The 72,089-nt window shown below is 36.5% G+C and overlaps 1 protein-coding gene across 1 annotated transcript; it reads left to right on the top strand.

Moving 5' to 3' along the window:
- Positions 1-26,884: 26,884 nt before the first annotated feature.
- Positions 26,885-68,709, top strand: CDH19 (cadherin 19; the record flags this gene model as incomplete). Its single annotated transcript, XM_084280078.1, has 11 exons — positions 26,885-27,082; positions 30,326-30,620; positions 36,850-36,969; positions 37,576-37,740; positions 38,468-38,652; positions 39,848-40,101; positions 43,102-43,238; positions 51,104-51,225; positions 61,594-61,711; positions 63,776-64,027; positions 68,219-68,709. The coding sequence occupies 11 exons, from the start codon at positions 26,885-26,887 to the stop codon at positions 68,707-68,709; spliced, it is 2,337 nt and encodes a 778-aa protein (XP_084136204.1).
- Between the last annotated feature and the right edge of the window lie 3,380 nt (positions 68,710-72,089).

The raw sequence follows: 72,089 nt of genomic DNA, 5'->3' as shown, positions 1-72,089 counted from the left end.
TACCATTTAGGACTTCTGAGAAATCATGGTCTGAAGTTAATACTCTAGTGATGTAGCACTAACCTCTGAATTGTCTCACCATAAATATGGCTTCCATAATAATTACAGAAGTATTACTGTAATACATAGTTCTTGTTTATTCACAAAACATTATTTCTTTTTGAGGAAACAAGGAACACATAATGAATATTTGAGTTATTGTCCAAAATTTCTTAAACTGACTTAAGGTAAAACTTTTTATGGAAAACATTACAACCTATTGCATAATTATTCCAGAAGATTTTATAAGTCCTTTCTAAAAAATTATTTTATTTGAGGATTATACTATTTTTGTTATATATTTCAGCTGACTACAAAATGCAACACTAGCTAGTTGACAAAAATTAAGTTTTGTAGAAAGTTGCAAGAAAAGTGAAAGGATTTATTTCATGTCTCTCAAATATGCAAGGACATAAACCATTACCTTGGGCATGTGTGATTTTCTCAGTGTGAAGATTTTATCATTCTTGAAACTAAATTATTTGGGGGGAAAAATGCTGGAGGGGAAGAAACAGACTGCAGAAACTCTCTCCTTTGACTAACTTTTGTGACTACTCTAAATTGATCACTTGTTTTCCTGACTAATCTCTAAACAGAGGGCATATCCCTTTCACTTGCAAAATACCCTCACACAAAATGAATTACCTTCCCACCACCTTGGTTACTTGCCAGGGAGTACTTTATTTTTCCACTAGAAAAAGAAAATCAGCTTGCATTTTGCTTGCTAGAGCCTTCTGCATTTTAATTCTGAACTCTGAATGAACATGAGAGAGGCCTTATGATGTTTTGCACAAAAGTGCCTGTGTTCATAGTTTTACTCAGGGCACCCAAAATAGCATGCAGTAAGCAGTGTCATACTGTGAGTTTTCAAAACTAAAAGCAGGAGTGACTTATACTGGCAGGAAGCTGTAACTCCTAAAGTGTTCCAAGGATCTGCGAAGTAAAAGAGAGCTACTTACTTCTCTGCATCAGATGTTAAATTCAACTTGGACAAAATCTGTTTCTTTAAACCCGGAAGGCCCTGAGGTTACACAGGTAAGATCTCTATCATTTTTGCTTTATTATCTTCAAAATTCAAATTTAATACACTTAGGTGGGTGTCTTCAGTGTAAAAACTGCAACAGGCAAAGATAAACACTTAAGTTGCTCAAAACCTCTAGCAGGAGAAAATTGCTTTTGTTGTTTCCTCAGAGTCCACTAACTGACTTCTGTAACTGTGGAAATGCAACTTAAGATTTACCGGAGGAAATACTTACTGCCTCTCTTCCCTGTTCAACTTGCACATTAAAATTTTCATGCTGATTATCAGTCTGGTTTTGCAAGACTCCTACCTCTGCCACAGTGCTTGTGATTGCTTCATTGACACTTATCCAAGATATTATCACTAAAATATGCTTACAGTTTCTGAGGATTGCATCAAGAAGAGTGAAAAGTCTCTTGTTTTACAGGAACAATTTAGAAATACTCCCTGTCTTGCTACTTTAAATAACAATTTATTCCTAAAAATTTTGTCTTACCTTTGAATTTCTGTTCCACTTTCTCTTTATAATCCCACACCTAACAACTGCAAAGTCTTTCAGACTACAAAACAAAGGATGCCTCAACTCTTCTTTGGTCTCATGTTAAATGACAATTTCTCAATAATTAAGATGTTCAAAGAGCAGTGCAGTAGGTATACTAACAAAATATTTGTATTACATGTTTCTTTCATAAGCCTTCTATTAGGAGGTATAGCAACAGTCTATTTGTTTATGTTCCAACTCTCTAATTATACTGTAATCACAAAACAGCCATTAGTATATAGCCCAGAGATACTTAATAGCTGTTGATTGGTTATTAAAATACCGAATGGCTGTCAGCTTGTTCATTTCTACAAATTATTTTCATATGAAACTGGTAGGAATTACACAGCTTTTTGATGATGTGTTTTTTCATATATTGTAGAAGCAGTTGTAAAAGCACTCCAGATAAATTATTTTCAATTTATACCAGGGTAAATTTGCACTAAGGTGCAAAAATTGATCTGTGGACTCAGTTTTAGAAGTTATAATGACACATTTTAGTGTTCAGCATTTTTCTGTTAGAAGTGTTGAACCAAGCACTTATATAAAAAGAATATAGGGCTTTGTCCGGAGTTCAGGCTTCCTGCATTCATACAGACTGAAGAATGTATTTGTGTAAGAGCTAGCAGACAAGGAACATCCATTCTTGGATTTATTTTTAGGTAAAGGAGGAAGAAAGAGGGACTTGCCCACAAAATACTGTAAGAAAATTAGCTTAAAATTGAAGAACAAAATTACAAATCAACTATGGAAAGCCATGTATTATTTAGAAAGAAAATGTAACTATATTAAGCTATTGTGAGGTAATTTATGAAATTATAATGCTCATCTTACATTCAGAACTGCTAAAATGTAGAATATTTTTTCAATTCACTCAATACATTGCCTCTCTTTTTCGGAATGCTTTATAGTTCCAAACCTGAAATAATTATCGGACAATATCAGCACATTTTGCAACTGAAACAAGAAAGTATATGATTTTTCTACATAAGCAGTGGTTTAAACTACCTGCTGCTTTTTGTCATTACCTTTTGCTTTATTTGTTTTGATATTTTATAACTCTTTGGGGTGAAAATTCCATTGTGTAGTCTTCGCATCCCATTCACTACAAATATTGGAAACTTCTTAGTCAGAAAGATTTGGCTGTTTCTTAAATTAGTTCTTTTGCCAACAGATCTAAAACTACAACAGATAACACTGAATTAAAGAATTAGTTCTTGTGTATTTTGTAGATGAAAACCATTATTCTCATCTTATTTTGCAAGTCACAGAAAATCTTGATTTCTACCACAGAAAACACAGATGGGTTCCACCACAGTCCCTTAATTTTTTCTTTACTTCCACAGTGTGTCTAAGCCATTCTGTGTCTAAATGATCTAAAGGGAAGGAAAAATCATGTTAAAAAATAAAATTACAGAATGTCTTCCTTATCCATCCTTTCAATCTTTGCAACCCAGCAAAATACTTGTTTCTGAAGATGAATGAATCGCGAGGCCTCAGCCATCTTGGCAGTCCTAAGTATTGTGGGAGGATTCATTCCAGACCCTGCTAAGTAGACAGGGTACATATCCATTACAGAGGAAGTTCATGAGGATGGAGCAATGTCAACAAGACCACATGGGACAGACCTGGGAACATAATTGTGTTTTGAATACACAGATCCAGGTCTCCTCTCTGCAGCTGTATTGCCTGTAGCATAAAAGGAATTGCAATTGCTGCTGCTAACAAGCCGCAATGTTAACAATGTTTGCAAAAGGACATTACTCCCAGGCTTTCTAACAGGGACACAAACATAGTGAGGACCTTGTAAATGGAAGGTGATATTAAATTAGAATCCCTCATTCTCAGGCCACTGACCTAACTGTTAAATCAAACTCCCCTTGAGACAAAGGTATTAGAAATATTCAAATAAACAACATAAAGGATATTCAGTTGGGGAAAAAAAAAATAGAAAGAATTAAAACCTCAGTAAAAGAGTTGGTGTCTGCAAATACAGTTCTAGAACTAAAAATACAATAACACCTGAAATAAAATCATTAGGACTAACGTAAAGGAGAACTTCAAAGTTTATCTATTTTGATATAATGTCAGATTTGTGGAGAACAAACTCTTCTTTTTCTTGGCAATATTTATTTTTTTTTTTCTGACTTCTGAGTGGCAGTTGTTGCAACCTTAAAATTGTTATCTAAGTATTAAAGGAAGCACAAACTGTCATCATTTTCCTGTATTACTTTTTATATGGAATTATGACATACTGGAACCTAAAGCACATCCTAGTAGAGTAAATTATAAGATATAAATAGCAAAAGAATAATGGAATTCAGTATGACAAAGTGCTGTCTTTATGTATTTACTCTGATTCAAATCTAGCAAAGATAAAATCTCTCTGCCAAATAAAGTTTTTCAGTATTTTACAGATCTTTAAGATAGTCAGTGATAAATGACATGGGTAAATAAAATAGCTGTTTAAAGTTCTTCAAGCTTTATTTTGCTTGATAATGTTCTTTAAAACCATTTCTGAAATTATATTAAGCAATATTATATGTTGTTATTATATTAAAAATTATTTTAAGTGGTCTCCCCTCATTCTCATAAAGCATAAAGAATGTTTCTGCAACTTAATTTTTAGCATTCTGACAGTGTAGCCAAACTGATGAATTCTCTTTAAATGCAAAGATTACAAAAATTAAAAGGGATGTAAAGAGACAATGAATGGCAAAAGATAAAGAGACTATGCTTACACACTCCTTTCCCTGTAGAGAACCCTTTCAGAACGGTGAAAAGGATATGTAGAATATGTGGGCAACCATTTACATGACAACATGGTAAATTTTTCCCTCCTGCAGTTCATAAGTTGAAGTAGGATAATGCCATCTGTCAGAACTGGTCAAAAAAACCCAAACCCAAAACCAAAACCAAAACCAGAAACCACCCAAATAGGACTTTGCAAACAAAACTGTGTTTATTTGGTGTCTCCTTAACAATTTGAAGTTGTTAAATGAGATCTAGATATCCAAAACAGAATTCAAAAGAAGAAGGAGCTACACCTTACGTTGCTTTTAAACAGGTTATGGTTTCTTGGACATAGTCACAACTGACATTCCTAGGAGTTTTAACCATGGTGACAAAACAAATAAAAAGGTATTAAACTTTCTTAAATCATTAATCTGTAATTTCAGGATTATTTGAAGCATTTGAACATTTCAAGAAAACATCCCAAAAATCTTCATAAATAAAGCTGAGAAACACAGCAGAATGCCAAAATGCTCAAAAATGTTTTCTGCATGTTTTTGAAATTTACTGAAAACAGTCATATGTCCACATGTGTTCGTACACAAAACCATGTTCTGCATTTCATATTGGCATGAGGCGTATGAATGTGCAAACTGTTACAGAAGCTCCCTAACACCCTGACACATCTGCATGTATTTTTGAGATGATGGACACAGACTAGGAACAGTCCTAGCTGTAGTTGCCTATTGACTTATGCATGACATCTGAAGTGACATGAAAATAGATTTTTTTTCTTTTTTTTCTAAATGGTGCATATTCCTTCTCTCTTTCATCCTTCAGATGAAGGATATAAAAAAATGACCACTGTCCAAGGGCACATGAGCTGCAACGATATGTCATGGTCATGACATACCTCACAAGCTCCTCAGTATCTGATGGAGCCTGCAGAAAACTTGAGGGAAAGAATGAAGGGGGAGGAGGGCATGTATCAATACAGTACAAACTATAACATCCCCATCTTTGCTAACAAATTGGCAAATAGTGCTAGTTTCAATTACTGCCCTGTTCATCTTCAGGCAGCTGATCTTTCACTCTGTCTTTCTTCATGCGATGCAGATAGCTGCCAGAGAAGATTAAGGTCATAGCTGGTGCTCTTTTTTATGTATCACGGTGATATATATTGGCTGGACCAAATTTTACCCTTAACAGTAATTCCCAATGGTAGATGAGCTAGAATGATTTATGCTACTTCATATCCCACGAGGTTCCCCTGAAAATAAAAAGATGTTTCCAGACAAATTAAGATGACAACCAGACTCACAGAACGAAAATGTGGTAAGTGTATTGGTTTCCCCCTAACATCAAATTTAACATATAAATTGAATTGGTTTCAAATGCCAGATCATTAGATAGCTGGTGTACACAGCTATTTTCATAAAAGACTGACCCATGAAATGTATAAATAGCATTTGGAAATGTCACATAGAGATAAACTGTGCTGATTGCTCAGCTTTTCATATGCCTGCTTTCAGGAATGCGCAAATGTTATAAAATTAGACCCATTTCCTGGTGCCTCACATGTAATGTTATTCTACTCAATTCTTTATCTCAGCTATTTTTCTAAATGATCGTCTTAAAAGATTTTTCTCCCACTGAAAGATTACGGGAAAACAAAGCTTAGACTCAAAGACTGTCGCAGTTTAAGACAAATTTGACAGTGTGGAGACTAAAGGGTCTCAGATACCTGAACATTTTATGAAGTAGCATGACTCCCCTGACCTGATGGAGTAGATGATCCCCTCTGGTAGGAAGATGAGGCAGTTCAGCAGAGCAGTCCCCACCAGGTAGTGCAGTCTGGAACAGTGGAGCTCCCTGGGATCTCTCTGGTTGCTTCTTAGAGTCCTCCTACACATGCTCAAATAGTTTCTCTCTCACATACCCCTGGGATCTCATCCAATCACCTGCAGCGTCTCCCTAAGCAACCCCAGCTCCATTAATTACAGGTTCCACAGATAGTATCTGACTGGACCCCCATGTTTGAATCCCCTCAGCACCCCACACAAGCCCATGGACATGGCTGCGGTTGTGGCCAGGCTCCTCTGAGGTTTTCTCCTCTGATGGTGGTTCCCACAGCCATGGGGAGGCTGGCAGCACCCGAGTTGTGTCACTGTTCTAGTGACAGGGCTGCTGCCCTGCACAGTGGAGTTCACATCCATGCACTGCCAGCCCCAGCCATCCACGTACAGTCAGGCAAAAAATTTAACTTGCATTTAAAAAAATAAAAGAAAGTTTATCTCAGTAGGTAATATTGTTTATTTCCCACATATGAAACTACTTTCTCAGAAGAAAATAAAAAAAACAAGAACTTACCTCCAAATATAATGTCTACAGGCATGGATTTGTTCCATGCATATAGCATTCAAGGAAACTTTGAAATCTAAATTTATAATCACATTTTCCATATATATTATAGAAACTGGAATTGTAAATAATTCAAAGATGTGAATAACTGGTAAGTGGTCATAAATCATGGATTTCTGCTTTTCTGTCCATTGGGTTTTTTGATTTGTAGTTTGCATTTTTTGTTTGGTTGGTTGGGTTTTTTTTCTTGGTTTTTTTTTTTTTTGTTTGTTTTCTGATAGATAGCCTCTCCAGAATAATAACTGATTTCCAAGTGGAGAAATACTGCTTAAGTCTGAGCTACTATAACCTGATTCAGTCCATTTTCTTTCAAATGAAAACAAGGCAGCTTGGCAAAAAGTGTTGCATCATAAAAATGATAGACTGTATTCCTGAGTATTACTAATCATAAATGTCAGAGAGAGTAAAAACTGTGCTGTCTCAGTAGGATATCTGAAGATAAACTCTTTTTGGAACAATCTCAGCGGTGTTTCACACAGAGCAACTTTGGATTTCTCAGAATTTGTAATTGTTTTGTGTAGGCTTTCTGGTTTTAAGTCTGGGTGTGTTGGAGCAATGGTTGCTATACACTAAACCAGCAAGATGAGCCTACAGGCTCCCACAGCAGAACCAATTGCAGAATGATGTCAGCAAAAGGCTGATTTTGTGTTCACCTATGTTGCATAAAAAATGTTGGAGTTTTATTATGTATGTAACAAAATCACTGAAAACTACAAAGTGAGGAAATAATGAAGACTTAGTTTTGCTATGATGCTTTTTTCACATCCAAGAGAAGCATGTTCCTTCTCTTCCTACATCCTGGTACACTGTTTATGGTTTACATTTGATAGTGCGATACCAAAGTGTTGCAACATTATAATAGTAATTGTATTGATGATAAATCATGGTAAACGTATTGAGAAAAAGCATTCTGGTAATCAGATTTTTTAAGATTGTTTTTAAAATATAGTGGAAAATAGGAAGAAATGTCAATTCCTTTGGATAATATTATTCCTCTTCTCCAATCTAGTAAAAAATGTTTTCTGAAAAGTGCTTATATTATAATTTACAGTGACTTGTACCAAGAAGATAAATAGTGTGTTTTATAAGAATTTCAAACATTATTTTAAGCTTGTTGATCTATGAAAAATGTTTCTAATTTTTTTTTTCCTCTGGAATAATGCATCTCTACCAACGAGGTGTATCTAACAGAGGAACTGAGAGATAATTTACTAACTTATTTTACAAGATGTACCTTGATCTTCACTAATATTAATATGAACTCAGAAGTGAAGGAACTTACTCAAAACTAGAATTGAGATGGCAAGAAGATTAAGAATGCATTTCCTCTGACCTGTTTGTAGATGTCTTTGAGGTAATTTATTAGCTTAGGTTAATTGTCAAAATCCTCTAGACAGAAAGAGGGTTATTTAGATTTTATAAGTTAGTTACCTTTCTTACAATGCACTAAAACACAGATGTCTTTCTTCTTCCATTGACTATTGAGGGAGCAGGCATATGCACATTACACAAGGTCTTTAAATTTCAGGTGCTTAAATTAATAAATGCAGTCTTAAGAAAGCATGGGACCCTCAGGCTTTGTATTATTAAAACCAAAAATACTATCTATGCCATAAAGAATAATCATTCACAGGCATGGAAAAAAATTAGATAAACTCTTAGGTTATTAGCAGGGGTATAATACCATTGAGTCCACAATAAACATTGCAGTATTTCATCTTGTAGTCACAAATTTTAATAAAAAAGAACTTCATTCCATATTATGTTCTGTTCTTCCTGTAATAAAATTAATTTTTCTACCTCCTTTAACAGTTGTATCTAGCAGGCAATTGTTCTAGGAGTAGAATTAATTCACACAAAGTGTACTAATAAAGGTAATGTAAGAAAATAACATAAAAAAAAGTAAGACATAAAGCTGGGAAAAAGGAAAATTAAACATTTTTGGACATTGTAACTTTGGCCAAGGCTCCGATATATCTTGTCAAAGTGACAGTGGGTACCTGTGGAGAAGCATTGGATGTTTTTTACTCAGCAGAAACTGTGAATAAGTTTGATTTAACTGAGGCAGAGAGGCTGCAAATTGATTTCTTGATTCATTTAGGACACAGTCAGAAGTAGCATATAGAAAACCCTAGAGAGAAGAGGACAGCATTATTGTTTCCTTCCTCAGTAGGTGTAAAAGGTTGGAAGTCTGTCAAGTGGCGGCAAGTTCATCTGTGTAAGAGACAATGTAAGGTATTCGCCCGTCAGACTCATCGATTGCTTGATGCGAGAGAGAACCTTTGGTGGCAGCCTCAGCAGCTGCTGATGGCTTGCTGCCTCCCTCAGCTGGGGGAAGGAGATAACGGGGATGCTGAGCCAGACCAGCCCTGCTGCCAGTCAAACCACCAAGCTCAGGCAGGAAGGCTGCAGCTGCACTCCTGACAAATCGCTCGAGGTTTATTAGTCACAGCCTGCTTGGTCTCGCCCTATATTGCTTCATGAAATTAACAGTTTGTTAAAAATTGCTTCATGATAAGTTAGAAATCAGTTCAAAAAAATCAGATTTGAAGTTACATATTCTTACATCCCTCTCGCAAGAGAGGAAATGATTTTAGAGAAAACAGACAACCTTTCTCAAGTTTTGAAAAGCAAAAATGCTAAAAGGTGTGGTTTTCACATGCAAAAAACACATTTCAATTTTTACACACCAACATATTTATAAGAAATAGTCATAAAATACAATAGAAACTTTTTTTTTTCTTTTAAGTTTCATTCAAGTATCTTGCACTGACATCACAACAACTTAGAGGCTGTACCTCAACAGTAATTGCTTTGGATTTTCAGGACTTCTTCATCAGGTAGCCAGCAATAGATAGCTCCCTATAGCTATAGATACTGATAAGTTTGCATAAAAGTTTGTGCATTTACCACTATTTCCATTTTTTTTTAAAAAGAAATTACATATATAAAAAAATAACACTTTGATAACACATTTATTAAATCACATAAATTGGGGTTTATTTTTGATCATTTACAAGGCCACAACCTGGCTGTACAGTAACAGTCCATCAGTGATCTTAATGGTAAAACCCATCATTTTTGGTGTTGAAAGTTATTGAACACTTTGACCTTCTGAAATAATTCTGAAAATGGAGTAACTGTACATATATTTACCCCATGTTTTGTTTTCCAGTATTCATAAAGCCCTCTATAACTCTTCTGTTTCTAAATCTGAAATAAAGCAAAAATAATTATAATGTCTTTCTCTTCTAACAGTTTTGCAAGCTACAGTTGTGGCAGGGGAATCTTTTACCACATTTTGAGATTAATTTTTCATATATCAAAACTTCACAGGAGTTCAATTTACTCCATTAAACTCAAGCCAGTCAAATACATCTTTTTGTAAAGAGTGAGAAAGCCAGGAAGAATCTTTCTTGGTTATCAGATGGTAAAGTAATTAAGCTCCATGTACTTTCTGTTTTGCCCTGGTTGTTATACTGGGCCAATTTTTGTGATATTTGTGTATCAGTTACGGGACTTTGCTAAAATTTTATAAAAAGGAATTATCTTGATTCCCCCCTCCCCCCCCGCCCAGTTCTTTTCATCCTTCTTTCTTAGACAGTAAAAAAACCTGCTGTATTGTGGATATTGTCTAAGCATTCTAAAGAGGAATGAGCATTTGAAGTCACATGTAGTGAAGTTGCAAGCAATTCTTCAATACTGTATTAAGATGCTAAACAAACTGAACACTATACAAGAAAAAGTCCTGTGACATGAAGAGATTAACCTTAGCCTTGGAAAGAAACAATACCATCTTTACCAAGGAGCTGTAGCCATAAACATGCTGAAAGCATCCCAGTCACTCTTCTAGCTTATCAGGCATTTTCTTCCTTCAAATCTTCTCTTCTATTGTGCAAATAGTAAATAACATGGCAAAAAAAACAGTAAACAAAAAAAAACCCCAATAACCCCCACAACTCCCTCACCCCCTTTTTTTTGTGGGTTTTTTTTTTTTTTCCCTGACTTCGTAACATGATTTATTCATTCAAACAACAAGAAGGGCTGAGCAGGAGGAGGACCATAAATGGCTGGTGTTATGAGAGAGGGAAAAGGCAGCTTAACGTCATGGTGCTACTGAAAAAACTTGTGTTGAACTGTAATCTATAAGCTATAAACTATCTTTTAAGAGTATTGCTTTAAAGCAATATGGTCTTCTTAGGGGTGAAAAGGGGACTTCTTATAATTCATTCACCATTTAGCACAAAATTAATCAAGCTTTTAAAGCAGAACAGCGTTCTACTGAGTGCTGGTGGAGGAAGTAATCTTCAAGGTGAAGTGCTTTCATTGCAGATGAATTATATGGCCTGTATACTGAATCAGTTGTTTCCACAAAAATGATGCTGTAAATCCAAATAAACTGGATTGTGAGCATCGTGATAATGGATAATACTTCGCTTTAAGACTGCCTTTTCACAAAGCCTGCTTGTTCTCTATGTGATCCTAGCTGCAAATAGTTCACCATCCAGCTTGATATCAGTGCTTTGGTGCGATCCATGGATAAATACGCCCTCTTTTCCTGTTTATATGAACCAGCTGGCTTTGAATGAGATAACTTTCTTTCCCTCTTCCTGATTTTCTTTATAGGGAAAGATAATCCTTTGAAGCATTCCAGGGAATTTGATCAGCTTGGAATTTCTTAACATTGAAAACAGCTCAGAGTTGAGTCATTTCATCAAGGTAAAATTTTTTTCAAGCAAATTGTAATTCTAAGCAGTAGCACTCTTTATTTTTAAAATTATTATTTAAATTATTATTTTTAAAATTGCTGTGTGCATTCTGTAAAACTCACCTGATTTCAAGTAGATAAAATGGCAAGACATATCAAAAGGAAAATCCAAATGATCTAAAATTCTTCACCTACTCCCTGTTTTAACTGGTGTGTTACCTCTTTTCTGTGGAGGTTGCATGTGAATGTTTTTTCTGGTTTTACCTAATCTTTCTCGACACTTTCAGCAATGAGTAGAGTCAAAACATTAGATTTATTGGTTACTCTACAGACTAGAGCTTACTTTCATGTTCCACTAAAAAAGCGTAAAACCCTTGTATTTATTTGTTAGGAAAATTGTATTTTCTAGCCAGTGGGGATTTCTTGTTTTCTTTTCACATTGCTATGCTAGAGCTCTTAGGATGGATAATAGCTCTGGCCCCATCCCAGAGAGGGGGATTTCTGTGCCATGTTTAAGATTCTGTAGAACCATGCCAATACCCTGTCCCTGTTTCTATTCCTTTGTTACCACACAGCTGCAAGGGTGAAATAGTACAATAACATAATCAGCATTAGCGACTTATATTTTGAGTCATATTTCAGTTAAGGGTGAAGAGGTCACAAAAGTAATTTGAAGGAAAACGAGAGGGGAAATGTACAGAATTTTCTTTCCTGGCTGACAGTTGCTGGTAATAACAACAAGAATTCAGGTCTAAAATATCTCTAAGTGTTCTTTTGTACATCCTTCTTTATCACAAAACTGTGAGACCAGGGAGTAATCCCAGTTTATCTCTACATGAATTTTCAGCCAGTTTTCTAAATACTTTAATCTTAGGTTTTTCTAGACAAAGCACTGGTGAAATTATGATGCACTACTGAATTAAGTTTCTACCCACCTCTGTATTTTGTAAATACCCACTATAGGAAAATACCCTTTTGTTCATTACACTGGTATATGATGTCCTCTGTGAAAACATTTAAACTATTTCTGGGATTTAGGCACAGATTTTCAGAGTGCTCTTTTAATTCTGAGTGTCCAGAGGACAAATATTTTCTTTAAAATTAATGCTTATTATTGTTGAAGTCAAAATAGGCTGTAGCATGTACAATATCAAGTTCAAACAGCCTCTGAGGGGTCAAAAAAGCCCCTAACAAAAAAAAAACCAAAATCCCCCAAATCCTATAAAATCTAGTTTTATATCAGAAATCCCAAAACATAGGATATCTTCTAATAAAAAACATTTTCCATAAGAGACCTCTAAAAAGTCAAAATGTGCTGATCAGTAGTGAAGGTTGGAGAAAGGAGATGAGAGGAAACCTATCATTAAGGCAGCTGCCTATATTATCTCACAGCTCATGAGAGCTTTCTTGACAAAGTAAAACTTACCTAAAATCACACAAAAAATACCCAAACCAACAAACGTTCTATTATAGTTTGGGACAACAAAAGTAATTTATAACAGTGGTGTATCTAACTGTTCCTTTTTCTTTCACTTTTGTTAGCAATCTTTTTATTTCTCTGAGTGGTTTTCCACATTCTGTTGCCTCTCATGACACATACCCACAATTTACAATTCCTGGCCAAGAATCTATAAAAGGACCCAAACTACCTGGAATGATAGAAGATAGTCACATGACAGAAAATGTAAATCTAGTGATAAAGTCTGATAGCATGATGGGCAGTGAAATTCCACCCAGAGAGAAATAATAGGTGTCAGTCGGGTGCTTGAATTAAATGTGCTGGGGAAACTTTCAGGTTCAAAATCCTGCTGAAAACTAGTCCTTGAATTAAAATGCACGAAAAGAATGAAATAAGGCAACGTAAAATTCAATAAAGCTGTAGTGGTAATTCCCATCTGGGCTGTTCTTTTCATACTTGCAGGATTAAAATGAATAACTGATATATACGGGAATTTCATGAAAAAGAGCTACAGGATTCATTAATCTAGAGAATTAAATTATGTGGAATTGATTCTCTAAGACATTGAAGTTATAGCTAGATTCAATGATTAAAATGTCCCTATCCATTTACTAGTGCAAAGCTCCCAAAGAATGTTTATGATATTTGTATTTACCAATGCTATTTAGGAAAGTTGCAGTGCAGCAAGCCTGGTTTACGACTTTAATCTGCCCAATTGCTAAGTGTTCCGTAAAGCTAAAGGTGTGAGGAAGAGGGCAAAATCAAGCAGACAGAAAAACTAAACTCATATTGTTCTCAGAGGTAGTGCATGATCTCAAATCAATCCAAAGAGTTTCAGTTTGTGATCAAGAAGCTGAGCAGCAGTGAATTGCCTGAACTAAGCTAAGATATATAATTATTTTTTATTCCTTAATTTTGTCAAATCCATCTTGACACCACCCAGCATTAGAGTTGACTATGCCATATTTTTATTTTAATCAAATAGAATACAGTGCCCTGAAATAAATCACACTGCCCATGACAAAACTACAAGATTCATTACATTCTTCTAGACATTTCTCTTTCAGTTTTGCTGTTCCACATCTTTTGTGTTACCTGACCAGTGTCACTGCAAATTGTATCTGTAGGCTTGGAACAAAAACGGTTGACTCCAGTCCCATTGTTTTCACCAGACTGCAAAATTCAAAGTGTGCTGGCCCCTTACTTTAAATACACATGGCTTTTATGGAGTTTAACAGCTTAGTTTGGAGAATTTTTTGAAATAAAATCTTAATAATTTAATAACATAACACATAACTTTAAAATGGAAAGCACTAGTGTTACCATATCCTGCTTTCTTGTTCCTTTTCATTCCTCTTGACTTTTTGATTGGCTTACTATCCAACATACAACTACTTTTGAAATGGCATGGGGCAATGAAAGCTCATTTTCCACTAGGGAAGGAACTGACACCTATTAAACATATATATAATCCATTAACAGTGGACTTTGTAGACCTAAATAATTAAAGACTATTACTGTCTGCAGGATATGAGTTCTGGATTATATAAACTAGTGAATTAAGTCTTTGTCCATACAGTTACTATGGCAACTTTATGGACTTCCCAGCTTCGGCTGGCTTGCAATGAATTAAACAGTCAGAAACTCTGTCAGACTCCTGAAAGAAGAAGAATTATGTGACTGAAACTAGCTTTAAAGGAGAGAGATATCCATAAAAACCTATTTCAGTAATTTCTTTTGCAACAACTTACTTTGGAGGCAAATTTGAACAATCTGATTTTAGAGAATCATGGCATCTTTGAGAACTAATACTCATTCATAAGTTTATATGCACTGAAATTATGCACTCTACTGCATCGGAACAAGAGAATGCTCTCAAGCCTGATGAAGGAGTACAAAGCAGTCTTGCTGATGGCCAGGTCCAAGGCCAAGAAGTGTCTTGAAAAGTATCCTCTCACTTCAATGGGCTCTGAAGTGTTAGTTAATCACTACAAATTTTCATGAGCTACTGAGAAGGGATGAACTTTGAAAGAAATACCCAGAGTTTTAAGTATCAATTTCAAAAGAAAAAAAATAAAATTAAAAAATGTCTATCTACATTAAAAGGTCTCCTGTCCTGGGATTTTCTTAAAATATTAATTCCTAGAAGAAACTCCCCCTCCTGCTCTCAACAAGCGTAGTAATTATGGTAGTGAGAAGCAGTGGGAAATACAATCCATGCTTGTTTTTCTTGCTCTTCTCCATGAGTTTCTTGCTGAATTTAAAAAGACAAATCAAAGATACCAATATAGATGGTAATAAATTGTACTGAAACAGTCATGACAAACGTAGTCCTTGTCTATTTTGCACATCTTTACACATTCTTATTTAAAAGAAATACGGAAATCATAGAGCTGTTTGCTCTATAATATGCATCATCTGTGGGTAAGTTTGCTGTTGACAAAGGCCTCATTTCTTCCTTAGCTCAACTTGCAAGGCAATCTTCTGCTTTTCAACTTGGTTCTTTGCAGGTCTTTAAAATCTTCTGACTATTTGTGCCTTCCATAAACTCTACTTCTTGACTGATTAACATTTTTTGGTTGTATAAGTTGGGCCACCTAATTAACAAGATCTGATAACAATGACTTCTATGATTTTCTTAATCCATTCTTTTACCTACTTTGTTCTGGATAAACTAGTTTGACCATGAACACATTTCGCTAATGTGACAACATCACCACCAGCCTTTGGTGTTTTTAATAGTCTTTTGAAACAAATGGGAGAGTACTTAACATTTAATGGAGTGTTATGCTGCCTCTGGCCAGACATGGGGCACTTGAATTTCTGCATCTCCTACAGATTTCCATTGAAAGGACACAAAACCATTCCAGAAGCTGTATTTCTGAATAATTTCAATTGAGCTAAACTGGATATATCGATAGAATTTAGCTAAGTCTGACTGTTAAATCTGAGGAGAAAACTGAAATATGTGAAGGACCTGCCTGCTGTTTCCCACAGCCCTGCTTGTAGTCAATGTGCACAGACCAGGAGGCAATTAATCCTGTGAATGTCTCCTATGGACTGAAAGGTCCCTCTCCCAGCACACTTGGTGCTCTTTTCCAATGGAGGTCTGAATCCATGCCTAGCTTCTTTCTTTCCTGATCACTGTGTAAAAATCAAGTCTTGCATTTTAAATACCAGCCTCTTCTAGGCCCTCAGTTCTTATGAATCACAATGATTCCTAACCTAGTAAAGTCATCCAAGCCAGGATTTAGTTTTAACATGAGCTCCTATTTCTGCCTCTCTCCTCCACTCGCTTCTTGTCTTAAGAAGCTTCTTTGAGAGAAAGAAAAAGTAGGTGAAGTTTAAAAATGTTGAGTGTGATAGTGTGTTTTAACCCCCTAGTAATACATAAAGTAGTGAGCATACCTGCGCAGTTAGAGATAGAAAAACTAAGGCTACAAAGTACATAAGCACTCTTGAAATAGGCAAAATTACCCTCTGAATGACTCACAGGGACTCTGGCTCAACCATATAATACAGCACAATTTATTTTTTACAATAGGTTTCTATGAAGTATAATATCAAAAGAAATCTGTACAGAATGGTCTGATTGAGCGATAACATTGAACACAGAAGCAACAGAAGCTCATACAGGTAGCAAGAGGATAACAACGCACAAAGATTAGAGATAAAAACTTGGGTAAAGATGCAATAAATTGTTATTGCAGAAGAGTTACAGTGGTGGGAACAGAACTGACAGGTGAGTAGGTAGTTCATCAATCTTATGTGCAAACAGATAAACAGTGCTTAAATGAAGAATGGGAAAAAAGTGGGAAGGGACCCTCAGTGCCTCAGCCTTTCAGTGAGAAAAGAGTATTCAATGTCAGGTAGGAAGAGGATGAAACATATTGTAGTAAGGTAAAATCTGGTTGGAAAAGGAAAAGAAGTGAATGAAAAGTTAAAACCAATACAACATACCCAAAAACAACCAAAGAAAAGAAACCAAAAACAAAACAAAACACCCAGAAAAGGAAATATGGAGAAATAACAAAATATTTTGCCAGCTTCAAAGGAACAGGATGTGTGGCTTTCTTTTATCAAGACTATTAGTCTAGAAGATAAGTAATCTTATCAACTAACAACAACAATTAGCTGAAATAATATCAGCTGAATATTATTTCAGCACCAACTGTGCTGAAGGCTCCTTTGAAGTCTTTAGCCATGTTGAATTACAATCCAATTATTCCATTGCTCTCACTGTTTTCCCCTGCCCCCAATCTCTAAAATAATGTCATGCACTTGATGAATGACCAGAATTTAAGGAACTGAGATACAAGTGTTTTTAAAAGACAACATTTTACCAGAAGTATGTTTGAGTCTTCAAGGCTCCAAATAATAGCTTGTAACTTTTCAGAGGCTGTTTCCTACAGATATATAATACATTACAAAAAACACCCAACAACACAGTATGAGCTGAACAATGACTTTTAGAAAGGCAAGTTTCAACACAAATTCTAGTGGTGTTCCTGACTTTCAGATTAATGGATTTTGAGTCAAAAGGGAATTTATAATTAATAAGAATGTCCCAAGATATCTTAATTCAATTCAAGGTAAGGACTATGTTGAATGATAATGGGAGTACAAGCAGTATTTTCCATTCTCATTTTGCAGGAAGAGATATGCAGCATGAACCAAGTAGCAAGATGATAGGAGAAAGTGAATTTTATTTTATGGATAAGCATGAAAGTAATGGACACAATTTATGCTCTGAAATATCATAGGAAGAAAAGATAATTTGTGAAGAGTGTCAAGACCTAGGTCCTGGAACCTATTCTGGGGTTTGTTTTTTTTTAACATTTCATTTATTTATTAATTTTTGTTACCTGAAAGTATTCTCATATGTTATACTGAAATATAGGAGTATTAGGGGGATCTACACTAACTCATACACTTTAAAAGTAGCTTTAATGCATATGAATTACTTCAGAATTTTTGAGTATGCAATAGTTGTATTGATAATGTGTCCACAGCTTGAAAATCCATTGGGATTTATTGGACTATAATTAGAATATTTTATTCCACACCTTGAGACAGAAAAAAAGAGGTTTAATTGGTTATACAACACCCATTGGTTGGCCTGGATGATGCAATGCTCTGTCCCAAACCTGTTCTAAATACCTCGGTGCTTGGAAACTGCTTACAAAGTGTAATGGAATCAAATAAGAAGTGTGTTGGATTAATATATCTTTGGTATATGAGACAGATAAAAAGGGATATTAACCTTCAATATAACATAATAAGTGAAGAAAGAGGATATGCTCCTTGTAGAGCAGAACAGTGAAATATTAAAAAACCAGAAAATTGAAACCAAGGCAGAACTGGAACTGGGGTAACACCATTCCAAGAGATAATGGAAGTTCCATCAACTGAGAACTAGACTAGGAGAATAAAGGCAAGAAACTATATTATATTTTTAGTAAGTTTGTCAATTAATTCTTTTCCATCTCTACTACTCACTATTCTGAAAACTAAAATACTCTTCAGTTTGTTGTGTCAATTAAAATGCCGGCAAATTCTGTCTTTCTTGTCTGATGTGATTGCAGCTTTTCTGTGGGAAGTGCATTCTTTCAGTGTTTTTCTAACTTCCACTGTGGCAGTGCACAGAGTACGTGTATGTATGTATATGTGGAAGAGATGTTGTCTGTTCATAAATTTAAATTGTATCTTTAAAATATATGTTATCTGTATCAGAGCAAATTTTCTAGTTTGTAATGAAAACTCTTAAGAATGCTAAAAGCAATTGTATCCTGTTTGATTAATGAACAGGGCACAAAGAGTTTTAGTGAAAATAAAAATTAAAAATGATCTTTTTTCTTTCCTTAAATTCTTTTACATGGTTTCTTTAACTGCTCATAAGGGATGGTTTCTATTATTATTTATTTACTTACAAATGAGTCCTAGTAATTTTCTTCAAATATAAGCATTTGAATCTGATTTCAGTCGAGTTTCCAACTGACATAGACTGGGCTATTTCATTTAAGGTTGTTTCTGATTTAACTCATTTTATGTGGAAAAATGGCTCTAAATCCAAAACCACCACTTTAACAATAAGTCAAATTAAAGCAAAAAGGATCCATTTAACTGAAATATTGAAGCTTCTTTCTGTCCTTGGTCATTTCATGTTTGGATTAAGAAGTCTCCTCCAAAAACGATGGGAAGGGTAAAATCGTTGTGCTCTTAGTTTTAATGTATGCAAAGAATAATTATGAATGAAAGCAAAAAAAGGAACCTGAATCCTAAAGAGAGGTTTGGAGCATTTCATGAAGTGCCTTCCTGAAAATCATTTGACAAACAGATTCAAGTGTGAATCACAGAATGTGGTCCTTTACATCGTTAAGCTGACAAGTGGTTCTTCAGTACTGAGTGGTATCCTGCAGAGTCGAAAATGTTCCAGTAAGATTTGCCCAGTGAATCAAACATCTTCTAATTTGATTTTCTACTTCTCTACAATAAAAATCAAATGCCAGAAGGCAAGAATTTCCGTTTTTACTGTGTACATGTGTTAGTGTTTTTAATCAGCAAAATATTTACACTAAAAGGCATGGGTTTAGTCATTATTTTATATAGTGCAAACTATCTTTAAATAATAGTCATAGTTAAGGAAAGCTACAATTAAAGCTAAACATTTACTTATTTTTAGTGTAGAGTGCAGTGTACCACAGCTACTGGCACAACTGAATCTTTTAGCATCTCAGCATCTGTTTACTAAATTGACTTTTTTCATCAGAATAAAATTGCTGAAGCTATCGAATGGCTGCAGAAAATGAACATAATTTTTTATAAAGTTATGTCCTGAGGTAGGCATTTAATTTTTTTTTTTAATCTAGGAAGCATCTGGGCTGAAGTAGGATGTAGCTAAATGGCAGAATATTCTATGAAAAGAAACTAAAGATCTTTAATTTACCAGCCTTTAGACAAGCGACACAGATATTCCTACTACATTTTTCCTTTAATTTTCTTCCTTACAAGAAACTAAAAATAGGAATATCTGTGCGTCTTAACTACAAAACTGTTCATCTAACAGCTTCTATTCTTTAGTCATTAACATGTGGAAAAGCTATGGGTGAGGTTTAAACCTAAAAATTTAATTACCTCTGTGTATGTGTGTGTGTGTGTGTGTGTGTGTGTGTGTGTGTGTGTGTGTGTGTGTGTGTGTGTGATTCTTGTTGATACCTCCTGGTTTCTTTGGGGAATTTCAGTAGACTCGAAAAGAAGCATTTATGTTTTCTTTATTGTTTTCTGATGTTCCAGATTTAATTTTAATTCAGTCTTGGTTCAGACTGAAAAATAGTAACACAAGTGCTCACAGGGCAAGTTTACAGTAATATCAGATTGCCTTTGGCTCCACCCATATGCAGTGTTTACTTTAAACAGCATCCTAAAGGTCAAAAGTGCAGAATGAAAGCAGTCTGCTCGAGTCTTGCCCACCAGAAGTTTATCCTTCCACACACACTCTCTTCTGTTGATGGGAAAGGTTTGGGTGATTCTTTGTGGGTTAGGTCATCTTTACCAGCCTGTTTCTCAAGGAGCTCAAAGGAAGTGCAACAAGAAGACTAAGGTTTCCTTCTGCCTTGGCCATGACCAAAGCATTTGAGGATACACTTCCATCTCTGTGTAAAGTGATCGGTAACAGTGAGTGGAATAATGACTTAGTTTCAAAATGATGAGAATCTTTGTCCAAAGAGCCACAGCAGTGGCAGCAGTCAACTAAGGGAAGTCAACCATAAGAATGATGAACTAGACCCAGGAATACTGAGCTGGTCCCAGCTACAAATATCTCCAGCAAACCTCAGATCATCAACCAATTGCTCAGCTTTAAAAATTCTGGTGGTACAAGGCTGAAAAAGCCAAGACTAGCTAAATCATTTTGTATGCTCACATATATCAAGAAATAGGTATTGTTCAGCACTTTATATGACAAAGTCACTGTCTTTACTTCAGAAAAGGGCTATCTCTCCATGCTGGTTTACTCATGTCTTTTGGTGATTGATGTACCTCCACTAAGGGAGGGGACTCTCATCCTTCACCTTTGATCCCTTTCCTCTCATTTAAAACTAAAGTCCTATATATGTATGGTCAGACTTCTGGCTACTGTTTGTCTTGCTTTGAAGATCTGGGGTTTGGTCATCTGAAATAGCATCTGGGTTTAATCTACAGTGTCACAGATATTCAAGTAAAATACTGGGGTCAGAAAATATGTGTTATTATACTACTTGGAAAGATAATCAGTAAACCATTATGAAACAATAGGAATGACAGGATTTCTACTCAGTCAGCTCTACAATTATTTAAATCCACAGACCTAAAAGTCATCAAATTCATTTTTCTAAAGCTATTTTGACCATGTATAACTGTAAGATAATTACTCTGGCAATTTTATATAAGAATTTGTACCATAATGGTACAATAGCATATTTAGAAAATGAAGAAAATAATTTACCAATTAGTATGAAGTGAAATTTATATCACATCCATGATATCTAAGTAATTGGTCTCCAAGTAAGTGAAGTGTTGACTGACTAGTGGAGGCACAAGCAGCCATACCATGTTAATATGCACTACCAGTAAATAGAATTTGGTCAAATGTCACATCAGGACGTGCATTAGAGAAGACACTTCTCAAGGTTAAGTAGTAGCTTTTAAAATAGCTAGTCATGCAACAAACTAGAAAGACTACTGTTCATATAGCTCTAATTAATTGACTGAAGACATTATGACATTTTGGATGTCAGCTATGGTAGCCACTATAAAACTAAACTCATAATACCTGTTAGATGTAGTAGTCCAAATTTATTAAAAGAAAAAAAATGTTTGGAAGCACACACACACACACACACACACACACACAAAGAGTAAATGAAAATATTTAGATTCAGCTAAAATGAAAATAATATTAAAGGAAGGAAATCAGGCAGATTAACAAGATAGAAAAGGTGACCTGAGCTCCAGCAGGACTGGTATCAATTTTGCCTATTCGCAAAAATCAGTCAATGATTCAATCAATCTATCTATCAATCGATCTATCAATCAATCACACAACATGTATGTGTGGCATACATCAACTATGGTACTCAGTAAATAATGAAGTTCAAATAGCAAAATAAATTATTGCAAATATTAGCCCTTTTCTCCCACTGTTGTTTTTTATCAACTCTGTTAAATGTTACTGTCACAGTAGTGAATTCTGCGCCAGTCTGCAATGATACTTCTCAATGGAACCAGAAGGCAAATCCAGCATAGTTGGATCTAAATACACCATATTTATTCTTTAAGGGTTTAGTATGTCTTTTTCTGGTGTCACCAAATAAAATACTTGAAATACATAAATAATAGAAAACATATTAAAAAAAAATCTGAGCATTGATTGCAAAAGCTCATATCACACATAAAAATCGATGAAACTGGTAATGAAGAGTTTCTAACACACAAAACCTGTAAAAAATGTTATCTGCCTCCATGTGGTATTCAGCAATGGCAAGAAGCAGCAAGAATAAAATTAAGTCCACTACTTTGCACACTCTGGAAGATTTCATCATTGCTCTATATAGATTTTAAAAACCAAAACAAAACAACCCCCCACAAAATAAATGCATTCATTAAACTAGTTGATATACATATATGATTAGTTCTTTTGGAATTCTAGAAGTACTATAGCCTGCATATCTACCATATTTTGTGAAATCTAAATTGGTCAATGAAAATGAGTCCATATACAGTCTTTTCTGGAAGGAAAAAGGAGCAGCAACACTATAATAGACTAGGATTATCATACATATAAAGCACAACCACAACAAATAGCCAGTAGTCATAGTACAAATAAACAAATGTGTAGTTGAAACTATGAAGATTTTTTTTCTAACACAGTAATCTCTAGGTGCTAGTTACAAATACCCTCTCTTCTTTATCCTATTAAGTGAAAATTAAAGATAGTAATATACAAGGGAGACAAATTTCACTATAATCATAATAACACTGATACACAAAACAATTTGCAACTGAAACAACATCATGTTAGGCCTCTGCTTGAGATAAGAAACGTGTTTCAGAAGCTGCATATTAATGAATTAGATAGGCTTACATAAATTTTGACATTGTTGATGTTGTTGTTTGCCTGATGTTATTAAAACAAGCTAAGACAACTCCAAATTCCAAAAAAGGAATGTCTTTCACACTGGCATTTTTAGTTCCACTCAGTACTCTTAAAGACAGAGAGATTTATTTTTCTCAGGAATCACTGCTTCAAAATTCTGCTGTAAAGTAGGACCAAGAACATATATGAGATGGTCCTAATAGTCACTAGTTAAGGAGTATCTACCACATCCTTTGTTGTATTCCAGTGTTTTGTCACCTCCTAATTAAATGGCCTTCCTTACATCAAATTAAGGGGGTTTTGATTACAAATTAAGTTGGTTTTTTCCTTATCCTTCAGCAAACAGAACTGGAATAAAATTTATCCTCATCATCACTATTCTTTTCTTTGGGTATTTTTAATGCTTTAGAAGTCTGGTTTTTTGTCTATCCTCAGTCTTTTATTTTTTCTACTGACAAATATATAACTTTGCTACATCCCAGAGACTGCATTTTTAAAACCTCATAATTCTTCCTGTTATTCTTGCAATGCTAGGCAGTAACAGGTATTATTTTGCATATGTTACAATTATTTGCTAAGAAAAAAAAAGGAAATTCAGAACCAGCACACCTACAACTAAGACCCATTTTAAAACAGTTACAGGATGTCATTTGGTGATGGTTATACAACAAATCTAAAATAGGAATCTGCAAATTTGTGCAAAGTAGGTAAACCTGTTCCTAGTCTACAGGAATCTCTTGATTTTCATTTGGCATAAAAGGAAGATACTTCTTTAAGAGCTGTGGCCTGTTTATTACAACTCCAATTGATATTCTCATTACTCTGTTCTAAGTATCAGTCTTTCTTGTTGCAATCCAATGCAAGTGAGAGAGAGTGGAGATGTACTTCATGAAGAATAGGACAGAAGCAGAACAAGGATCCCTGGTTCTCTTGGGAAATTATTAGTGATAGCTCATTTGCTCATCTTTGAAAATATTTTGTCTATTTTTTTAAATTGGAGATTATTCGATTAAAAAATTATCTATTTCTGCATTTTACTATGGCACCTAAATACCCTCTGCTTTTACTAATTTTCCATTCTGCTACATATTATAACACAGAGTACAAGGTCACATCATTTACAAAGGACTTAAAAATTGTGTATGTAACATGCAACAACTAATGCAAAGGCAAAACCAGGGAATAACAAGGCAATACTAGTCTCTGTGGTAGGCAACAGTCTCAGCACAGAACCATCTTAAACACTGTGAACACCTTTTTTGTCCTTTAAGTGGGTAACACTGAAATTTAGAATTCTTTGGGGTTTTGTCTTTAAGGAAAGACTAGAAATAGAGAAGGAAATAAGAAATTATTTTCTGGATATTTTGCAAGAGCTGCTTCTGAGAGTGAGTTACAGTCTGTGGAACAGAAAGAAAGTGGTTGTTTCACAAGGGAACAATTGGATTTATTAAGAACGGCAGCATGTGCTTACCACAGGCTGGAGGCTGTGTCTCTATGCCAGATGAATAGGAAGACATTGGAAGAAAATATGCTTTGAAAGATCCTCAAAGTAAAGGCAAATTGAATATATCTGGTATAGCAGAGAAGAGAAATCCAGAAATGCATATAACTCTCAATTCCATTACATAGCTTTATGGTTATTTTACAGTACTTGGCCTACCATCTGTATTATCAAGTCCTTAAGTATGCAACATGTCAAAATCTAAAAATGTTTATCCCGTTCCAATTTGTCCGAGACTTGATGCTTGAATCCATGTATTAGCGTAAATTAGTAAAGAGGAGACACTGAAATGGACAAAAATATTAATTATGCTCTTTAAGCTGTTCATTGCTTATGGCTAACTGCTAAGTGCCTTCCTATAAGGTGTCCAACAGTGGACAAGCTTAGCCATATCTGTATCCTCAGTATGCTCATATATATACACGGTGTCTGTCAGATGAGTTTTATAACGAGTGTCTGTTTGGCATTCATTCTGCATAAAATACTTCCCCAAAAGCCCCAAATACTTTGTTGCATAAGGTGAGCACTGTCAGAACAAGCAGCCAAAGCACCAGCTGATGGGTAGCCAGAAGCTTCTGCTATGGCCCAGACTGACCACCTGTCTCCTAATTTGAATACTGATTGAAACAATTTTCCTTATGATTCCTCAGAAAGGTGTCTCTGACTATTCAGTTTTCACTCAGTTATCTGTCTTTTGTTATGTGCCACAATAAAATGTTCATTTTAAAAATTGGTTTCTGTGCAAATTACTGTTTAGTATTAAATACATCTGTTGCACAGAGAAAACCTCTGAGGCCTTTAGACCTTTGAAGTCTCACCCTAGCTTTATTTCAGAGCCAAGTCGAGCTTTGCTGGCCTTGTCTTCCATGTCACACACATTTTTCTTGCAGCTTTAGGAAAACAAGTAATTTTCCACAGAAAAGTGAAAACTGAGAGTACCCAAGTCACATTCCTTCCAGTCAAGCCTCATCTTGCACTGCTACAGCTTTAGTTGAAATACAGAAAATGTTAAGAAATCGGAACTTGCACTTTGACACTTGCAATTCTAGATGCCTTACTATAAGAACTCTTTTATCTTTTACTCAGTAAATATATGTATGCAATGATATTTTAACAGAATAGTGGTTAGTGTCATGCAAACTTGTCTCTATGAACTGTATGTGGTGTTTCCCTTTAAATAAATATGGATATTTATAATATTATTTAACACATGATCTTTAAATACATAAATTAATATTTTATCCTGGACAGGTGAAAGGCTTATGGATTTTTCAGGTCTAAAGTAAATGCAAGTGAGTATTTTTTCCATTGTGTTGTGCAAGCTGACTGGTATGTGATAAATTCATAAATGAGACTGCTCCTGCATAGGAAATGTCATTCTTCAGGGCTAAAGCATTAAAAAGAATGGCTAATGACATCACTAAGGTTTAAAGACTTGAAATACGCATGGTAAGGATTTCCCAGATTTTCCTTTTTGCCTTATAGAAGATGGCCATTCTTAATTGAGCATTGCACTTTATTTAAAATTCAGTGTTTCACTTATTGTACAAAAAATCAGTGAAAAGTCAATAATAGCATATAGCTTGTGCAAAGCCTTAATTTTCTCAAAGAACGTTTTGTGCCAAAGCAACTAGCTGCAGAAACCTACAGCTTTCAAGAAGCATTTGCTCTTTGTCTGTTTAATTGAAGACAAGAGTATCAGAGGTGGGAAAATGTGTTAAGATAATTTCTATTGATTGAGAAGGAGAAAGGTTCACATTGCTGCCACTTCTTCGTGGGACCCTATCACTTTCAGCATTTATGTATGACTTGGGAAAGAAGAGGTTAAAAAAATATCGGCACTGCTCTGTTTCAGCTATCAGTCATCAGGGTCACTAAGGCTAGATGTTCACCCTTCAGGCAGTTCTGTGTCTGCAGCTCAAAATGAGCCCTGTCTAAGCAGAAACATACAATTATTCCAATCAAATTATTCCTAGGCTACACAATACAATTACCCGGCTTAATTTGGAAGATGAATTAATTGAAGGATGATTTTCCTATTTTGCATAGCAAGTCTCTATGCAGGATATTCATAAAGGGAAGTTGAATGCTTTAATGACAGAGTCTCAAAGATAATCTGTATTTTAATCAGAAGCAGACTTTGTTTCAGCTCCTTCTTATTAGGGTGAGGAGGTGGCTTTAACACTGTAAGTCAGCTCTGATATTAGCACAGAATCAGTATATAAAAGTGGAAAGACAAAAATTATGCTTTGTCAAAGTTGGGTTGTTTTTTTTTTCTTCTTTTTCCTCCTTCTCCATAGATGAAAATTGATTGAAAGAAGGATTCAGCATGAATTGCTCTGCACTGCTGTCTCTCATTCTGATGCTGGTACAGCTTTGGCCTTGCTCTGCAAGCACGCAGAACCACAACACTCACAACACAGCGCAGTCTTTCACGGCAGCTCGAAGAGTGAAACGTGCCTGGGTATGGGAGCCACTCTTTGTAACTGAGGAACAGACTTCACTGGTTCGTGTGTATGTCGGACAGGTATGATAAATATTGAAATGGGGATGGCACACGGTCAGATTGAACATACTTCCTACTTTGATGACCAAGCATCTTCAGAGAACTGGAAATATCAGGAAAGGTAGAAAGAGGATCTCAAGGACCTGTAATTAGGCAGCACAACATCACTCCTTTCCTGTGACCTAACTTAGGGTCAGAGAACTCCAGGAGGTGGAGGTCACAACAGTACCGAGGACCTTCCTTCACCTGGGTCTTCTCTTAAGGAAACTCCACATTCACTTTCAATAAAACTAGTTCCATACACAGCCGATGAAGTAATCAAGCTGGAAAGTTCCTTCCTGTCTTCTGAATGAAAGTTAAGGACTCATTTATCAACATCTGGCAATTTGCTTGTGCTATTTTTGGCACTGCATCAAAGCAGCCATACTGAGTGCAGTGTAGTTTACAAACAGTATTTAGCCTGATTTTCTATTACACTAAGTAGCAGCTGATTTACCCCTCATTAATTTTTAATGAAGCAGATTAATACTAAATCCTTTTACCACTGAGAAACTACAGGAATCTGCATGGTTCATTAGATTAACGTAGGTTTAGCACAACGAGCAATTATTTTTCACCCTCCTTTAAAAATGTGCTTTAAGATAATTGTCTTAATGAGATTTAGTCTGCCCCTTTCTTCTATCTCTGATAATGATTATTATTATTTATTAATATTATTATTATTATTTATTTTTGTATGCTAGAAGTAATTGTAATATTGAGATCTAGTTCTGTTTTCTTTAAGGCACTTTGTAGACGAATGAACCAAAATAAGTTTAACTGCTAATTAACTAGCACTAAAATTTAATTGGGCCCAAAGGGTGAAGTGCTCAAAATTCATTAATTACTTCTTCACAGCCCCTTCGAAGTAACTACTATGGAAGTCTGATGTCTCATTTCTGAAAGAACAAATGTAGACATACTAATTTTGAAACTATTGTTACTTTTCCCATAGCTGGAAAACAGTTTTCTATACAAGAAACTGTATAAATGTCACATATTTTCAGACAGCTTTAGAAAATTTTCATCATCTTGCCTTTCTATTTCTCACAGGTAAACTATGGGGAATTTTATTGAAGATTTTGGTTAACTTATTGCAGTCTAACCATTGTCTGATCATGCATTTATTGTGTCTTTTTATTGAGTAGAATATGCTCTGCTTTCAGTAAATGAAGTGACAGTCTATGATCAACACATGAATTTTTTAGTAAATAAGGCCCTGAAGGAAACTGCATCAACGAAAATACAAAGGTAGACAGTTTTTGTTTTTAAGTCACTATTCCATATCAACTTATTTACTCAGTCAGATCCAGAGCTCAGTCTTCAAATTTCATTTAACATAAACTCATGAATCCTTTTCCATTATCACGTTTAAGAAAAAGAAATGTGTCCATTGGCACTGAAATAGCAGATGTATGAAGACAAGTACATATTCTTGGTCCCAGTTCTCATTTACCACAGAAAGACCATTTATTCTTTTGTGTCTAGCTTAATAAAGCATGTAAACTGAGAACCTTCAGTATGCTTTGTCAGTAAATGCTATTGTTAAGAGACCTCACAGTTAACATGGTCAGGATCATGAAAGTCTTCTGGGGAAAGATTCTGAGTGAAGTGGGTCAGCACAGGAAGATATGTCTAAACAGCCAGTCCAAGACATGCTTCCAGTCTCCAACTGTTTATGGTCACATATGAAACCCACCTTAGATTAAAAATCTAGATACCCAATCACCTTTCCAGTGCCCCAGGGTTCATGACAAGGAAGCCAAGATTTATGGATCAAAAAGAATCGGTAGTGGCCCTTAGCCAGGTACCAAATTCAGATGGTGTTTAAATGAGTACAACCAGTCCACTCCAAGGCAGGGACCTGCCTCATGTTTTGCACAAAACTATTTATGTTGAAAGGATTTTACTTTAGGTTGTTCGTAATTTAAATGACTTTAAACACCCTAGCCTTGAAAATTCTCTCTTATACTGGCAAGTGTATAATTTAGGGGTTTAATACTCTGACAGAACTCAAAGCAGAAACTCAAAACTGTTCATCATATCTCAGAGAAGTGTCCCAGTCACATTCTGAATAAACTGTCCACTTGATGCATGCAATTACAAAATAGAAAATTTTCAAAAGGCATGGGTGTTGTTCCAAAGAAAAGATAAAATGTTCTTTGCAACCTCAGAATCTATTTCGAGGTATGTTCCCTTTACACCCCACAATTACTTCTTTCATATTCAGTGGCCTCATATCCTACACTGAGATGTAGCGTCAGTAAGAATGCAGCAAAACAGTGAGATTATTGAAGTCAACAGGTAGACAATCCTTCTGCTTTGTAGGAGAATCAGGTTGAATAAAACCTGGGGGTTTATAATTATTTAATTTTTTCTACCATGAATTTTTCAATGATTATGCAGGCACTTAGAAATGTTGACACCTTTTCTTCTAGCTCAATTATAAAGACAGAAAAACCAGAGAATTAATGATACAAGAGAAATTGCTGTTCCTATGAAATTCAACTGTGGCTGCTTGACATATTAAAAGTTAATTTATTGCTATTTAAAAAAAATAGTTCTGCTATATATTGTTAACATTAACAGAACTATTTTGTTGCCATGAACAAATGTAGCTGGACCACAATAGTCTACAGGGCTCAGCTTCATCAGAGGAATCATCATCATAAAGTTCATGCTAGCAGTACAACAGAGGATGCAGACCATCCTGGAAGGAAATGGAAAATGTCTATCAATTTCTTTCAGAATATATAATACAGACTTATGCCACAGAATGGCTTTTCATCTCTTTAATATTTCAACAGAGGTAGAACATTGCTGTCTCATATTTACACTTAATATTGCTGAGTACAGAAAAATATATAAAACTTACGAATTAGACAATGTTTAATGATTTTTGCATTGTTTTTAGCAGAAGTTTATGGGAGCTAATAAAACAATGATCTAAAGTAGGTACCCACATTCATTCCCTTTGCTTGAAAGTAGCTGAAGCACTTTTTTTTCAGGTTTATAATGCATTTATATGTCTGTTAGGTTAATACTTTAAAACTGAGACATGATTGGCTGAAAATATGACAGTACCCTCTTTTAAATATTTGCATCCAAGAAGGCTCACTAGTGACAGAGTTCTCTGTAAGAAGAAAACAAAGAAAGCCTAAAATTAATATTCAAAAACTTTATTCCTCCCAAAATGTGACTTATTTTTCTGTTTTGTATTTGCAGCTGAAATCAGATTTAGACAAGCAGAATGGCAACCTACAGTATATTTTGACTGGGGAGGGAGCTGGAAGCATTTTTATCATTGATGAAAATAATGGCAAAATTTATGTGACACAAAAGCTGGATCGAGAAAAGAAACCCTTCTACACTCTAAGAGCACAAGCAATTAACAGGAGCACTCAGCTTCCTGTTGAACCTGAATCTGAATTTATTATAAAGGTTCGAGATGTCAATGATCATGAACCACAATTCTTGGATGGACCTTATACGGCCACTGTTCCAGAGATGTCCCCTGAAGGTACAGCAATCTGTGAACTGAACTCTTTCATTCCTGATTTTTATGCCTAGATAGCTATGTTGGTGTAAAATCATTATACCATATTTAATAGACTGCCGTGCAGTGAGAAGGAAGCAAATTATTTCACAAGCTTGGAAATTTGCAAAGGTGTATGCTTAAGCTGAAGGCTGTGCATGCCTCTACTTAACATCCTTGCCTTTAAATATTTAGGTACCTACATGTACCCAAGTCCTTTTACAGAATCTGAATACATGCTTGGATTGACTACAGAGGGTTGTCTCTACCATCAGTCATTCAGCCTTGAAATTGGTACTTGTTTAAAAATACGACATTACCATTTGAAAAAGGTAGAGTGCTATAGCCAGTTGACACCACAAAGGAGATTTGGGGGTGACAGATTTCACTACTTTTTCAATCAGAATGGCACCCTAGCTATTGTTCAGTGTATGATTATTTTTACAACCTGTCAGCTCTTCAGGCTTCTACCAATCTAAAAGAAAAGTAGCATGCACATAAAGTTTCCAGTCCTCTGACCTCAGATGACTCTTTTAAGGACATAAATATAAACTTGGTTGAATGGAAAAGTACTCAACAGCATCCTTTGGTCTACTCCAATTCTGCTTAATAATTAAATAATATATCTTTATTCTAACCTGTGTAGGAGAAATTATATTGTACTCTAACTGCAAAATAATTACATTCACATCACAGACACGATTCCCCCCATCCCTTCCAAAGATAAGGATAGTTTCTTTCCTACAAATAATGGGTTCAGAAGAGGAATGGTATGAAGCTGATGTGGGCCTGATGTCATAACCAATCTCACCCCATGTAGGATGCCTACCTGTTTAAACTGCCAAGCCTCTTTCTCATCACTCAGCTCCATTTCCCTTTGTTTGGATTAGATTTTGTGCAGCGAAGGACTGTCTTCTGATTTCCTAAACACATGAGCTGTAATTTTCCTGTCAAGAGTAACAACTTAACCCCCACTCCTCTTCTTTCTCACTTCCACATGATCAAACAGACTTGTAATAGGATCTGTCACACATCTGGACACTTAATACAACAAATACAAATAAAAATTAACATCTGGGAAATATGTTTGCATGTATATATGTAGATGCACATATGTATGCATAATATGTATATGCACACATTTCAATCCTTAAAAAAAACTCAAAGTATGAATGCAGTTGACATAAACATACTATAAATACTGCTAACTCCAAATAACTGTCTTCAAAATAAAAGGAAAACTGCATTCTTTAAATATTACAGAAAGAACCACAGTAATCTTTTAAATTCGTAGCTCTATCTCTTCTGGTTATTTCTATTGCAAATACTATTGAAAAGAAATTCAAATATTGTGCTACTTAAAACTGAATGAATTAATGAAGTCATTAACTTAATAGCATCAGTGATCATAAAAGGTAATAAAAGCTATGTTTCATTCAGCATTACCCATTCAACTTTTAGGGCAGATTCAGTCAATCTTTCACAGGGAGCTGTAAAGTTTATCATCTTCTGCCAGCCTGGATAGCAGTTGCAAGAAAAGCATATTCATGCCCAGGGTTTAATCAAAAGTGGGGTTAGTATACTAATTTCTGGCAGGAAGCAGTAGCTCACCACCACTGCCAGCAACAGCTACGAAAGACATACATTTAATCAACTTATTTCCTAGTCATCTGGCTTATATCACCTTCTATCAGGAAAATCAATTTTGGATATATGATTGTTTCTTCACTGCCACTTTCTTCCATACAAACTTATTTGTCTAAGACTTCTGCATCTCAGGTCTCGGTCAAATAACTTTTTCTAACATTATTTGATGCTTGTTCAGAGGGTATTTCTAGCCTTTTCACCTTGTTCATTTGCTCTAGTTTGAAGATGGGAAGACAGGTGCTGTGCCAAGGACCTTTACAGTTCTTTTTAAGTGCTCAATATAATAATGGCCATAGATTATTGTCTAGAATTATCTGGGTATTTTTATCTGGGATTACACAGACTTAGGACCTTGATAATGCCCCCTTTGTTTCTTTGTTTGTTCTGTGGTAAAGAGGCATTTGGTCTCATATAAAAATGGCTTTTAAATAGCTTATAATTTAATGTAACACACAGACCTGTAACCATTCACAGCAGTACATCAGGAACTGACTTCTGTATTATCCCTCTATCTTAATGATGAACTCTTGTCTTAATTATGGCTATATGGTAAAAAAAACAAAACCGAAGTTAGGTAGGACAGTATTTATGATTAAAACCGACAATAGTAATCTTTTCCCATATACCTCTGTTTTTCATCTGAAGCTATCAGCAAGAAGTTGACAGAAGTTCCAATCTGTATTGACTTGAGTTAGCTATAAACTGACATCCTAACAATGTAAACCTCTTTATTCAAATCTTCTGCGTCATCTATGAAATATATAAATTCCTAAAATATCATATCACTTCAGCATATGATTAATTAAATTGGAAAAAATCTTCATTTATTGTTATATTCCTTGAAGATTATATAAAAGATACCAGTAAAATACAGAAATATATTAAGTAATAATTTTAAAATAATTAAGATGAACACAATCCCCATTTGTCAGAATGTGTGAAAAACAGCATAGGACCCCTGTGTGCATCCTTTCTTAGACACAGACTGCCTGAAATAGTAAACTCACAGATTCCTGATCACCCAGTGTATGACATGAATCTAAGTCAATCCTATGGATCTTGAAACCTTTCTACACTACTTCTTCTATGTTTCACCTCTCTAACACTAATATCATAGGTGTTTCAGAGATCATTCTTTCATCTACTTCTCCACTCTAGACACTACTACACTTCTGGCATACTAACGTGTATGTATATATAAAGTAAGCGGAATGGTGTATCATAGGGTACACCTTATTAGTGGTCAGATCCAACACAGGAAACACTTGAGCCACACAGCACATCTGCAGGCTTCTCTGGGCTCACTTACCTGGCTCCTCAAGGGGTAGGGACTACAATTTCTGAGGTGAAACCTATGTCAGTGTATGTACATGCTATAAAATAAATCCTTACAAGGAAGTTTTTAACACCCCAGTGGATAGAAACAGTAACGAACTGAAATTTGCAGCACTGATACTGTAATGGTTCATTATATCAGTGCTTTTCTCCTGGTAAAATGGAACATCCTATTGCACAATAAGGGGTGTAGACCAGAATTACTTTAAATGGTACAATAGAGAGACTTGGCCTTTGCTCTATTCTAGAGCTCTCTGGCAGCAGTTCAGCTCACTGAAGCTAGACCTGGGTTCTCATAGTAATTTCCTCGCAGAAAATTCTCAGGAAGTGTGGTCAGCACTTGGGAAAGCAGTTCACTGTTAGTGAACACATTGTCTAGAACTAAGAATAATTCACAGCTGGCCACTCGCCTCAGAGAACCACAGAAAAAAAAACAGAAAATAGGCACAGGTAATTTTGCCTAAATTTAGGTACAAGTATTAATGTATATCCTAATGTACCAACAAATTTGAACACATTTTACTTCTTTCTTAGCTCCCTTTTATCTTCAGTACTAAATTTTATTAGGATTTTATATGCAAGTGCAGTAAATGAAAAGTGTGTCAGCAAATGGACTCTCTTCTGAGAACGCAGGACTGTGATTTTCCCTCAGGCATTTGGTGCAATTTTACATTAAGTGTCTTCCATATAGCCATTAAACTTGTACAAATGCAGTATATCTGATGGAAAGGTTAAGAGTCAGATGCAATAATATATCAGTACTTAATGTTTTTATAGATTTCAAGCTCTAGTTGTAAAATTGAGTAACTCTTTGCCCTATGGTTTATCTAATGGGCTGTGATGTGTAAATGGCACTAGTACGTTTTGCCCAAGAAGGGTAAAACCAAGGCTGCAGAAATTCAGAGAAAAAAATGTATATAGCAAGCAACAAAAATGTAGTTTGCTTTACATACAACTAATTAAAAATAAAGTAAGGATTTTTACCATCCAACTCTAAGATATTACTATGTATATAAACCATATATATTTGGGGTTAAATTTTATATCAGTACAACATGGACTACCATCTTGAAAAATACATCTTTGAAAGACCACACACATAATCAGTTAATTTGTTTCTGCCATGATGTCTGTTTTCACATAAATATGAAACTGTATCAAAATTCAATTGTCAATGATGGAGTTACCAAAAAAGTGGCTTCTTGGAGTTTTTGAGCTCATGGTAATTTCTATGTTGGGGTTTTTTTTGTTTGGTTGGGGTTTTTTGTGTTGTTTTTTTTTTCCTGCAGGTTGAATTTATAAAGAAATGCATGCTTCATGGCTGTGAAAAATTAAAAACTCATAAAGTACTTTAAACCCTGGATGACATTTTTCTTCCATAGCTCACTCTTTACAAGGTCTCCTGCCATCCCAGTTTAGAAATAGTCTTCCTCCTGAGACTGCAGGAGACCTGTTATTGCTTCCCTCCAGGTTGTCTGCCTCTTTCCATTTTATCCACCAGCTGTATTTCACTGAGCCCAACTGGGCAAGATCTACGCTTCTGCCTTCTGTTCTACTCTGGAAGAGTCAAAAGGCATGCAGAAAAGTAGGCTGGAGCTTAGAAAATCAGCAAATGGTTGTTTAGACTCAATATTTTTTTATAGTTGTTACAAACTGCAGAAAAGAAATCTACCTTTAAATGTGTGAGATGTAAAAAAAGCTGTAATGATAACTATACATTCCTATATATTTTGGATTTTATTTCTGATTTACTAAATATAGTGCTGTAAACAAGTCCATTTCTAAATATAGTCGAGGGCACTTCAGTTTACATAGTAAAAAATAAAATTTGTTACAGACTCTACCTGTGGGATTATTCATAGTTTGTGATCCTGTCCAAACTAGCATTCCCTGCAGAGCAACTTCATTGTGGTCATGCTAAATTGTCTTAGAGGATGAATTTCCTCTATTAGAAGAGTTTCCATAGACGATGGTTCATATGAAGATAACAGTTACGTAGCTGAAGATTTCCTTTAGCCTTCAGCCTTGAATACTTTTCTTTCTGAAGCATTTATCTGTCCTGATTCATCTGTTATTTTCTTTTAACATTTCACCAGAGTGATAAAGAGCAGTATATATTTATGCATACATATATACCTATACTTAATGCACACCTAAATGTAAGAAGTTCCTTATGTGAGAAAGCCTCCTTCATTTCTATTTAAGAAATCTACTATTGAATTGCTAAAAAACTGAGAAAGCTATGTACTAGTTTTATTGGAGATAAGTATAAACTTTGAGTTTGTCATTAAAAAAAAAAAAAAAAAAGTGTTTCTGGTCTAAATTCTTGCACTCCTTAGTTTTTTCTTCTTTTCTCCTCCAGCATAACTATACAGCTATATTGGTAAGCAAGTGCAACCATGTGAATGCATGCCAGACTTTTAGATAGTAGCTTGATTTCCTGCTGTTCCTCATGAGAAGTGATATATTTATTCATATGCAGAAACTAGGTAAGGGGGAAAAGAAAAAAAGACAAAAATAATGATTACTTTACAAAATGATGCTACTGTGAATATTCTCTCTTAAAGGACAGTCATCACTGATGGTGCCATGAGATCGCTGTCAATCTTGTATCTAGGATATAACCAGTTTCCAGACAGAGATGAAATCAAGCTCTGCAGATTGATTCTGCTGTGGTTTTGCACTGGGGATTCTGCTGTCACTCTTGCACTGGGACAGGCTCATTATAGGCTCAAGGATAAAAAAATGTTATTGGAGCCTTTTTAAGCCTCTTGGCTGCTTTGCTTGTGAACAATTAATTTCTTTATCACCAGTGGGCCCACTGGTGATAAAGTGGCTGTGTTTTCTTATTCCCATGGGAAACTTTCATAAAACATTTTGAAGAACATTCAAGAAAAGAAAAAAAATTACTGCACTCCATTCACGTACCAGAAATTAAGTGAAAAGGCATAAGATATGTAGTGTTTTAAGCAACATAAATATAGTGCTGAGAAAGCATACACTATTTTTATTTTAATTGAAAATTTGAATGCAACAAGAATAGTTACTGAGAATATATTTTCACTTTTTAATTACGAATATTAGAAGGTTCCTTTGCTCCTGTAAATTTCCAGGGCTGTTTGCTAATATAACTGGTATGTTAAAAGGTTTTTAAAATACTTTATGTTTTGTAATTATGAGATAATTTAGAGAAGAAGAAAATAAACATATTCTATTTTATCTTTTCCTTGAGGTACTTCTGTTACACGGGTAACAGCTACAGATGGTGACGATCCTTCTTATGGGAATAATGCCCGTCTGCTTTACAGTCTCATTCAGGGACAGCCTTATTTCTCTGTGGAGCCAACAACAGGTACTACAGATGATCTTGTCACACAAAAACATTTGTAACCTAACATAAAATGGATGCAAGCAAAAATGTCTGTCTTCATTTCAACATAAAGGTTAACTGATACCACCTTACACTTGTACTTAAAAAAGAACCCCAATTCTTTCTTTCCCATAAAAGGCTGAAATTCTTTCTCTCTAGACAATCAACAATTTATGTAGCAAATTACCTTGCTTAAAGGAAAGAGTTAGATTCCGAGTATACTATCCAACAAATGGATCTACAAACTTCTAGGTTAACAACTCTATGACTTACTATGTGACACTGGAAAAACCACAAATATGTGAAAACCCTCCAAAAACCTGATTGCTGGGGAAGACAGAAGTTTATATATGATTAAGGAGATATATGGTGTTCTGCTCCCCAGTAGTATGCAGAATGGACTTGTCAAACAGTGTAGATGTTGCCATAAGTACTAATTCCCAGTATTAGAAAAACTGTACTGTGCACTATCTAGAACATAAATTCATAACTGTGTCCCATGTTACATTTTGTACCCATATTGTATGGTCAGATGTTGGGAAAAAATGGGACTACTGTATGTTACTATTCTCTACTTATCATTTTTAGGAGTCATCAGAATGGCTTCCCAAATGGACAGAGAAACAAAAGATCAGTATTTGGTCATCATCCAAGCCAAAGATATGGTTGGGCAACCAGGAGCATTTTCAGCAACAGCTACTGTTACCATCAACCTCTCCGACATCAATGATAATCCACCTAAATTTCCACAGCGTGAGTATAGGCTACTTAACTGGTGTTGAAGTCTTGAGGAAACTTAGATCTACTGTAGCTCTAAGTTCACTGGTAGGTCTTTTCAGAATAGGTCTGTGCTTTGACTTCAGCTTACAGATTGAAATTAAAATAAAATAAAAAGTATCCCATACAAAACTAAAAAGCAAAGAGGAAAAGAAAACCCATCACCACAAAATACCTCAGGCCTGCTGTTTTTATTGCTAGGTTTTGGAGACAAACGGCTTATTAAACCGCTGTCCATGTAGCTTGTTCCTCCTAAGTCTAAAATCTGGGCAACGGGATAGTTTCACTTACTTTTTTTTCTTTTTTCTCCGTTTTTTTATTCTTTCCTGACAGATACTGTAAACTTCTTGGCCAATGATGTGGCATTGTCCAGGGAGTTTCTAGCAGACATGGGAGCTGCTAGCTGGGCTGTCAGGAAGAACTAGCGAAATGCAGTTGGGATGTACTGCCCTCCACTGGGGTTTTTTTTCACTCTCTGGGTCCTCCTTTGCTTACTGCTAAAGTGGGGCTGTGAAGGGAGGATTTGTAAATGGAAAGGTTGTTATCCCCTTGCCCCCAAAATCTATCCATTACGGGGCTAGATCGATTGCTGTAATACAATCTGGGAGCTTTTCCCAACTTTCTGAGAGCCTCGGGCCATCATAGCTACAGCAGCTGTTAACCATGGCAGATCACTGAACTACACCAATATTTCTTGCTTTAGGACTCTACTATATGAGTGTGTCTGAAGAGTCTCCTGTGGGTGCTACTGTAGGCAAAGTCTTCGCGGAAGACAGCGACATAGGGGAGAATGCAGCTATGAACTATTCCATTGAGGGAGATAACTCAGATGTGTTTGACATCATTACTAACAACGAGACTCAGGAAGGAATTATCATATTAAAAAAGGTGAGATCTCTGAAACCCTCTAAAAGATGTCTAAATACTGGCAAGAACCTCCTAAAAAAACCCCTGGATGTCTAAAAAAAGACCTATTGCTTTGCTTTTTACTATTTTTTTCATTCTTCAGCCTTTGTGATTTGATTGGGATATTAGGGGGATAAAAAGAAATGTGTCTTTCTCTCTGTTACTTTTTTTGACTTATTCACATTATGGCTGAATACAGTAGTGGCTGTCAACGCATCTTAATGCTATTCCTAGCTGTGCAACAGAGTGAATCCCATTGTGAGAAAATGTTCTCTCTCTCCTGTGCATCATCTGTAAAATCTTTATCAATAAATTGTACACAATATTTCCTCACTTACAATAACTCCTGTTAAACTTAACTGAAGCCAGAATGTATTACAGAATTAGAGTGGAGTTGTTGTTATGACATAGCTTTTAAAAGACACTATATACACTCAAAAAGATACTAGTTTATGAATTAAGATATTTAAGAGGTTTTGATACTGTGTGATTTATTTTTGAATCATAGGAAGATTTCTGGGCCATCTGGGTCATCATCCAAAATGATGACAGTTTTATAGTCTAGGGAAACCCAGGAGCCTGAACAACTGAACGCGCTTTTTAAATTTTACTTTATTTTTCTGATTTATTGTCATTCATGGAGGTATTAATTTCATTTGTTTGGGTTTTTTTTTAATTAAGAATATAATGACTATTTGAAATAGTAATGTAAATATGTGTTTATTAAAATCATTGATGCGTTCTAGAATGTATTGACTTTAAGGCCTAAATTTTAACATACTCAGCTTAATCCCTACAGGTTATTTGATTCTCATTGTTTATGTAAATGTAACACCTTAGTGTTCCCTAAAGGTATACCCATGTTGGGCATGCAAGTACTAATAGAAGTTGTTGTTTTTCTTAGTGCTCAAAATTAACAGGAAGATTTCTTTCACAATGCTGTTTAGCTGTAACATTGAAGCCAGCCTGCATGAGAAAGTGAACAGTGGCATAGCACAATTTAAATTTAAAGTGTTTTTAACATAAAAAAGGACTCTTAGAAGTAACTACTTTTGAAACATTCCCAAAAGAAGGGTAGCACTATTTTGTCTTTAGTTTCACACCATCTATTGAACTGTATTTAATTCACATATGAAGAAAGAAGTTTTTCATATCTCTCTTTTTTTTTTTTAAACAGAGAGTGGATTATGAGAAAAAGAGGAGATATGGTATTCGAGCAAAAGTTGTAAATAGGTACATTGATGACCGTTTTCTGAAAGAAGGACCATTTGAAGACACCACCATTATAAAAATCAATGTGGAAGATGCTGATGAACCTCCAGTTTTTAGCTTGGAGGAATATGTGATGGAGATTCCCGAAGGGGCTGTGAGTGGCTCACTGGTGGGCATTGTAACTGCTAGAGATCCAGACGATGATGACTGTCCAGTCAGGTACCTAACTTAAAATGTGAACAGGCCTCAAATATAATTGTAGATGGGATTTCCAAAGGCTATTTCTGTTCCTTACCTTGGCTCATAATTACAGTTAATCATGGTTTCATTGTGATTGCCTAGGTTATTCTAGGTGTTGTGGTTTAATGCGGATAAGTAGCTAAGGACCATAGAATCTATGATTCTATGATTCTATGGTCCTTAGCTACTTATCCATAGAATCATGATTAGCCACTCACTCCTCCACCCACTGGGATGTGAGAGAGAACCAAAAGGGTAAATGTATGAAAACTTATGGGTTGTGATAAAGACAGTTGAATAATAATTTAAAAAATACCAAAAAAACCAAAAAACAAAGAAAATAACAAAGAAAAAAACAACACAACAAAACCACAAGAAAAACAAGTGATGAATAAATCTCCAAACAATTGCTCACTACCAGCTAATTGATATGCAGCCAATCCTAGAGCAACAGCACCCCTCTTAAGTTTTATTGCTGAGCATGGCATTATATGTTGTGGGATATCTCTTTGCTCAGCCTGAGTTGGCTGTCCCAGCTGTGTCCCCTCCCAACTCCTTGTGCACACCCATCCTACTCGCTGGTGGGGTGGGGTGAGAAGTACCAGAGCCCTTGGCTCTGTTTAAGTGCTGCTCAGCAGTAACAAGAACATCCCAGTTTTATCAAAACCATTCCCAGCACAAATCCAAAGCATAGCCTTATCCAAGAAGAAATTTATTTCTCTCCCAGCCAAAACTAGTACAGTAGATTAAGTCCTAACCCCTAGTCCAAAATCTAAACAAATGAGCTTTGTTTATGCATCTTGCAATCATTTTAAGATGGGGTAATATTTTAAATAGTGGCCTGGAAAAGACTCTGCATAACAACAGAGCTAGTGTACCACAGCCAAACCTGTAAGTGCCTAGAGGTGTTTCAATCTGTTCCAAATAACTTCTGGAGATATGGAGAGACAGACTCATTGCTGAGAGGAAGACACAGAACAGTTCCACTAGCATCTGCTTAGCTCAGTATGACCAAAAATTTACCAATTCCCTACATCAAACCCAAATGCCCTACAGATATATTACATAAAAAATAGTCCCCCAAGGCTTTTAATGCTGCACAATAATTTTGCTGTCTCTTAAGGGAGAAAACAGGTAATTAATTTTAATTATAAATCTTATGTTAAAAGACAGGTTCTGAATTACTTGACATAACTACACACTGTGCAGCTTAAACTAGCTAAGATACAGGGACAAATAGATGAGAAACAAAATATTTTGTGGTGTGTGGATTCCTTATATGTACATATATTGCTGTCTATAGTTATGCCTTCAAATAAATAAGAATAAACAAAAATATGCATGTACTTTTTTTGGCCCAAAAAGGGGAGGTTTTGGTGGTTTATTAATTATGAATATAGCATATCCTGCTAAGTGCTTAAACATAGGGCACATCTATGACTTCTTAGTTTGAAATATTTTGATAGAACTTGCTACTATGTGATTATGTCTGAATGGTCCCAAAACAGTGATGCATCACTGAGTTTCTTTAAAATAGGATATGTTGCTTTTAATGTAAAGATATGTTTATTGGACTAAGTGTCATGCATATGAATCTAATTTTGAAACCATTGCTATCATAAATGACAGCAGTTGCTTATAATATAGAAAACCAACTGTGTTGCCTTGGGGAGCCCAGTTTCCAAACAAAGTAAAAAAAGACACATCTCAAAACCTCCCTATATTAATAATAAAAAATACTTTAAAATATCCAACATATATTCTATGATTACAAAATAACTCCAAACCAACCCAAACTAAACAAAACACCAATGTCAGAAAACCCTAAACAAGCTTTGGATACAGAGGATAAGGAATACTGACATTAAGGGAAAAAAAAAAAAGAAATTGAATTGCAAATCCCTAAAATGGGGGGTTATAAATGTCAAATCTTTGGCTCGAATGATAAGAACTTTCAGTGACTGTGTTGTGCTGGTTCCTTGATTTATCCTCTTACTGATTTTTGAAACAGACAAAATGTAACTATAAATAACAAGTTAGAGAGTCATCCAACTGCTGGCACATAAGCTGAGCTGGAGTCCTAAGTACCAACAGGAGATAGAAAGGCTTTGTCAAGCACAGTTAAAGGTACAATAAAAGAAGGAATGGTTGCATGTGGGAATTCCAAAATAGAGTGGTGAGAACCTTTCAACTCTTCAAACAGGTTTTATTTCCATGAAATAGACTCTTACTAGTTTTTGGGGTTTTTTTTTTTCTTTTTTCTTTTTAAAAACGTGTCATGAAAAATATTAGTCAATATCCTTTCCATTTGAACCAATATCTTTGGTGTCTTTTTCAGTCCATCTCTGGCCTGTGACCAGTGGTTAGACTAAGAATTTGAATGGTATGTATGTACGTGTGCATGTGCATGTCCACATATGGACATAGCATCCAGAGCCTTTTCAGTGAAGATGCAAGAACACTAGATTCATTTGCAATCATCTCCTGCATTAGGATTTTGAACGCTGCCTAGGTGTCACCTCATTACAGATAGTTGCCTGCCTGTCTTTATAATGTCCGTTCCCTTAGCATCAGAGCATGTCAGCAATGATAAAATAGATTTGCCAATACACCTCCACTTAGCTGTTAGTGTTATTCATTTCACAAGTGGCACTTTTGCTGTTTCTTTTCAACGAAGTCATTCACCTGCTGTGAGCCTGACTTAGAAGTAAGAATGAATAATGCATTTCAGATTCAGTTCACATTAATATAGATCTGAGACATATTTAGTTTTATGAAAAGAAGAGCTTTGATCTTGGCATCAGTGAATTTTAAATGTTTATAAGTGTACATTTTTCATGATTTCTGAGTTGTTGCAGCACACATTTATATGTATATATGCACAGCTCTATTTTCTCAACTTACAACATCTTTCTAAGTCCTTGCTTCTGATGGAACATTTCAGTATTAGGGAATCTCTTTACTTTTTTTTTGGTGCAGGTACTCTATTGTCCACGGCATGCATTTAAAGAGATTGTTCAGCATCAATGAACACAATGGAACAATCATTACAACTGAACCTCTGGACCGAGAGATAGCCTCTTGGCACAACATAACTGTTACAGCCACAGAAACAAGTGAGTAAGAAATTTAAGGAACGCTGTGTTTTATATACTGCAAACTGTAATTATCCTCTGAATATGCCTTCTTTTAAGAGGAGAATACATGCTTCTTTCTCATTATATTACTATTGCTTGCTACATTAAGGAGCATTATTAAAATGATTAGTTAAATAGAAGCAGAATGTATTTGAGCTCCAAGGTCCTGTGCTTTTTCATAAAAGATGACCTTACAAAAAAAAGAAAGGAAATTGTAATAGGATCGAGACTGTAACGCTTTCAAGTTACACTGAAGCATATGAATTGCTCCTGCAGTGCAAGATCTTATGTTAAATTAGACCCTGGTTAATTTCACACCAGATTTTTGAATACTGTGAAATTAGCCGGGGTCTAATTTAACACCAGTCAGAAACCTGTGGCTCAAATTAATTGTGATTGTAAGGCCTAAATCAGCTAGACTTCTCTTCAGTGACAATTAAATCTATGAAGCAACCTTTATATAGATTTCAACTGTCAGATTTGTTTGAAAGTCAAATGCAAATTGCCTGTTTGTACTTTTGGTGATCTGGTTGCCTTAACTCTGGAACAACCCTCCAGTAAATTAATAGGTACGGATTTATCAGACAGTTTAAAATGATTATTGGTATATTGTTTTCAAAATGATCGCATCCATCCTCAGGAAGGAGAAAAAAAAAACAAACATATGAAATTAGACTAAAATCAATAAATCAGACAGGTTTTGCCAAGTACATTTAAAATGATTTTTCAATCCTGAGTCTCAGTTAAATGCTATTTATTGCTAATACTACTTTAAACACATATTCATAAAGTGCACTGTTCCCAAAAGGGAGCATTTCCTGTATATATGTAGAATATTACTGCTAGAAGCTTAATATAGGATACTCAGTAGCTGTTTTCATTGAAGTCTTTATTTTGTGTTTGGGAATTGATGGTATTATCTTCCTTTTCAGCTTCTCTGTGAGTTTTAAAGCATGAATGTATTTCATTTCTCATGTTGTTGGGCAACCGGCAGGTGTTGGTAAAATTGATCTCTGGCATATTTTTGTCATGTCTTGAATAGCACTATGGAAACACAGCAGGATGACTTTGGTCTGGACTTTTCTGTTTAGTTAAACAATAAAATAGGAACGAACCAAATGTTACAAACGAATATGTGTGTCCTGCAGCAAAAGAAAGGGAGTCTTTCACAGCAATGAAAGTTATTGTAGAGAAACCGAGCCCTCATTATCTTCATATTCTTATTCTTTATTTCTTTAATAATGATAAGGTCACTGTCTATAACACTATATTCAAAAGCACTGAAGTTAGGTCACCTTGGTCTGGGCATACCTGAAATGATTTATATTATGAACTAGTAGCGTTTTATTCCCTGAAATATAGTCATAACATACACTTTGTGTATGAGACATTTGGTGGATGACATTGTGGCTCCACTGAAGCTAAATCAAAATGCCATTAAAGTTCATCCAGACAAGATATTCATGGCAGCTGAGACATATATCGAGACTGTATTACAGCAGCAACCTCCCTAGAGTCCTATGGATGTCCTAGTGTTCATATGGGACACAAGTCTTTTGCCTCCATTGCAATGACAGGGAGCAGATATTAGTAAGAGGACTTTGCATCTGTTATTGAAGACGACTGGTGTGGATCATCCTATCCTCTAAAGGTCACCAGAAGTAAATATAATTCATTGGACCTTAAACACAAACAGTCAGAACTTCCAATGTCTGGAGTCTTATTCCACTTTACACTCAAGATGGTTCTAGCTCAAGAGAAATGAGGTTCCTATGATCAATTTTCACTTGGCTGTAATCAGCTTTCACCAAGTACAAGGTTGGAGCATAAGCAGCAGCATTCTAACCATGCATGAAAGTAAGAAATACATAAATCATTAGCTTTACTTAACACCGATTTACTGTCAGATTATGATTGACTGACAATTAATTAATTTAGAAAAGTAATATCTGCTCCAGCTTTCTCTCTACTGAACTATAGATGTCAGAAAAAAACCTCAGTGACAGCAATTGGCTTGAGTTTACTTTGATCCTTATTTCACTATACACTCATTGAAAGAGTGTGCAACCAGTCATAAATGAATTTACCCACAATGGACAGCAGTCATTTTTCCACTGGGTCTTGCATATGTCCTCTCATAGTGGGTTTCTGACATGCTACATGATCTACAGGGCTGCTGTGGTTCAGGCCCAGCTGGCAGTTAAGCACCAGCAGCCACTTGCTCACTCCTCCCCCAGTGGAACTGGGAGGAGAATGGGAAGACACAGGCAAACTGTGGGGCTGGGATAAGGGCAGTTTACTAGGATAGCACAAGGAGAGGGACATAACAACAGTATTTAGAATATACAGAATGGGTGATAACACAAGGCAATTTAACGCTCAGGTGCTCAACCCACATTCAGATGATCCTGGCGATCACTGGCTAGACCCCTTTGTGATGAGCATGACATCCTATGTCATGGAATACCCCCTTGGATAATTTGGGCCACCTATCCTGGCTCCTTGTGAAAATCAACTCTATCCTTGCTGAAAACAGGAAAAACCCCTGAATACCTCTGACATTTTTGGTCATGCCTCATAATTAATTCAATATTTGTCACCCCTCTTTGGTCAATTTTTTGGTTAACAGAATTCTAAATTTTTCTATTAGTCCTTTTAAAAAAAAAAAGAATAATCCAGTCAATTTCCTTTAGGAAGTGAAAAAATTTGTTTTAGCCTAAATTATAAAAACAACTATTATTATTACTACTATTATTACTAGAAGTTTCTTGTTACTTGCTGATGACAATGCCAAGCTTTCATTAATCCCCCGCAAGTACTGAATTTTACTTTGTCTCCAGAGATGGTTACTGCATTTCTTTTCACACAGCTTGAAAAAAAGCAAGCTACTAATTTTGCCTAGTAATTAAAGCATCAAGTACATGGTTCACCCTGATCCAGCATATTGCACTTGATATCCCATTCGCCCAGACCTTGCTTTTTAAGTTCTAAACTCTCTCATGGAAATGATGGGAAATAAATTTTCTGCTCATTGAAAGGTCTTTAGCCTAATGTAGGGTATGAGTAAAACAGCTGTGTTCAAATTCTGACTATTTTCCTGCATAAGAGATAATAAGACAAAGTTTTGCTGACCATCTTCTCCAGTTGAAGTCAAAGGACTCATGAGAATCACAGAATCACAAGGTTGGAAAAGACCATTAAGATCAAGTCCAACCATTCCCATCCTATGCTAAACCATATCCCTAAGTACCTCATCTACCCTTTTTTTAAACACATCCAGGGAAGGTGACTCAACCTCCTCCCTGGGCAGCCTGTTCCAGACCCCGACAACTCTTTCAGTAAAAAATTTTTTCCTAACATCTAATCTGAACCTGCCCTGGTGCAGCTTTGTGCCATTTCCCCTTGTTCTATCTCCTGTCACCTGGCTGAAGAGATCATTGCCCACCTCTCTACAACCTCCCTTCAGGTAGCTGTATGTGATGATAAGGTCTCCCCTCAGCCTCCTCTTCTCCAAGCTAAACATCTGCAGCTCCCTCACCTGCTCCTCATAGGATGTGCCCTCCAGACCCTTCACCAGCCTGGTTGCCCTTCTCTGCACTCACTCAAGGACCTCAATGTCCTTCTTATGGTGAGGAGCCTAGAACTGGACACAGTACTTGAGGTGTGGCCTCACCAATGCCGAGTACAGGGGCACAATCACCTCCCTAGACCTACTGGCCACACTGGTTTTGTTATAAGCCAGGATGCCATTGGCCTTCCTGGCCACCTGTCACTCTGCTTTACCCAAAATATTCATTAAATATTTACCAGGCCCCAGAATGGGTTTCTAATGTACTTCTGCCTTCCAAAACCTGTGAATTCAGAAAAATTAAAAACTTCCATACTGTTATCTTCCAACACAATGTCATTTATTTGTCATTTAACCTCATACTAAGGGGAAAAAAACCCAAAAATAATAATAGAACCACAACATGCCAAATACAGTAAGGCAGTAGAAACAAGATTATCACCAAAAATTAATTAAAAATTAAGTGTTATGTGTATGACAGATCTGGACTGGGAGGTTCTATCTAAGTGTTTGTGGAAGCAAAGAGTAGGCTGTAAAATTAATATAGGATCCATGAATCTTACCAACAAGCAAGTGAAGAATAGGCCAAGGTATCTGGTATCCCAAGACACTTTTTGTGTGACTGAGGCCACCACAGGTATTCCTCCTAAAAAGTATTACAAAGCTTTCCTTTCAATGCTGATTCAGCTAAATTTCTGCCCCGTACATCCAATTCCGACTTAAGTCAAGGAGGTTAACTAAGTCCTACATTCTCAGTATTATTTCGGAGAGGGACGTGGGCTACTTTTTATGCTTATTAAAGAAAAAAAAAAAGGTTAAGCACTGTTTCATTGCCTGTTGTATTATTATGGATGTTGGAATTCAACAAATGTCATCCCACAAAGTATTTTTGAGATTACTCTGACAGATCATAAGCTTTGGTAAATTAGCACAGCTCTAATGATTTCACAGGAGGAATAGCAATGCAAAACTGCTGAGTATCTAACCCTTTATCTCTGCGGCAGTTGCTTTTGCTGCCATTTCCTTTGGCAAAGGACTCAAAGCTATCAGCACAGATACCATAAGAACCAAGAAAACTAATGTTTGCTTCAAGCAACTAGTGAATTATGCATTAAAATCCCAAACCTGTACAATTTGAAGTAAGGCAGAAAGGAACATATTTTGTTTTCCTCTTAAAGGTCCATTTGACTTATTTTTAAAATTGGCTCAAGGACTTCTGAACAGGTCTGAAGCAATGACACTGGCATGGATCAAGAGGCATATTTTAACTATAATGAATATTCTTGTGAGTGACATACTTCAAAATTTAGACAGATCAGATTGAGATATTGATATTTACGTTGATAGATATTCAGTATTCCTGGAATGTCTTAGACTATTTTATTCACTGGGAAAATGTCATTATGGTCCTTACCCAAAAATATGTCCAAGTTAATATGAATGTTACTGCTGCAGTGAAACATCTTGGCTATGAGAATAATAAATTAAACTGTGGGAAGGCAGTGCTATGTCATGTAATTGAGCATTCAGTGTTCTGATAGGCGAATGATTTCCAGGAGGTATTCCTGGAATTGTTTTGGTTGGAAAAGACCTTTAAGGTTATTGAATCCAACCATTAATTTGAGTCCTTAAGCACCACAACTTTCTGGACTTGACCATCCATCCATTTTTCTACTCAGTGAAGAGTTTGCCCATCTGACCTATGCCCAGCCAGTTTCTCCAGAAAAATTGTACCTGCAAATCTTCCTTCCCCTGCTTGTATGTGGCATATTTATAAACATTTTATTACGTAAACAGCTTTTTCTAGTCTATTCTACACAAAACTTTTGTGCTGTCAAACTAGACAGTTAGGTCAGGCTTTTCCTTGTCTGAGATAGTTTAAACAACATAACCTTGTGTAAGTGCCATAAATACGTAAAAGCGGCCTTATATTAGCAGAGCTTATTTTCCTTTTTACACTGATGTAGGTTTATATCTAATGCTACAGTAATGCAGTATACTTGTAAACAGAAACAATACAGCTTCTGAGTATAAAATGCCAAAGAATTAAACCTGTCATGGAAATGATATTTGTAACAAAACCATAAGCTCAGTCCCATGGGACTTCAGCTCTTCACCAGCTGCCCCAATGTGGGTCACTTCTATGGGGTGCAGTCTCACCGTCTCTCAGGCCCAGACTGCTCCACAGACTGGTCCCATGGAGTCACAAGCCTCTGCCTCAGCAAACCTGCTCCAGTGTGGGTGTCTCTGCCTCTCTGTCTCTCTCCAAGAGATGCAAAACTGTTGCCAGGGGCTTGCTCCAATGCAGGCCACAGTGTCTTCCATATGTCTCTACCCTCTACAGTGTGGGGTCTCTCCACAGGCTGTAGATGGGATCTCTGCTCCCTGTCCTCTTCCATGGGCTGCAGGAGGACAGCCTGGTCCACCATGGTCTTCTCCATGGGCTGCAGGGGCATCTATCTCTCTAGCACCTGGAGCACCTCATTCCCCCGCTTCTGCACTGACCTTGGTGTCTGCACAGTTTCTTACATCTTCTCACTCCCTTCTCTGGTGGCAAAAAGTGTCCACTTGCAGGTTTTTTTTCTCTCAAGTGTGATTCCCAGAGGCATTGTGACTGTCGCTGATGAGCTCAGCCTTGGTCAGGAGAAAGTCTGGCCTTGAGCCCAGCTGGTATTTGCTCTGTCAAGGCTAGGAAAGCTTGTGGCTGCTTCTTGCAGAAGCCACCCTGGCAGCCCCCACCTCCTCCACCAGAACCCTGCCACTTAAGAGCCACAACAGGCCCATGTTTAGCATTGACAGAAATATTCTTTAAAGCACATGAATTTTGGTGAAATATTCTTCCAAAATTTGAATTTCAAAATGCTAAAGAAGAAGAGTAACAGAATTTCTTAAGAGATCGTGATGGATTGTTGTGGTACACATGATGTTAAGTGACGTAAGAAAGTGCAGTTGCATCCTCCAGCCACTCCAGACCAGGACACTCCTGTGTTGTTGGAAGCTGAGGCCACTGCACAGGCTCAGGGTTGGGGCTGGTATTTTCCTGTTTGCAGGCTCAACCAGTAGCAAAGCTGAGCTTTGCTCAGGGACACAACACACACACACACACACACAGAGAGACATGGAGACACGAAGACTGGACACACGCATATACATACATGCACACCCCTCCAGGTTCACAGGAACACACACAGTCACAAATCCCTTCAGTACCTGCACAGACCCTCTGTCCACCCAGCACCCCTGCCTGGATCCCACTTCACCATAGGATACGACTGACTGGTGATAAGGCACAGGTCTCATCCAGACAAGCATACTGACCAGTCCCATTTTACACATGATCAGACCTTTTTCTACCCCTATCTGCCTGCCCCCTCATTGCTTCCTGCCTGCACCTCCACCACGGGTCTGTACAGCTCCACTGATTCCTGCAGCCCTCTGGGTCTGGGGTCCTTCTGTTTTATGTTATTACTTGCAAAGTCCAGATTGATCTATTTGAATTTGCTGCTCTGTGGTTTCTGGATAGCCCATCAATTATCATGAAGTTTGTTTCGTGTCGTTATCTCCATGTTTGCTTTGTCAGGTCCATGCTTTAATGTACTGTTTCTGTTTTTCCCCTTTTCCTCCCTTGGTTTCCTAATTTACAAGGTCCACCACCTGACCTTAAAGGAATAAACATTCTCAGTTAAAGTGTCTCACCAGGTTGGCTTCCCATCACCCTTCCCTTATCAATAATCCCTCGGTTTTGTGTCCTCTGTGTTCTTGTTTATGGCTTCCTCCTTTCTTACTAACTCTTGTTGAATAAAGTCGTTGATCAGATACATTTAGTGGAACAGACACTGTCTTTTCATACACCTTTACACATGACTAATATAGTAAATTCTTCTACATGAACATAACCTCATTTAATTTCACCAAATTAGATTTTATTTTTTTACATTTAAATCCATTTCTGACTTGGTAAGCAAACAAATTGAAAATTTTACACGAAGCATTTTTATTTATTTCAAGATATTCCATTATAATTTAATGTGATTGGTGAAAAAACAAACCCCATCACCTTTTATAAACAGAAACCAAGCAAAAAAAAATAACAGCCTTTTTTATATGTATAGGTTATATTTGAACTCATTAAAAAGCATAAGTTTAAAATATGTCTGTCAGTCTCAGTGACTTTTTTGTCTGCAGAATATACATAAAATTTTGTAATGTCTACGTTACTTTAAAATATGTAGTATATTATTTATAACATTTGATTTCTATCTTTTTTAACCATTAGGAAATCCTGAAAAAATTTCTGAAGCAAATGTGTTTATCCAGGTTCTTGATGTTAATGATCATGCACCAGAATTTCCTAAATCCTATGAAACATTTGTTTGTGAAAATGCAGTTTCTGGCCAGGTAAGTGTGAAGGAGTTAGCCATCAGTTTTCTCATTTCAATGAAGATTTGGTCTCAGTGTTGCTATTTCCTTTAATACCACAGAATCACAGAATGGTAGGGGTTGGAAGGAACCCTGGAGACTATCTAGTCCAACCCCCTGCTAACCTAACCTAACCTAACCTAACCTAACCTAACCTAACCTAACCTAACCTAACCTAACCTAACCTAAATCAGGTTGCACAGGATCACATACAGGCAGGTTTTCAATTTCTCCAGAGATAGAGACTCCACAACATATCTGGACAGCCTGTTCCAGTGGTCTGCAACTTTCAGAGTACCATTTTTTTCCTTATATTCAGATGGAACTTCCTATATTCCAGTTTGTGCTTGGTGTCCCTTGTCCTGTCACTGGGTACCACTAAAAAGAGTTTGGTCCCATCCTATTGGCATCAGAGTTTTAGACAAGTATTGATCAGATCCCTTCTCAGTTTTCTTTTCTCCAGGCTAAACAACTCCAGCTCTCTCAGCCTTTCCTCATAAAAGAGATGCTCCAGTCCCCTCACCATCTTTTTAGCCCTCCACTGGACTCTGTCCAGCAGTCTGTATTTCTCAAACTGAGGAGCCCAGAATTGGACACAGTCCTCCAGCATGGCCTCAACAGGGACAGGGAGGATAACTTGACCTCCTGGTCACACTCTGCTTGATGCTCCCCAGGATACCATTGGTCCTCCTGGCCACAAAGATATACTGCTGGATTATGCTTAACTTTCTGTCCACCAAGTCCTTCTCTGCAGAGCTGCTTCCCAGCAGATCAATCTCTAACCTATACTGGTGCTTGGGGTTACTCCTCCCTAGGTGCAGGACTCTGCACTTGCCTTTGCTGAATTCCCTAGCCTGTCCAGGTCTCACTGAATGGCAGTGCAGATTTCTGATTTATCGACCACTCCTCCCAGTTTTGTTTTGTCAGCAAACTTGCTGAGGCTGAGGGCACAATCTGCCCCTTCATCCAGGTCACTGATGAACATGTTGAACAAGACCAAACCCTCTACTGTTCCATAGGGCCTCCAAGGTAAAGGCCTCCAACTAGACTCTGCATTACTTATTACAGCCCTCTGATCTGTGCCATTCAGCCATTTCTCAAGCCACCTCATCCAACCTACACTTCCCTAAGCTTGTTTATGAGGATGTTATGAGAGATGTTATTGAAAGCCTTGGATGAAGTCAAGGTAGACAACATCAGCTGTTCTCCTTTCATCTACTCAGTCAGTCATGCCATCATAGAAAGCTATCACAGATTGATCAAGCATGTTGACCACTCTAAATAACCTCCTTCTCTTTCACATACTTATTGCTGACTCACAGAATAAGCAGTTCCATCACCTTTCCAGGGATGGGGGTGAAGCTCACTGGCTTGTAGTTTCCTGGGTCCTACTGAAATATTATTTCAGAACTTAAGAGCACTGGATGTACTTTGTACATTTCCAAAATTAGTTCTGTTGATATACCTATAGTTTGAAATTTGGATTTCAGAAGTGATGTATATTTTACCTTCTTTAAAACGAAATCAATAGATATCCTTGTTTGTCTACCAAAATAGATAGTATAGAAATACAGACAGAAGCTTCTGGGAAAAACCCAAAACAAAACCAAACAAAAAAACCCCAACCAACCAACCAAAAACCCACCAAAAAGCATAAAACACATATTTGATTCATGTTCATGTCACAGATTGTTTACTTAGGTTAGAAATCATTCATTCTAAACTAGATTCAAACTCTGTCTAGTTCAGTGGAAATCTGAAGATCTTTAAGTCACAGCCCATGCATGCCACACCTTCCCTGGCTGCCAGTGTAAGGGATTGTTGTATTAAAAATCCTTCCCTGGAGGTTTTTTTTCATTTCTTACTCACTTCCCAGGCAAATGAGATCACACCAGTGAGCTGCTGTAACCCCCTCAGGTACACTGCTGACTCTCCACTTTCCTCTACAACTTTAAGGTTTTTTTTGAAGTGTTCCAGTTCTACAGCCTAAGTAACAAATTTTAATAAGCGTACCACCAGGCTCCATGCAGGAGTCTAGAAGAAAACTGCAAAATGAAAAACAGGATATGCAATGCTTAAAAAAAAAAATGGTACAAAATGAGCAACAAAAAAAAAGCATCAGCAAAAAAATCTATATGTTTTTTCACCACTTTAAAGTGTTCTTTAGACATACAACAGAGACCTTTGGGATATCTGTGATGGTTCTGTTCAAACATTTTGCTATGTTTTGATTTCTGAATCACAGCCTTGCTTTTTACACCAGCTTGGTTTACTTTGACCTTCATTAGTCTGCAGTTAAATAGAGCTTTCTTTGCAGCAAAAGTAATTTCCTTATAGTCTTTTGCATCGGTTAATATATTTCTCTATCAGATATTGGTTGGTTTGTTCTGTATTTGGTAATTTTCCATTCTGCAACAGCTACCTCTGATTCAGAGGTATTTAGAACAAACCATTTCTTTTGGTCTATGGGTAACTCCTCATTGACAGATCAAAGCACAGTTATTACAGGAAATGCTATGTCTAATACCTTGTCTTCCAGACACCATGAATTAAAATATAGAAGTTTATAGAATGGAAATCCATGTTTAGTACTTCCCTATATTATATAAAAACCCAACTGATTTAATCCCCATGTTTGGGTTTGGGTTTTTTTTCATAGTTCTTTAATAGTTAATAGCTACATTTCAATAACAAATCAAATACATATATATATATAATGTATTTTGAGAATCACTGGAGAAAATCACACTATAAAGTACAGTAGTAGTAACAAATAATAAATGAGCATAGAATACTGTATTACTCCCATTTAACATATAACACCTCAATGAGGGATGAGCAGATTATTTTTAGATAGGCAAAATGATACTCTAGACTATTTATTTATTTAAAATTTTTTCACTGTTATATTATTTGAGTGTCAAAGGCATGTTTAGCTTAGCCTTTGGAGACCATAACTGCAGGAAATTGCTATTGAAGTGCGTAATTATCACAGTCAGAGTTTATGATATTTTATTCAGTGCATATGATTTAAAACAAACTAGTAGCTGATATATGTCATTTAATTATTTTTTTTAAACTTTTTGCTCACAAAACAAAAAATTCTTTAATTTCATCAGCAGGAAGACAACAGGTTCAAAACTTATTTTACAGATGATCTCGTTGTTCACTGTGTAACACAATTTTCATTTCAGAAGAATCTGTATAATCACAGAATCACAGAATTGTAGGGGTTGGAAGGGACCTCAAGAGATCATCGGGTCCAACCCCCCTGCTCCTAGCACATATTGCACAGATAGGCGTCCAGACAGGTCTTGAATATCTCCAGAGAAGGAGACTCCACCACCTCCCTGGGCAGCCTGTCCCAGGGCTCTGTCACCCTCACTGTGAAGAAGTTCTACTGCATGTTGGTGTGGAACTTCCTGTGCTCCAACTTGCAGCCACTTCCCTTTGTCCTATCCCCACAGACCACTGAAAAGGGGCTGGCTAATTCCCCCTGCATTCCATGCTTAAGATACTTATAGACATTAATTAGATCCCCCCTTAGTTTTCTCAAGACTGAACAGCCCCAGTTTACTCAGCCTCTCCTCATAGGGGAGATGCTTCAGGCCCTTAATCATCTTCGTAGCCCTTATTTGGACTCTCTCAAGGAGATCCCTGTCCTTGAGCAGCTGAAGGGTTTAATCAGGACATTACATACCTTTTTATATTATCCATATTTCTACAATTGATTCCAAACAGCTCAGTAATCTGCTTACATGTTATGAGTTGAGGTCAAAGCATATTTGGATGTTCTATCACATCTCAATTTGTAAAGCAGCTATCTATATCCATCTAGCTGGAAACCATATGCTGAGAGATCTTCTCAGATATGTTCTGCACCTCTGGAATTTGCTTGCTTCCCTGATCTCATCTGAGTTGCATCTACTTTCATGAGATAATCCAAAATGTATTTGCATCCTCCAGGTTAGAGTGTCTGGACAAAAGGAAGGAAAAGTACTGCAAAGGGACAGATACTGTCAAAAAATACATTTTCTTATTTGGATTACTTTTTCTTGGTGTCTGCCTGGTTCACAATAAAAGCAATGTAGTGTCATGTGGCAAGTAAGTTATTTTTTACACGGCCTTATATATACTAGGCCATGATAAAGAACGTCGAACACATCATGAATAAAGCTAAATTTTGTTCTAACTATCCAAACTCAGAGGCAGTTAATGATATCTTGAATCAAGAGGAGAATGCTTGTTTTGAACTTTTTTATTTTCTGAAAGATTATAAAAAATATTTGTCTGCTTCTCACTGAATATTCGCCTTCATGGAATCATAGAATCAATGGTACAATGGCCTGGGTTGAAAAGGACCTCAACCAAATCCCTGTCATGATTAGTTTAGTCTCCAAAAGACATTAAAACAAAAGGATTTCATTTCAGTCTGTGGGATTATAATCTGAAATCTGAAAATAAAAATGGATGTGAAAAAGATTGGGGTCTTTTTCCATAATTCTAAATCAGGTCATCACATTTATTAGAAATTTTGAACAGATTTTTCACTATACACTTCATGCTATAGTTTTGTGCTGTCCCATAATCCAAGTCAGCTTTATACTAACCACAAATGAAGATTTCTGTTGCACATAGAAAAAAAACCCTTTCACAGCACCACCAGTATTAAATACATTATTTTCAAAAATACTTGAACATGAAAGTTGCTAAGTAGAATAGACTTTTATCCTACAACAGCTTTACCTAGTATCAGTTAAAATCAATATGATATAAAAATAATACTCAGACAGCCAAACCCAGGATTCCCTTTTGATTGGAACTTTTGACTTTACAACTGTATGAACAATGGTAAATTATGTGCATAATGTGATATTAACTCTTTAGAGTTACCCTTTATATGTACGTGTACAGTAACTACAGCTGTCAAATTCTAGTTAAAATACTCAGGACACAAAATGGACCAAAAGATAATACTACAGACAACATAGCAAGAATGGATTTGATCCAGAAAGCATAATTCTCAAGGCATTAATAAATTAAATCAGACTGAAACTGAAGCTTGAAAGACTGAAATAACCTATATCAAATGCCTTACATCACATGTAAGCAAGCCTACCATCCAGAATGTATCTATTTGTATGCATGGTGGTTTCTGTCCTTTTTGTGGGTATTTGTCTTTCTTCATATCATGCAGGAAACAGATTTCAGCTGAAGACATGCTGCACTGGATACACCTCCATTCTGAATCAACTCTGTCTCCTCTAATGCATATTTATTCTGGAATTCTGTGTTCCTCTAATTTGGGGATCACATATGAAGTGACTTTGATGTTGCAGCTTGCTTAGTAATTTTTATTAGTTGCAAAGAAGTCACTATGTATGCAGAACACTTTGAGTTAGCAATAAGAAAAGCAACAGGTTTATTTGCTCAGTACTTAGTATATAACAAAATAATCATCGGTTTCAGTGAAAGTGAAGAGTATTCATCTGATATAACTTCTCTACTAAACAAAATGTTGACAAAAGAAAGGAAATCTTTAACCAAATTCTAGGTGCATACAATTAATTTTAAAAACTAGCAGTGTGCTAAACCAGATCCTGTATAATAAAGCATAATGCAAAATTATTTTTGATATCAGAGAAATGAAATTGGTGGGTTAGTAAGCCAGTGTTTATTATTTCAGCTTGCATTTACAAAAAACATCTGAACAGTAGTGACAAAATAAAAAGTTAAGAAAGAAAAAAGGAATGAGGACATCCCTTAAGAGTATAAAAACATGGTGAAGCTGTGAAAGCACTATGTATCCTAGCAGGATGTTACTCTAAGCTTCAACTGCAGATGCACTGACTGTAACTTGTGACATTTTGAAACAGTGGGCACAGTGGCCCCTGGAAAATTCCTTCTTCTGTTTTATACAGGCTGTGATTCAACAACATTATCGTATAGCGGAATGGAACAGGTTGTAAGGGTATACACAAACTAACATAAAAAGGCACCTAAGGTCCATGGCATGAGCTTTTGCTGAGATGTACACCATTTTAATCATAGCTGAGCAGGAATATCTTACAGTAGACTTAAGAGAAATCAGATGTATGCTGTGCCAATTTGCTTTTTAAAAAAGAAATGAAGTCAAAAGGAGAACTTTGGTCTTGAGGTAGAAGGTCTACGGGGGAAATGTGGGCGAGGACTATATTAATGAAGATTTTAATCTTTTAGCTGCACCTGATGCAGATGGTCATCAAACATTATTAAGCAATGGGAAAAATCCTATTACTTATAAGACCTCTGCCAATTTGAACAAAAGAAGTTCTGTACTCCCAAAACAAGTCATTGATCAGATCTCTTTCATCCTACAAAACACGAAGAGTGGCTGCTGAAGGGTGTTGGGTGGAAAACAAAGCCAGGAGTTGTATTCAATGATCCAGGGATGTCCTGGAGAGAGTCCAGCAAAGGGCTATGAAGATGATTAAAGGACTGGAGCATCTCCCCTATGAGGAAAGGCTGAGTGAGCTGGGGCTGTTCAGCCTTGAGAAAAGATGGCTAAGAGGGAATCTTATTAATGTTTATAAATATCTTGTCTTGGTACACGGGGAAATGGCCAGCCCCTTTTCAGTGGTCTGTGGAAAAAGGAAAAGGAGCAATGGCTTTAAGTTGGAGCATAGGAAGTTCTGCACCAATATGCAGAAGAACTTTTTCACAGTGAGGGTGACAGAGCCCTGGCACAGGCTGCCCAGGGGGGTTGTGGAGTCCCCTTCTCTGGAGATGTTCAAGACCCGTTTGGACACCTACCTCTGCGATATGTCCTAAGCAACCTGCTTTGGCAGGGGGGTTGGACCTGATGACTTTTTGAGGTCCCTTCCAACCCCTACAATTCTGTGATCCTTATGGGTCCCTTCCAGCTCAGTATATTCTATGATTCTATGATTCTAAAACTGAAGCAGAAAGAGAGAGGTGGCAAATTTGTTCCTACTTGCTTCCATCTGTCTAATTAGAATGGTAAGACTGTATTTGGGTATGAGAACACACATAAGAGACTCCAAATTTTAAACTGAGAGCACTCTAGCATCAAAATTAATGGTATTCATCATCGTTCAGGTGAACCCTCTATGCCTTAAGCTGAATTTGGTAGAGAGAATGCCCTTGGAAACAGATATGATTGTAACAAAGAAGCTGTCTCTTCTTCCTTCCGGACCTCTCCATAATTACAATTCAGTGAGACCACTTGGGGTTCAGAAAATAACTTCTCAATGAATTTTCATCAAGAATACCAGGCAGCCAACTACTTCCTACTCCTTTAGTGGTTATTTGCAATACAAACAACACTCAGCGAGATGTTCAGTCCAGAATGGTTTACAGAAATTCCCTTCTATACAAGATAATTAATCAATGAGAGATCAGAGCTGTTACCAGTATCTTAGTCTCCCACTGATTATATTTATTAGTTGAAAGTGCCCACTAATCAGATGGATGGGGAGTTGACTATAGCAGGCCACATCTTCTTGTGACCTTTGATCAAAGGAGCCCCTGCTGTTCCCATCTGTGATCTCAGTCTGTTTGGAAAGAAACAGTAAACGAGGCCCACCCACCAGGAACTTAAACAGTTTTACAGTAAAAATAAAGCGAATTACTCTTAGTTTTATAGAAATGCACACTTTCAAATGGATTACTGGATTATTACAGCTTCTAAGTTAATGAGACTTGAAATAAGAAATTTTACAGCAATTAAATTTCAGCCTTCTCAAAACAACAACAGTTACAACCTTTCAGAAGCAACACCTCATTCACTCTGTTTTCTTTGTTTACACACTAGAATGTAGGGAGTTTTTAAACCTTGACTTACAAGCAATAACTGCAGGTTTTCAGTCTGTGATGCTTGTTTCCGTGGTGAAAGGCTAGAATCTCCTAAGTTAGATGTAAAAACGCCTAGGAAACCAGAAAAAAGGAAACAGTTTCCTACACTCTGAGTGATTTTTCCTTTAGAGTCAGCAAAATCAGAGCTGCCTATTGCTCTCTGAATATTTTATAGACTCATCTGGGTTTTGCTGAATCTTAATGGAAGTGATACAGTAAGAAATAAACAGTAAGTCTTTACCCTGTAATTATGTTCCAAATATTCCCCAGCTTCTAGGGTGAATCCTTAAAGGCATGTGAATATGCTTAGCATAACCATAGGAGTCCTAGGTTGATATATAAGAGAACAGTATGTATCAAAAAAAGGGAACTTGGGGATTTTTCAGCTAGACACATAATCTTCAGAATTATATTGATAGGATCACATATAGATAAAATTTATGCAGGCAAATGCATCCTGTATATAAGCTAATGTAATTTAATAATGAAATGGCAAAACAGTATCTCATTAACAACTGCAGTAATTTTATTATTTTCAAACATGAGAGCCTCCTACAAATATACTTTCCAAAGGCATTGTTAATATCTGGTTAAATAACTGTTAATCAGAATAAAAACTGGAAGTATAAAAATCACGTCAACTATTAATGGGGGGTTGTTTGGTAGTTAGGCAATTCTTCTCTACCCAGTAACTTAACTCTAAAAAAAAATAAAAATATAATAATTAGATGCGGCTGAGATGTCTTTGTAGATTCCTACATTACTTTGTGCATTCAGCCTAGCTTAATGCACACTGAATTTTATGGACATACATTCATACAAATTTTTTTTCAGTTGCAGGCATGGAAATTTTACTAGCAAAGCGTCGGCAAAGGCCAGCAGTGTCTTTTTCCATTTTTTTCAGGTGTATGGCAGAATATTATCATGAAAATGTGCCACTGTTCATATTTTAGACTGAATATATAGTTTTGATCTCTAACGCTGTTCATATTGAGCATATTCTAAGAACTTTATTCCCATATAAAAAGCCTATGTTTCATTGTCAGGTAATATTAGGGATCAGTTATTGCTTGACTGATATCTTGACCTGCATGCCTACACCTTTATTTCCATCACCTTAATTATTTTGTTTGCTCTAAGGAAAGGGAAAAAAAATCCTCAAGAAGCTTCATCCTTTGTATGCTGTCACCAGGTATATCACTGAACAATCACTCCTCTCGTTAGTGATAATAAAAATTCTCAAGGGTCCTCATTTTCCCATGGAGTGAAAATATATAGATTTGAAATAAATTTCATATATAAAGAGGGCAGAGCGATAAGAATGCAAAGCTTCTGTTATATAAGCCACATTTTGCGCTCTGCTGTGATGGTTTCATCCAACTTAGCTGGCTTGAAAAGGAAAAGAATGTGTGCTGAAGTCTTAGATCTTTGACAAATGGTTTAATCAGGAAAGAGTTTTCAAAGGCACAGGTGGAAGGCTGTAGTCTCTTCCAATGACTTGCTGCTTTGCTTTTAAAGCTCTGCTTGCAGCATTCAGATGCTTTCTGGCTTGGGAAAGGTTGAGGCTTCAAGTCTCATGGGTACAAATATCTACAAGGCACGAGATGACTAGTAAAATAGAGATGAAGTTCAAATCAGATAGTTTTCTGAAAGTTGACAGGCTTGTGTCAGTTTGCTTTCATCCTGGTTGGTAGGGATACTCACTCTTTAATAGATGCTGATGCCCAGGTCCCTAAATACTCACTGAAATAAGTTGCAAATTTAAACCCTTTTTAAGTGGAACTATCTCTAATTATGTTAACTGTATTATGGTTGTTTATTTACAGACATAAGAGATATTCTTTTGAATTATAACCGTTATTTTTTATTTTATCTTGCAATGACTATCTGGTTTGACATATTTTTAAAATGAAGGCTATTCTACATTCTTGAGAAAAAGCAACCAAGAAGTTTCATAATCAATCTGTTGTAATACCCAGAAATCAACAATTCAGCACATGAACTTGTCACCATATCTCACCTTCTGGAGATATAATATATCAGTTGAATGATGTCAATGTTTGTGGGCTGGAAGGAAATGGGTTTTGTATAGCAGGATTTGTTAAAATGTTTTTGAATTATATATTTTTCACCTTGGAAAAAAAAAGGACAAAACACTGTATATATGATGACTTTTTTTCATTTATGGAAATTTCATCTACTACTCCTCTTTCAATCCAGAAAATATTTAACTTTTTGTCAAGATTTTAATGCTTATCTACCTCAAACAAATGACAATAACTAAGTAAAGTACGTGCAGAATATGAATCTTGATGAGACTGTTCGAATATGGGATGTGCAGGTTTTGGACTGCATATCACGCACCCAATACGTATTCACAGATCACTTTTCTAGCATGAACAGATTAACATGCTTGATATGTCCATTTATTGTTCTAAAGGACATATTTAAATACTTTTATTCTTAAATAATTCTGTTTATCTGTGTTTCCAGCTCATTCAAAGCATCAGTGCAGTGGATCGCGATGACGCAGCAGAAGGTCACCATTTTTACTTCTCATTGGCTCAGGAGGCTACAAATAACTCAAGCTTTACTGTCAGAGATAATCAAGGTGGTGTTATTCATGCAGTTCTTTAAGACCTTCCTGAAAAAAAGATGTATACTTCTGGTGATTCTCACATTACCAATTTTATTAAAAATTTCCACTTCAATAGAAATTGTTCTAAGAAGATATGAACATGACATGAGGTGCATTTAAAAACAATAATTCAGTAATAATAAAGCTTTTTTTTTCTTTTTTAGTCAAGGGTGGGATGTACCAACTTAGTACATTTATCTATTTTTCTAAGAAACATGATCACCAGAAAGATAATATTGCTGTTAATGCAAATCCGTATTTCTATTTCATCAAGACTTAAAATTATAAGCACTGATAAATACGAATAATAACCTAATTTCATAATGTATTTTACACTGCATATGTTGATTAACCATGACATTACAAAATGTCTTCTAGATGTATTGTAATGTTATTCAGGACTGATACTGAGTGAGGCTCTTACAAAGAGAGACATTGAGGGATATCAAAACCAGTCTGAGGTGAAAATATAAGTGCAGTATTTGATGGAATTGCAGGGAGGATGACCACCTACAGTCAGTCTGCTGAGACTATAAAGATCTTCAGATTCAGCTTAAGTACACATTGCTCTTTTTGACTTTGCTAATTATTTTAATGTTCTGGCTACGTGAATAAATCAATGGAAACAAGTTTTGGAGAGTTCAGACTCAAACAGCAAACCACTTCTCTCAATATCTCCATAGTTAAAGTTAGTGTATTAATATGTGCTTCAATTCCCAGCTTCATTAACCTCCCACTCAGTGCCAGGAAGAGATAACTTGTTTCAATAAGGTCAAACTTTGCAGAAGCCTGGAGCTGTTCCCACCTTTGCTCGTTCTGCACAAAGTCCAGCCAGAGACACACACAAAGCAATATATCCAGTTCCTTTTGGCAGCTACTGATGGGTGGGATGGAGGGGGCGATGACCAAACCCACTTTTTATAACGTACTAGGGTCTGCCCTCAGCCTCTCCCTTTCTACTGCATTTCATAGGAATGGCTGTGTGAATTGGGATAGTCGTAGGCAAAAATACCCAACCAAAAAAAACCAACACCCCCCCTAAAACAAACAAACAAACAAAAAACCCCCAAAACCAAACCAAAACAAAAAAACTCCGCACAGTAATCTTCTGAATTGTGACAGTAACCTACAACTTAAATGTGAGGGAGTTAACTTCAGCAGACTGTTTGGATAGATGTTTGATACGGATAAAATAGAAACACATTTTTTGTTTCTGTGTACATGGATACACCTGCACAGTAATTGCACCTGCACAGTAATTCACCCTGCCATGATAAATTCTGACATCAACATTTATAGATGCTTCTTCTCCCCATTATACACAGATTTAAACACGGCTAATTTATTTTGCAGTGGGCTAAAATTTGTATTTGAATTAGTTGACAAGAAGCAGGAACTCAACTAGAGCTGCATACAGGGTTTTGTATAGAACTGATTTCTAAACACTAATAATAAAATACAAAGCAAGGGGAGAGCCTCCAGCAACTTTTCCCTAATTTAGCCAGTAGAAGCTCAGCTAGCTTCAGTTTTTGATACAGGGGAAGAAATAAAGGGCTACTATAGTGTATTTTTTTCTTGCTTTCTCCTTTTCTCTTGCCACCTGCTTTCTCTATGTGTTGCCAGACACACTTTTGAAGCCTTCTGATTGGTAAACTGTCTATAACTCATCTGTGAACAGCTGGATCGGCAGCAGCTGGTTACATGGAACCATTTTAAGAACCAATTAGTTAGTCTGGGCAGGTGTCAGGCACTGAACACGGTGGGATTTTTTTAGCTCTGAACATTAAAAACAGAGCTCCTAGGTCAAATTGTATTATTGCCCCTGGAATACACATGTCAAAAATAACTGCAATTATTCATGATTGACACAAAAAAACCCCACCATATGTCAGTGTCTAGTTTAACATCTTTAACGTTGTTAATATGTAGCTTTGCACAGTAGCATTGCTTTTAAATAGGTCAGATTCCACTGGAATATTACCATCATTGTTAAAAAAAAAGATAAATGCACATCACGCATAATAATTTATCTTCTAGATAACACAGCTGGGATTTTCACAGCAAAAAGTGGCTTCAGGAGGCAAGAGCAGTTTTATTTCTACTTGCCAGTCTTAATTCTGGATAATGGAACCCCACCACTGACGAGCACAAATACTCTCACTATTACTCTCTGTGACTGTGACACCGAAGTTAACACCTTCTACTGTCGATACGGAGCTTTCATGTATGCCATGGGTCTCAGCACTGAAGCTTTAATTGCTGTTTTGGCTTGCATACTGATACTCCTAGGTAAGTATGTGTGTAAAGAGAAACTACTTTGCTTTCTTCTACAGTAGACTTCATTAAGTGACAAAGATGTTCTCTTGACTGGAAGCCCAGAAGCACTGTGCTACTGAGAAAAAAATGCAACAAGGCAAATGTTTAATTTCTTTTCTGTTTTCTTAACTATAATTCTTCACACCTCCTCCCATCCAGCTTTCAGTACAATTTGAATTCTAACACAATGTTCTAAAAGTTGGTTTCAGTTGACTCATGGCCCTACTTGCCTGTAGTGGTACAGAGTCTGTATTGACCTCAGGTAATGCTGCATAACACAAGGAAACTGACTAGTGTAATATATTAGAAGGAGCAGTACCCTATTTATTCTGCCTTAGGTACGCCAAAAGTAGGGCAAAGATCAATATAATAAAAGGAGAATTCAATATTCTCAGAAAGCAACTTCAGAAGCAAACAGGAAATTTCTGTCAATTAATAAGGTTGCATTTTCAGAAAGCCTTTTCTCCAAATGTTGGGCATCTCCTTTTCCCCCTCACAGGACACCAAATTAACCCCCACTGTATTCAGGAGCTGGTGGATGAGAATAGTGGTTTTGAGGGTGGTTTAAATGCACAGGTGTTGTGTTTTTACTTCTGCAAGTGGCCACACAACAGCAAGCACATGGTACTCAAATCCAGATCAGTCATCCGAGGCTGGATGCTCCTGCACTGCATGGATCTATGGCTGCTGCAAGACATACTGGGGTGACAGGACTCAAGGAAACAACTTCTTCAGCTGGTGAAGTGTCTGGCTACTGCTGCTACAATGCATTTCCTTTTGGGTGGTTTTTTGGTTTGTGGTTTTTTTTTGTTTTTTTTTTTTTTTTTTTTTTTTTGTGAAAGGATATTCCTCCAGTGTTTGATGAGTGATTTAATGACACCAGCAGGCAGACTGTACTAATCATTCCCCAAAGGCTAAATATCCATCGTGAAACTCTGTACCTGACTGATTTAATGAGGTTAAGGTATGGTAGCTTCTGAGGCTAGGAAAGAAAGAGAAGTGATAGAGCCAGGCAGGTTTGTTTTCCAAGGCAAAATTAGTGACCTTAGAGCTTGATCACTGATAATGGTCACAGGCCTCAAGACCAAACTCCAGCTAATGACAACAAAGCAACAGGGAGAGATTTGCATACCCCTGTTGCCTGTGTAATAGTATGTCATATAAAGTATATTTCATAAAATGTCATCTCTAAAAACACTACAAAAATATTGATGGATTATGTTAGTAAAATCATTTTTCAATCATGAAACTAGAAACCACTTCTAAGTAAGAAAATGAAGATAGAATCAGGATTTGACTAAGCAGTGTGGTATCAAATCATCATTATAAATTGTGCAACAGTTTTGTTTTTTGGTTTTTTTTCAATGAAATTCTAAAAGAATCACAGAATTACAAGGTTGGAAAAGACCTTTGAAGATCATCAGGTCCAACTATTCCTGTTCTATGCTAAACCATATCCGCAAGTACCTCATCAACTCTTTTTTTGAACACAACCAGGGAAGGTGTCTCAACCCCCTCCCTGGGCAGCCTGTTCCAGGTCCTGTTTCAGTAAAAAATTTTTTTCTAATGTCCAATCTGAACCTGCCCTGGCACAGCTTCATGCCATTTCCCCTTGTCCTATCACCTGTCACCTGGCTGAAGAGACCATCGCCCACCTCTCTACAACCTCCCTTCAGGTAGCTGTAGGTGGTGATAAGGTCTTCCCTCAGCCGCCTCTTCTTCAAGCTAAACATCCCCAGCTCCCTCAGCTGCTCCTCACAGGATTTACCCTCCAGCCCCTTCACCAGCCTGGTTGCCCTTCTCTGCTCTTGCTCAAGGACCTCCATGTCCTTCTTATGCTGGGGAGCCCAGAACCTGCACGCAGTACTCGAGGTGTGGCCTCACCAATGCTGAGTACAGGGGCACAATCACCTCCCTAGACCTACTGGCCACACTGGTTTTGATACAAGCCAAGATGCCATTGGCCTTCTTGGCTGCCTGGGCACACTGCTAGCTCATATTCAGCCTGCAGTCAACCAACACCCCTAGGTCCTTCTCTGCCAGACAGCTCTCCAGTCAGTCTTCCCCAAGCCTGTAGTGCTGCATGGGGTTGTTATGTCCCATGTGCAGCACTCTACACTTGGCATTGTTAAACAAGGGAAAATATAATCAGATTCAAAACAAGAAAACTGCAGCATAATATCTAGCCAGACAACTATAATGTCCAGAAAGAAATGACTAATAATAACAAAAATTACATTGTCCTAAGAAACAAAATTTATTCTCTCAGTGTATTTGTTAGTGAGAGCAGACACACTAGTAATATTTTTAAACTCTTATGTCACTGAAAGAAATGAAAAATATTAAGTAAACTGCTGGGGTTTTTTTTCTATGTAAAGGATGTCTCAGTAAAGAATATTCTTTTCTCTGTCCTTATTATACAATATGACCTCTACCAGTCTATAAATAACAGCATACAACACTAAGCCTGTCATCATTAACCACAAGAAATCCGAGGCTTGAAAATGAAGACTTGCAGCTCTATTCTGATGCTCTATTTTGATCTGTCATAGTGGCAACAAAAGAGGACAAATCCAATAAAGCTAATGGAATTATTTTGACTTTACTTTAGTCAAAAAGAAATTTAACAAGTTAAAAATCACCTATATTCTACATTCTGTCCACAAGGTTATGGCTTGTTTTCCTTAGCATAAGGAAGAGAAATTAGTTCTTGTTATTTCCTGTTTTATCTCCAACCTCTTGGTGAGAACTCAGTCAAATTTCTTCTCAAATACAACGCTGTAGTTTAGTCCTACAGTTAAATGAGTTGTCCAAAATCAGCATGTGTACCAGTTAATTATGAGTCAGCATCTTCATAAGGCTTTGGGCTCTCAAAATTAGGTGACATGCAGGATAACGATGAAAACAGAATGGCCTACAAAAAATACACATTTCTATCTATCCATATGAAGGCATTGAACAGATCAGGCAAGGATGAAAGCAATGAAAGTGTACTTCCTAATTATTATATCTCAATGGGAGTACTCTTGGCCAGACAGTAGCCATTTCCTGACTCCATAGCAAAGTCTAGGGATGCCCCAGTTCCCCTTCTTTCATTTTCTGATTTCCAACAGAGAAAAGAGGAATGTACTATTGCATTTGTGGTTTCTAGACACGCCTGCACTCCCAGTCACCTTATTTAAATCTGTTTTCCTTAACGCAGGCAATCTTCAGTAGTGGCACTGGAAATTAACCACCTCTGACTGTGTTGCCTGAGACCTGGCATTGAGAGCATACAGGAAGGCCAGTGTGACTTTCAGATTTTCTTTGACTGATGCAGGATATCTGAACCTGGTCACTTTGTGTATGTCCTGAGTAAAAAATCACAGTCCAGAAACAAATTAAATAGAATGGCAGCAAGACTTAGTCAAAAACTGAAATCATTCACCTCTGTGAAAGTCACAGATTATTTCAAAGAGATTATTTAGTTAAAAATGAAATTAGATAGGATTAAAAATAATGCTTTCAAATGAAATTTTAAAAAGGCTTTCATATCTGAGATAAACAAGGTACTTAGATTTATAACCTTGTGTAGTAAGTACTGCTAAAACTTCACACAAAATGTAGTGAGTCTTCAAATTTCCAAATGAGCGTAATTAAAATAATTGAACCACACCCTGCGTAGTTTGTAGAACTGAATGATTCAACCAACTGAAAAGGCTGTCTTTCTCGTTGTGTCATTTTTCATTTGATCTTCTTGGGATTTTGACCTGAGAGTGAGAGATTGTGAATTTAAATTCTGAATATGAAATTGATATATTATGTGATAAACCAAAGCAGTTTCAAAATAGCATAACCTGTGATTCCATCAGTTTCAAATTTCCAACTACCAAAAGAACTGCTCCATTTCACTCACCTATTTTATAAGTCCCTTTGTAGACATTTTCTAACCACATACTATGCTCACCTCAAAACCATAAAATCCATAAAAATTACAGCTCTATAAATTTATTAAGATAGCTTCACTTTGCAGTATCATTCATATTAGGAAATGTTACATTTTTTTTTCCTTTGCAAGCACATTCAAAGTCTCTGATTCTGTTTTTATCCCTTGTGTTTTGTTTGTTTGGGTTTTTTTTGGGGGTAGGTTTTCTGTTGGTTGTTTATTTTGTTTTCTTTTGTCAGTGTTCTTTTTGGCAATCATAGCCATAAGGCAGCAGAGGAAGAAATCTCCCTTTCCGGAGAAAATGGAAGAGTTCAGAGAGAACATCGTCAGGTATGACGACGAAGGAGGTGGCGAGGCGGACACAGAAGCCTTTGACATTTCAGCACTGAGGACACGCACTGTCATGCGGCCGCACAAACCTCGGAAGAAAGTCACCACCGAAATCCACAGCCTCTACAGGCAGTCTCTGCAGGTTGGCCCCGACAGCGCAATCTTCAGGCAGTTCATTTCAGAGAAGCTTGAAGAAGCCAATACAGACCCTTGCGCTCCCCCATACGACTCACTTCAGACCTATGCATTTGAGGGCACTGGCTCTTTGGCAGGATCCCTCAGCTCTTTAGGTTCAAACACCTCAGACACGGATCAGAGTTATGACTACTTGACAGACTGGGGACCTCACTTTAAACAGCTTGCAGGCATGTATGCTTCCCAGAGAAGTGTCAGGGATTAGTTACTCTTGGGTTGGAGTTTTTTCCTAAACCTCGGTAACAAAAAACAACTGCGTGTTTTTTAAAAACAGGAGATCATTCCACATTTAATTATGGAAAATAAAAGTCCAAGGTTTGGGTTGGATTTTTTTTTTTTTTCAGGAAAGTCAGATGCAGAGACCTTTTGAAAAAAAAATCACATCAGGTGTGTCATGAGATGGGAGGGATGGAGACTCCCATTTGGAGTGGCTATTTAGGTGCCTGCATACAAGCTCTGCTGCTTTGGACATCTAACCCCCCTTCTGGATGGGTCTTGCGAATACAGAGTAGAAGCCATAAATGGGTTTTGTAAATATTCTGTTATCCATAAGCTTTAAACTGTGTCCAAAGTTAAGACAGACTTTTGCTGTGACAGTTGGATATATTCATTAACCAAAGTTAAAGATGCGTATTTGCGTAATTATTCATTGTATAAATATACTTGTGTGAAAAAGTAGACCCTAGATATTTTAAAACAATTGTCAGAAACCCTCACGGAATTATCTATTTATTGTTCTTAGGATGATAGAACTAAAACAAATGTCTCTTCCTATCAGTGTAAAAATAAAGACCTATTGCAACATCAGCAAGTATTTGCTGCCATTTTAGTTTTTAACGTAGCTATTGGAAAATGTATAAACCAATACTTAATTTACCAAATAAGATAGAAAAAAAAAAATCACTTCAAGTTAGAATCAATATTCAACGTAAATACTGCAATCGACCACATTATATATTACTGTACTTAAAACAAAATGCTATCCAAATACAGACATTTTTCCTTTTACTGAGTTTAAAGCATGACTGATTTACCAACACAGATTTATTTTTTTATTATGGAATATAAAATTATCTGCAGTAGTCAGTTTTATTATAACAATACTAAGTATCTTTAAAAGCTGATGGTTATAAAACTTTATGTATAACATTAGATAATAAGATAATAAAATCCTTTAATGTTAATCCACTTCTGAAAATGATCCTGAATCATTCTGCGAGACTGAAGTCAGACTTCAAAATTAAGTTCCCACTGTATTTTTTCCATACATTCCATAATGAATATATTTCTTTACTCTTACTTATAGCACGACTATTTCTTTACTGTTACTTATACCACTACCCAGCAGCAATTTTGGATCTGAGGGTCATCAAATGTGTTCAAAATGGTCTGTCTGGAAAAAGCAACTGGCTTGCGTTTTTATTCGCCTCTCTTCCATTAGGTACTCATTTTCCAGAAATTGTACCATGTAATCAGCTCATGCATTTCCACAGCTAAAAGCAGGCATCAGGAAAAAGAAAATTCAGCAAAATGATTCTTCCCTCCTTTTTTTTTTTTTTTAATAAGATGTGAGATAAGCACTACTGAATTACCAAGAGCAAGGCAGTTTATGCAAGGAAAATAAAAACCCAAACAGCAACAAAACAAACAAACAGACAAAAAAAAAATGCATGTTATATGCAAGCTCTGCAATGTTCGCTATGACTGCTGTTTACTGAAGAAAACCAAGGCATGTAGGGTCAGCGGAAAGGTGACAGTGCAGAGTTTAAACTCCTGTCAACTGAAAATAAAACATGTGGAGGGAGTTGGAAAATCAGGAGAGATTTCCACTGTGAGGTCTGGTATGGGCAGAAACATTATTCATGATATTCATAGCTAGAAAAATGGGGGGGGGAGGGCGTGTGTGTGCAGATGAAGCAACACCTGCTTCTTAAGGAAAAATTGTTTCTCGCCAGTCTCATGCTAGGACACTAGTATGAATGTGAAGCTACAAAGCGGTTTATAAGGTGCACAAGTAAAAGCATTGAACTAATGACTCAATAACTTTTGTGTTCAGTAGCTCACAAACAGATGTGTGACAAAGCAACTTTTATTTGAGATAATACTGTACACAGTAATAGTTTGCTTTGTGGAGAGAAATAAAGAGAGAACAACTATACAGGCGCTAGTTGTTGGGAGATGGTGAAAAGTACGGGTTTAGAATTAGGTATATAGATGTATGTGGGTTATATACTAAGCAAATCTTTGTTCCGCAGATGGTACCAGTAATAGAATTCCTCATGCTTTCAGGTAGTATTTAGTACAAAAAGGGTAACAGTGTCTGATCCTTTCTCAGTTCAAAAGATTTGGCCCATTTATGTTGGGACATAGCCTTGAATACTCAACAGTATTTTTACTTACATTGCAATAACCTCTTTTTACTGTAAGGATCTTTAACAAAAACTATTTTTTGTACCAAGTGCATATCACTGTCATGTAATTTTTGTAACCAATGTAGGTCATTGTCAGTAGCTTTTATATGAAAGAGACCAACGGCCTACAATAGTTTATAAACTATCTCTACCTGGAAAGGCGTAACACCGTGTTTGCACAACGGAGAAAGGAAGTGTTTTCCTCTGAAATAAGAAGTTATTCCTAGCTATTACCGGACAGCATCTTACTAGGTTCCCGGTATTCAATCTAAATCAAACCTGTCCATTTATTTCCATGTATGAGAAAAGAATCCGGAACTGACCTAGTAACTTCACCGTTCTTTGTACTTAGCTGAACACCATCTCCAAAAAGGTTTTGTAGAAGTATCTACTTATTTGAAGGAAATATATATTCCGAGGAAGCCAGAATTAAACACATACAAGCTATCACGATAATTAATAGTATGGAAATAATAAAGGATAAGTTATGAGACAGATTTCCTGAATATGAGATCTATTAAACTGTGAATTCGTTTTCCCAATAGAATCTTTTATTAACCTTATCTCTTAAAATTCATTAGTAGCTAGAATTAGCTATGCTGTTGGCTGAAGAGTGAAAGTATGGTATCAGACAGTAAATATCTATTCAGATGTTCATGACATGCCCAAGAAAATATAAGGAAGACTTACTAATTGGTCAAAGGAAGGATGATCATACACACTGCTTTTTCGTAGGTGATCCCATGAAAATCCGAACACAAAACTCAACGGCCTTGGTGACTATTAAGTAGGCATTTCAGCGCTGGGCTGCATAAGGAATCATTCCTGCTCATGTGCACGCTGCAAGGAGTCAGTTACACAGTTTTTAAGCAAGACGTATATGCATGTTCATGTTTACATATTCATAGGCTTTCCAAAGAATGGTTAATTTTTCCATTATGAGAGCTCATTATCACCCACCCATCAACCCCACCCTGACAATCTCTCGGTAGGCCATTTACTTCATTTACTCCTGTTAATTGCAGGTGCTTTTGGTGAGCTTTAGCTTTTGTCTTGGTAACAAAGCCACGGAGCTGGTTCCGCAGGCTGGAGGCGCCCTCCTGTTCTTCTTTCCCCCTTCCTCTTTCTCTCTCTCTTCTCAGAGATAAGTCGTTTCTCCTGCGGTAGCAATGCA

This window comes from Gallinula chloropus, assembly GCF_964237585.1.
Source record: "Gallinula chloropus genome assembly, chromosome: 2".
Classification (NCBI taxonomy): Eukaryota; Metazoa; Chordata; class Aves; order Gruiformes; family Rallidae; genus Gallinula; species Gallinula chloropus.
The sequence above is the reverse complement of the archived record's forward strand: the minus strand, read 5'-3'. Positions and strand labels throughout refer to the sequence as shown.